The sequence below is a fragment of the Lactuca virosa genome, chromosome 4 (assembly GCF_052849685.1).
Source record: "Lactuca virosa cultivar CGN04683 chromosome 4, Lactuca_virosa_CGN04683_v6, whole genome shotgun sequence".
NCBI classification, from domain to species: domain Eukaryota; kingdom Viridiplantae; phylum Streptophyta; class Magnoliopsida; order Asterales; family Asteraceae; genus Lactuca; species Lactuca virosa.
Window position 1 is genome coordinate 360742419 of NC_136429.1, and position 72089 is coordinate 360814507.

The 72089-nt window shown below is 38.9% G+C and overlaps 1 protein-coding gene across 1 annotated transcript; it reads left to right on the top strand.

Moving 5' to 3' along the window:
- The first annotated feature begins 23036 nt into the window (after positions 1-23036).
- On the top strand, positions 23037-28632 carry BGAL16 (beta-galactosidase 16). The gene is made up of 18 exons (XM_079045747.1): positions 23037-23252; positions 23786-23881; positions 23975-24087; positions 24168-24234; positions 24479-24571; positions 24663-24806; positions 25308-25402; positions 25478-25586; positions 25702-25905; positions 26044-26208; positions 26526-26707; positions 26797-26888; positions 26984-27093; positions 27281-27373; positions 27475-27576; positions 27711-27856; positions 27954-28287; positions 28406-28632. Exons 1-18 carry the CDS (start codon positions 23085-23087, stop codon positions 28514-28516), a joined length of 2424 nt encoding a protein of 807 aa, XP_078901873.1. The 5' UTR covers positions 23037-23084; the 3' UTR covers positions 28517-28632.
- The last annotated feature ends 43457 nt before the right edge of the window (positions 28633-72089 follow it).

A 72089-nucleotide genomic window follows, 5' to 3' on the forward strand; every position in this document is an offset into this window, starting at 1 on the left:
GCTGTCAGTCTGTCAGTCGAGTTTACGGTCATCGAGTTGTACTTGACGTTTTCAGTTATTGAACGTGTATAAGCTTGATTATTATTCTTCTTCTACTCATTTCTTATTGTTTGATTGATCACTGGTTAAGATCCTTGTATTGAGGACCTTACAGGTGTACATGTTTCTGTGAGTGTTGATCCATCATCTCAAGGTATTCCTATTACCTTTGTTTCTGAACCAATAACAAGTACTTTTGTTTCATTTTCACCTTTCATTCAACACATTTCTACTGCCACTACTTCGCCTACATTCGATCATGTTTTACAACAACCCTTTACTACTCTTTTCCCATCACAATCCACCGATCCACCAAAACCAACTTCCGATGATGAAACAGATGGAGGAGGTTTCGGAGAAACATTTGAAGATCTTCATTTTGATTCGGAAGAAGAGGATATACCAGATCACATGTTGATGTCTGGTAAGCAGTTAAAAATTTTGAACAGGAAGCTTAACTCTATTCTTCAATCCCAAGCGGATTCTAGTGCTAAGAATTCGGTTTCGGGAATAGAGGTTGATGTAATGATGAAGGCAATGGAGCTTCGACTGCAAAAGCAATTGGATGTTATGGATAAAAATAACGAATTACGGGTCAAAGCTCAAACTGATTTGTTTCATTATGCACTCAAAGATCTTCGTTTGACAACAAAAGAACGACATGTTCTTTTTGTTAAAGATGTCAAGACAGTACGTGAAGATGTCAATAGAAAGCTTGAGGAGTTGAAGGTTGAAGTTTCCAAAGAACTGAGTGAGCTAAATTCCAATTGTTCGACAATCAAGTCGAATGTTGATACCATAGCGGCTGCAGTTCGCACGGTTGTTGAATGGTATCAAGCATTAACTCCAAAGTTTGCAACAAAGGATACATCAGATGCTCAGCTATTCGAAAAGATGGGTGTTTTGCTTGGTGAATTGAAAGAATTAGTATCGAAGCCAGTTCCTACTTTGTTTTTAACTTTGAGTTTTTAACTCAGGATTTGCATTCTTTGGATCAAGCCATTCAGAAGGCGGTTGCTCCTATTTCGATGTTTGCAAACATGTTACCCACTGGTGCCCCACCTGTTGTCACATGGGTGCAAGGGGGAGAAAAGAAGAATCAAGAAGGCAAATCTTCGAAAACAACAAAAGGGGTTGATAAGACGAAGAAGACTGAAAAGATTGTTACCACTGGAGAAGTAACGAAAGTTGTATCGACTCAAGTTCTGATTCCTATAGTTTCAAAGGTGATTACAACTGAAGCTATCAAGACAACAACAAGACCCATTCTGAAGGGAATTATTATTGGTTCTTCTACTGAAGGAGGAAGTTCAAGCTCAGCTAAACCAAAACCTTCTAAAGATGATGATAAAGGGAAGGGGATTTTGATTGAAAAGTCGAAGGAAGAGAGGAAGGCTGAAATAGAGGCTGAAATGGAAAAACAAAGACAAATTCAAAGCATTATGAGGCTTCGTGAGAGTGATCCACCTGGTATGGATAAGGGAGATCCAAAGAAGTTGCATAGCTACGAAAATATTGAAGCCAGAGTGTCATACAATCAGATGTATGCATTTGAGAAGAAACCATGAAGGAGTTATTCTATCGAAAATTCGGATATGAATCAACTCGACTTTCCTGTTAATGAAATGATGTTCATTAATGCTCGGTATAAGGTGATAGAGAGGTTCAAGAACGAAGATGATTTTCTTCATATGAAACTTAGGTTTCATGCTGTTGTGGGAAAGGATCAAGAAGAAGTGTGGTCACTCATCAAGATCAAAAAGGTGTTGAGTATCACAAGAGATGTAATGTTTGAGAACATGATACAGAATTTTCGTTATCATGTTGTTAGAGCAAACAATGTTGCATGTTATTTTTCGATAGCGGATTTTCCTCTCATGAACTTGAATGATCTGATTCAAGTTGCATTAATTTTGAAAGACATGGAGGCTTCGCAACTTCAAGGAACTGACAAGGAAATTTTGAGACTAGGTCTTGGTCATATCAAAATTTTCATAGACAATTATTATGATTATCTAGCCTTGACTGATGTCGAATTGTCAACGGCTCTTGGGAAGGAAGTTAAAGTTGCTATGGAATTATCGAAGACTCAAGCAGAACTGAAGAAATATGCAGATGGGGAGATTTGCTTAAAACCTTTTGGGATGGTCTTTGCTGGAAAAGACAAGAATGGCAAAGCTAAGAGGTTTTTGTTCCAGACTGCTGAGATAGAAAGATATACCACTTCGCAATATACGAACTTTATTGTTCGTATGAATAATTGCAAGAAGAATAATGATGGAGACAAGGTGGAGTTAAGGAAGATAATTACATGGTACTCGGAGATACGAAGGATGATGCATTTTGCGACACAGGTTCTCACGAATTGAGAAGTTCGACATGATTACAAAGAGGGAGATTGTAGAGTCGAATTATATTGTAATATGTCGAAGTCTGTTTCATTGTCTGTTGCGTATGTTTCCTTATGTATTTGCTAAGGCATTTGTTTTAACGAAGCTTTGAAGCATAGCCTTAGTATTTTTTGTACTTTCAGTCTCCTATAAATAGGAGCTAAACATAGAGTAGATGATAGAGTTTTTCCCAGTTAGTCTATCATTTCTTGTACTTGTGTTCATACGGATGTAATATGAGCTAAAACCCAGAACTTATTTACTTCTCGTGTTCATCTTTACTTTGTTTTACTCTGATTTGATTCTCATACTCGATTAAACACTTCTACAGAAATGTCTATAAATTTTCCTCCCTTGATCCAATTCCTTAAGGTATAGCTTTTCAACCAACACAAAAAGCCTTTATTGATAAGTGTGCAGAAAAAGAAAACCATGAGGCCTCATACCGAAAAGGAATGGTGCGTATGAACTGTGATCATCAATTTTCGGAAACTTAAATTTTTTGTTGATTTGTTACTGATACTAACGTTAATGTTAATAATGTTAATGTTAATTGTAGTCTGAGTACTTCTATAGTGGTAATTTCGAAGTTGGAGTTAAGTTGTAAAGTGTTACTGGAACAAAAGATCATTGGGAAGCAACTTATGTTCTTGGGATGATTTATATCTCCAAAGGACATCCAACATGCAAAGAAGGTCTTGTACATACTAAATACATGTTTTGTTCATATAAATATTCCTTTTTTACAATATAATCTATAATACAAGTAGTATAAGATTTGAATAGGGTGATGACTAGAATTGAATATGAGTTGAATGGAGTATGAGTATGACAATGGAGTATAAAAAAGGAGTTTGAATGATTAGGACATGAATAATAAATGGGTTGTAAGTGTTGTTGTATAAAATTTTCGATGCATATTTGGACCTTAAAAACGTCTCTTAAAGTGGAACAAAGAACACTTGAATCAAAAGACAAGAAAAAGTAACGAAAAATGATAGATTTGAAGTCCAAACTAGACCTATAGTTTGAATCTTCGGTGAAAACAAAATAATACCTATTGGTTTGAGTTCAAGATCAAAATCAGGAGGCGCAACCCAACCAAGACTAGATTTGAATCATATGCAAGAATTCGATAAGATGAACACAAGTTCAAATGTTTATAAGCTTCAATATCGGATGCTTACAAATGATTACCAACTGGCTTTATATAGCCTTACAATTTATGGATAAAAGAAATGAATAGACACCTAATTAACCATGCCAAATAATGACTTTATTAAAACATTAAAGATTTATTAAAAGAAATTCGTTTCCAGCAGCTCTTGAAACATCCGAGGCGACTTTTCAGCTTCCAAGGACTTACAGTTCTGAGGTGAATCTTAGTCTTCTGAGGCCGTCGCATTCGCATCCTAACTCCCTGGTTTGGAAGTCGCTTTCACATCCTCTTTGCATCCAAGCTTTCTCTTTCACATGCAATCATACCCTTTGCATCCAAACTTCCGTTCACACTCAATCCCCTGTTCGCATCCAGGTTCTTGTTTACAATGATCCACAAATGAATGCGAACAACTTCACAACAAAACACCTCCAATGAATGCAACCATGTGCGATCGATCGCATCCAGTCACAATGGATCGCAACCATCAGTCAAATGTTATTTGAAACCATCAATAGTCCAATTAAATTTACATTCAGTAGACAAAATTGGATCACCTTCCATACACAAACCAATCCCGATGTAACCTTCACATCCACCTTCCAAATTCGCATCAATCCCTCCTCCTTTGGAAGGAATTGTACTCAATTTAGGAAGGACTTTATACTCTTCTAGAAAATCGATCTTAAAAATGAATTCAGTTCGAATTAACTTCACGATCCAATCTTTATGTGAAGTGTTGATCAACCCCCTTAAAAAAACTCAAACATCTTAATCCTCGCTTTCCTCCATAAAGTATTCCCAAATGTAAGGTCACGATTTGAAAGATTTGTCTTTGGAACTCCATGCCATTGCATCACCACTTCCAAAATCTTAGTAATAATTAAGCGATTTGCCATTCCTCCCCCTGGAAGTTTCGTATCACTATCTCTCCCATTGGTTGCTTGGGCACATAGAGATGATTGTCCTTGAACATAGAGATGATTGTCATCACGAACCTGTTCAAAAATAATTTTAACACTTGTGAAAAGTGCAAGTTATGAACATAATGAGCATCTTCATGAGATCTAGTGTTGTACAAAAGAATCATGCTACAATCAATGTTCTTGAACTTGAAAAAAGAAAAGAATTTTAATGTATGAATAGTAACCACATGTTTTCCATTCACTCCAAGCAACTTCATATTTAACCAATCGCAACGATAATGAATTCCTTGCAATCACAATGATGCAACTGTACCAATAACATCAACACAACTAATATGATCACAATGATGCTACCGATCGCAATGATTCCACCGTTCGCAATATGTCTCCTTCTCTGATCGCAGCGATGTGACGTTTTTCTACACTAAGTTTCTCTTCCACAAACACTTCTTCTTCTTCAAACGACTCAAAGAACTTCCTGATCGTGCCTTCCACTTATGAATCAAAAACCACTTTCTTACACTACCATTAGGACCATGAAAAACAACCTTGCAATAATTTAAAGGATTAATAGTAGGCATTCGAAAGAATGGATCACAGGTTGTATTTGCAAATTGATGATCAACACGTCCCGTCATCAAAGCTTCCCAAGCACACCAAAAGAATATAAGTCCGAAAATAATGAACTCCTTCACACTTGAATACTTGGGACTTGGAACAACATAAGGACTAAAACATTCGCAATCAACATCCATCTTCAAAGATTCACCAACTGACTTCTGCAACTCCTTGGCCTCCTTTGGATCACAATGACATGCAACCTTATTAGATAGAATTGCACCTTAGCACTCCATGGGCAAATTTGCCTTTGGGTCTTCTTCTCATACCATCTGTCCTACTTTCTTATCCTTCTGACCTACAACCAGATCCATAGATTCTTCAACCTTTTCTTCAACATCCCTTTCACTTGTCAACAAAGTCAAACTCAACTTCTGGACATGTTCATCATTTTTTGGCTTCACGGATGTAAACGACATAGGCTCTTGGTATTCCTTTTTCTTTTTAACAAAAATCACCTCCTTTTCCATAATTTCGTATGTATCAACAAAATTGATTTCTTCCTCATCCTTCATGTCGTATGTAGGATCAGAATCTTCAACACATGTTTCTTTAATTTCATTTTCAACCACGAAATTAATTTCTTCCATGACTTCTTCTTTCCCATCGACATCAGAAACATCAACAACAACATATGTTGGCACCTTATCTTCTTCTTCTATTTCGGTTGTGGAGATGAAGATGTTCTCATCTACTTAGTCATCTTTACAAACCTTCTTACTCATAGCAGATTCTTCTCACACAGCATATCCAATCACAACAGAAGATTCTTTAATCATAATGGGCTCTCCTAACGATTCATCAAAATCGTCACGTTCAATTTTCTTTGCCAAGATTAATAAAATTTACGATAATTAGTGATTCGATGATGTGCAGGAACATACCTTCTTCTGAGCTCGTCTTTTAGAAATTCCCATAATGATATTTTCTTATTTCCTTCACGAGCTCTCTTTCTTATTAAGTCTTGGAACCATATTGAAGCTACTCCCTTCAAATTTAGGATCGCATACTTGCAGTTCATCTCATCATCCAATCATTTGAATTCAAAAATTCTTTCGATCTTCTCTTCTCAATCCAAATATTCTTCTGGGCTAAATCCACCAACGAACTTAGGCAAGCCATTCACATTAACGCCTCCAACCTTCTTTGGTTGTTGTCGCCTTCCCTCTTCTTGCATACCACACCAGACTTCACGTAAGACATTCAGAAAAGCTGAATCTTTAAAATCCATGGCCTCTGATGCGATTTCTGATGGGTTTTTGAGCATTCTAACACTCCTATGGTGTACATGCAACCCTAGAAACCTTGGATCTATGTTTGACTAAGATACATGCAAATAATTATTTTTCCAAGGTTCTTATCCTAACTAGCATGGCATGAGGTACTTGAATCAAATAAAACTAGTAGAATTACTTACCTTGTAGTAGTAGTTGATTGCTTGGAGTTTGAGAGCCTAGCACCAATAATGTGGATGCCTCAAATGGAAGTCACAAATCACCACAAACTTGGAAACTTGAGAGAATAGTCACAAACTTCTTGAAATCGGATCTGTTGGGTTCTCATCCGATTATCTAACTACTAAAACTAATATCATCCTTCAGCCTATGCTCCGAGCATGCTGGAGATGCTTAGCCCGAGTCAGTCCCTTCGTGAGGGGATCTGCTGGGTTCTCATCCGATGATACCCTCTTTTCCACGAGGATTCCTTCTTCTATTCGATGTCTAATGAAGTGATATTTTTTGTCAATGTGTCTGGATCTCCCATGATCTCTTGGTTCCTTGGCTAAGGCAACCGTACTATTGCTGTCACAGAAAATCTCCATTGGCTCCTTTATAGCTGGTACAACTCCAAGGTCTCCGATGAAGTTCTTTAGCCATATAGCCTCCTTTGCTGCCTCGCTTGCTGCTATATACTCTGATTCACAAGTGGAATCAGCCACTATCTCCTGCTTGGAATTTTTCCAAGTAATTGCCCCTCCGTTTAGAGTAAAGACCCAGCCCGACTGAGAGCGGAAATTATCCCTGTCAGTCTGAAAGCTAGCATCACTGTACCCTACAACTCTCAAGTCCTCACTGCCACCGAGGGTAATGACCCAGTCCTTAGTCCTCCGTAGGTACTTGAGGATATTCTTTACCGCAGTTCGGTGTGCCTTGCCAGGGTTCCCCTGATACCTGCTAACCATGCTCAAAGCAAAGGCTACATCAGGTCGAGTACACGTCATAGCATACATGATCGATCCTACAGCTGAAGCATAAGGTATTCGACTCATTTCTGCTATCTCAACCTCAGTACTAGGGCTTTGTGTCTTATCAATCTGGCGTTACTCTGGATGGGTAACTCTCCTTTCTTGGAGTTATGCATGTTAAACCTTTTCAACACTTTGTCCACATAGGTGCTTTGACTAAGTCCAATTAGTCTTTTACTCCTGTTTCTCAAAATCCTTATCCCTAGGATATAGGCAGCTTCTCCAAGGTCCTTCATAGCGAAACACTTCCCAAGCCAGGACTTTACTTCCTGCAGGGTTGGGATGTCATTTTCTATGAGTAGTATGTCATCCACATACAGTACCAAAAAGCTGACTATACTCCCACTAGCCTTGATATAGACACAAGATTCATCTTCACTCCTTGAAAAGCCAAATTCTTTGACTTTCTCATCAAAGCAAAGATTCCATCTGCGAGGTGCCTGTTTTAATCTATAAATGGATTTCTGGAGCTTACACACTCTACTGGGGTACTCTGTACTGACAAAACCCTTTGGCTGAACCATGTAAATGCAGCAATGGCTAACAGAACCCTAATAGACTTAATCTTGGCCACTGGTGAAAATGTCTCATCATAATCAACTCCCGGAGTTTGAGAATAACCCTTTGCAACCAGTCGTGCCTTATAAGTGTGTACATTACCATCCATGTCGGTCTTCTTCTTGAAGATCCATTTGCACCCAACTATCTTACGATCAGGTACATTGTCAACCAAGTTCCAAACTTGATTGTCATACATGGACTGTATCTCGCTATCCATAGCCTCTTTCCATTTAGCAGCCTCAGGGCCTGCCATGGCTTCCGTGTAGCTGTTAGGCTCATCCATATTTACCAGTGTGTTATCACTGATAAGTGTCTCACCTTCTGCAGTAATATGAAAACCATAATAATGCTCAGGTGCATTCCTAACTCTGGTGGAACGCCTCAGAGGTATAGATTCTTCAGTCGGCTCAACAGGAGTTTCCTCCTCAGGTTGAGGGCTAGGGTTTGAGGTTCCTTCACCACTTGACTCTTGAATTTCCTCAAGGTCAATTTGCCTCCCACTGTCTCCTTGGCTCATGAATTCTCTCTCTCGAAAGAATCCTCTTCTTGCTACAAAGACCACATTATCACTGGGTCTGTAGAAGATGTAACCAAATGATTTCTGTGGGTAGCTGATGAAAATACACCTTTCGCTTCGGGGTTCGAGCTTATCGTGAGTCTCGCGTCTCACGAAAGCCTCGCAACCCCAAATCTTGATGTGGTCTAGATTGGGAACTTTTCCATTCCACACCTCGTGAGGTGTTTTGGCAACCTTCTTTGTAGGGACTAGATTAAGGATATGGGCGGCAGTCTCTAAGGCATACCCCCAAAATGAGATTGGTAGCGAAGCTCGACTCATCATGGAACGAACCATGTCCAACAAGGTCCTATTGCGCCTCTCAGCTACACCATTCAACTGTGGTGTCCTAGGAGGTTTCAATTGTGAGACAATCCTACATTCCTTAAGATAGTCAAGGAACTCAGTACTAAGATACTCACCACCACAATCGGATCGAAGCATCTTAATGTTCCTGCCCAACTGATTCTCCACTTCTTGCTTAAACTCTTTGAATTTCTCAAAGGTTTCTGACTTATGCTTGATTAGGTAGACATATCCATATCTACTAAAATCATCAGTAAAAGTCACATAGAACCGATTAGCATCTCTTGTGGCGGTTCTGAAGGGTCCACACACATCCGTGTGTATGAGGTTCAACAAACCTTCACCCCTAGCACAAGTGCCAGTAAAAAGTGACTTTGTCATTTTACCAAGCAAACAAGATTCACAACTATCATCTGACTTTAGGTCAAATGACTCCAAGACTCCATCCTTTTGGAGTTGGCCTATGCGTTTCTTGCTTACATGTCCAAGACGACAATGCCATAAGGATGCTTTATCTAAGCTAGTGGAAGAGTTAATACACAATACATTATTTCCTAGATTATCTACAACAGATACAGTTTCATACACGCCATCACAAGGTAATGCTTTAAAATAAAGAACATTATTAAAGAAAGCATCAATACTACCATTATTATTATCAAAATAAAAGGTAAAACCTTGTTTATACAATGCATGAAAGGAAATAACATTTCTTACCATTTCTGGCGAATAATAACATTTATTCAAATCTAATGTAAACCCACTATTTAGCACTAAGGAAAAAACTCCTATCTTGGTGACAGGTGAAGCTTTCCTGTTTCCCATGATCAAGTTTATCTTTCCCTGCTCCACATTCTCACTTCTTTTTAGTCCCTGCAAATCACAACATATGTGAATACCACAACCTATATCAAGGACCCAAGACTTAGAATGAGGTGATTTATTAGACAATATAGTGTATATACCTGCATGGTTGGGTTTTACTTTCCTATCCTTCAAATCTTGCTGGCACTTTGGGCAGTTTCGCTTCCAGTGCGACTTTTCATGGCAATAGAAGCATTCAGCCTCATTAGGGTTAGCAGAAGAAGTGACAAAACCTTTCTTGGTTTTGCTTGAAGAGGAGCCTTCAAGGGTCTTACCCTTGGTACCCTTAGAAGGGTTCTTTCTCTTCTTCCCTTTGCCATGCCCGATTGCCAAGACATTGGCCGCAGTTGGAGTAGGAGTAGGAGTAGTAACAACCGACTTACCCTTTAGACCACTTTCGGTGGTCTTCAAGAGTCCTTGAAGTTTGCTGAGGGTGACTTCTTCCTTGTTCATGTGATATGTCATGCGGAATTGATCATAACACGATGGCAAGGAGTGCAAAATGATGTCTATTGCTAACTCCTCAGGGAAGTTCACATTCAGCTTCAGTAAACGGTCCACATACCTTTGCGTTTTCTGCATGTGGCCCGTGATGGGTTCACCATCCTTCATTCGGGTTGTTATCATGGAGGAGATTATTTCATATCGCTCTTGACGAGCTCTTTGATGGTAGCGGTCCATCAAGTCCTGGTGCATCTCAAAAGGATAATAGTCCTCATAGGACTTTTGGAGCTCGGCTGTCATGGTGTCCATCATGATGCATGCCATTTTTGTAGCATCTCTTTCATGTACCTCATATTCAGCAAGCTCTTCAGGAGTAGCAGTTGGCTCAGGTACCTTCAACTCCTTGTCGAGAACATATTCTTTGTTCTCATACCGAGTGACCATCCTGATGTTTCTGATCCAATCTGTAAAGTTGGACCCATCAAAGATGACTCTCCCACAAAGATTCATGGGAGAGAAGGAGCTAGTAGGGTTTGAGCCAGAAGCATTGTTATTGGAAGACATCTGAAAAGAAGAGGGAATAAATTATATTAGATATAGAGATAGTCCTTAACAAAACACCCAAATGTAATATTAAGGCTAGGACCCAACACAATATTTTATAACTTAGAAGAGGGATGCCGTAATCTAAGCTATAAGATATTTGAAGGTAGGTGAATGACGATTCACCAATTTCCACCATGAAAAACGAAATATTTAATTAGGTTTTAATTGGTTTAGAAACTCCTAGATTCTTTGAGATTCATTGAACTTTCTTCAATGGCATGTTTCAATCTCGAGTGTGCCCTTCAAGTTTTGTGACTGGGATGCCGAGGATCACAAAACAAGGTGTGAAGTAACCATGCAAATTACTTGGTACCCTTAATGTATTACCCCTGAATCGATGTGCCGGTTAACCACACACGCTCCATCGATACTACGATAAACATTAAGTCACCCTTTACCTACCTTGTTAAGTTCAAGTTAGTGTGCCGGTTAACCACACACGCTCCACTAACGACTTAAACAAAGTGTAAAGTGTAATTTCATGGATTAGCACCTTATTCACATTTTCCTAAAATAACTAAGATTGGGAATTCAATAAAGTTTAGTTACTTTAGTATTATCATTATACTTTTAATGAGAATTTATAAGTCCTTGTCCTACCCGTTCGGCTAACGACCCTCCACCGATCAAGGAAGCGGTGGGTGAGAGTGGACACCCATTAAGTTGCCATTTTATAGGCAAAAACCTTATACCCCCCTTATAGACCGGCTTCGTGAATGAGGCGTACTAGCGGTAAGACGACTTGATCTTATACATATATAAATATTATTAAACTTATAATATTATAAAGTATAAGGGTTGAATTTTAACTTTTAAAATTCTAGGGGTTGGAACTAAAGTTTTTAATATGACTTTACATGTTCCAAAACTTGAGGGCAAGTTTTGTAAACTTTCAAGACTTTTCATTTCTCATAACTTATGAGTTAATGGTTATTAAAAATGAAGACTCTTCATTTTTTGTAACCTATGTGTTCTTTTAATGGTTATTTATAAATGTGACTTTTGGTTATCCATAACTTAAGAACTAGTTATGGACTCCATTAAAACACATAAAGATCAAGAATTAATCTAATCAATTATTAGCACATAATTTCTATGATCTTCTAAACTCATATGTTTATGAATGTTCATATCAAAAATTTCAAGAATCGTAAGTACATATACAAAACTTGAAATTTTGATACGAGCTTTTGAACAAAACTTCAATTTTCAAGTTTTTTTTTTTTTGCATCAAGTATCAAATAAACAAACCTGGCTCTGATACCACTGATGGGTTTTTGAGCATTCTAACACTCCTATGGTGTACATGCAACCCTAGAAACCTTGGATCTATGTTTGACTAAGATACATGCAAATAATTATTTTTCCAAGGTTCTTATCCTAACTAGCATGGCATGGGGTACTTGAATCAAATAAAACTAGTAGAATTACTTACCTTGTAGTAGTAGTTGATTGCTTGGAGTTTGAGAGCCTAGCACCAATAATGTGGATGCCTCACATGGAAATCACAAATCACCACAAACTTGGAAACTTGAGAGAATAGTCACAAACTTCTTGAAATCGGCCCTCTTAGTTTACACACATCAACTAGTGCAATTTCAAGAACCAAAGCCTCATTTATATAGTGTGGTGGATTAGGGTTACATCCATGTAAACCCTAATACCCATGTCTTTTCATTTCCATGAGATCCATGGGTTAAAGCTCCATGGAGTATCCATGGACTTTCCATGCAAGCCTAGCCCATTCCAAATAAGCATTAGCCCACACTATATAAATACAAGAGCCCATATTTAATTAGTCATACTTTTGATCTCTAAATTAATTCTAAATTAATTATAGATCAATACTAATTAAATAATATGATTTTATATTAATATATTAGGACTTATAATATATTAATAAATCATAACTTATACTATTCTCAAACGACTATCCATAAATTGTTCGGGTGAAGTGCAACCCAAATGGACCATGCCCGGTCGGGTCAAGTACATACCAAATATAGTTATGGACTTAGACACTATATCCAACAATTTCAACCTTCAACAATAACAATAAAAAAAACTTTTAGAATCACAACAGCAACATAAAATCGAAACTCCACCAAAACAATAGATTTTGACAACGAATGAACTTCAACAAACTCAGCAGGATTTTTGGCTCTAAGAAAACTCAATTTTTTTCTCTTTATTTCTAAATAGCAACAACAATTGGAACCAACGATACCCGACAAGAACTTGGGGCTCTGATACCACAACTGATGTGTATTTGGACCTCAAAGACAACTCTCGCAGCGGAACAAAGAACACTTGAATCAAAAGACAACAAAAACTAACAAAAAAGGATAGATTTGAAGTCCAAACTAGACCTATAGTTTGAATCTTCAGTGGAAACAAACCAAGAACTATTGGTTTGAGTTCGAGATCAAAATCAGGAGGTGTCTCCCAGCCAAGACCAAATTTGAATCGTACGCAACAATTCGATAAGATGAACACAAGTTCAATTTTTTATAAACTTCAAAATCGGATGCTTACAAATGATTATCAAATGGATTTATATAGCCTTACAATTAGCGAATAATAGAAATAAATAGACACCTAATTAACCATGCCAATTAATGGCTTTACTAAAACATTAAAGATTTTTTTAAAGAAATCTGTTTCCAACAACTCTTGAACCTTCCGAGGTGTCTTTTCAGCTTCCGAGGACTAATAGTTCCGAGGCGACTCTTAGTCTTCCGAGGCTTTGCATTCACATCCTAACTCCCCGGTCTGGAAGTCACTTTCGCATCCACTTCGCATCCAAGCTTCCTCTTTGACATCCAATCATACCCTTCGCATCCAAGCTTCCGCTCGAACTCAATCCCTCGTTCGCATCCATGCTCTCTTTCACAATGATCGACAAATGAATACGAACAACTTCGAAACAAAACACCTCGAATAAATGCAACAGGTGCGATCGATCGCATCCAGTCACAATGGATCGCAACCATCAGTCAAACATTGTTCGCAACCATCAATGGTCAAAACACATGCACATTCTGTAGACAAAACTGGATCACCTTCCATATACGGACCGATCCCGATGTGACCTTCACATCCACCTTCCAAATCCGCATCATTTTTTATCGATGATGTGGCAATCCATTTATCTCGATATTGTAGATGCCCTTAGACATATAACCCTCATCACAAGAAAAAATATTTATGGATATTTAATATGTTTTCTTAGTTTCTATAAGGTCTTCATTAGGTAACACACTTTAATTTAGTTTACTATGCGTATTTAAACTTTACTTTTGAGCTATTTGTTGTTATATATATATATATATATATATATATATATATATATATATATATATATATATATATATATATATATATGTTGTGGTGGATATTTAATATATTGGACTAAAATTGTTATTTATTTCTCATGTGTAATTTGATGTTTAGACGTGCTGGGTAATTTTTTTGATGAGTTAACGGTATATGATCATGATTTTGTTGATTGTTCAATATAAGTTAGGGAATTCTTGCAAAATATATTTGTTCGACATAAACCGTCAGAAGATCAAGTCATGACCTTAAAATGTGAATACCATAGCATCGCAAAGGTCACTGATGAATTTGCTAAGGATGACCTGTATTGAAGTTTTGTCCTATTTTTAAGTGGTATCAGGAGTGCATTGATTATTGTAAATTGTAAAACATCTTCATGAGGTAGGTACATAACAAGTTATGGTAACTGTAAATGTAAATACAATACTTTTTTTTGTTTTTTGTTTATTTGAATGTAAATAGCTAGTAATGTGTAAATTAAAATATATCGATGTAGTAAAAATGCATGTGTTTTAATTTTTCGATGTTGTTTATATACTTATTTAACATTAAACAAATCATAAGTTAAAGGTGATCATTTAAAACAACCATTGGAAAATGAATTCTCAAAATGGTAATGGTTAATTTTTTATTTGAATTCATGCTAGGGTGTTTGGTATTTCATTTAAAAACACCTTATTGACTTATGGATCTTAGAAAAGTCAATAAGTCAAAAAAACTTGTTTGTCAATATGAAAAAGACTTTTAAAATAAGATTTATTTAACCCTTCAAAAATGAGATTTCAATAAGTTAATTAGGATTTCTAACTTTTTAAAACTCCTTATAACTTTTTGGGTTGTAAAAGAGAAATACCCCTTAAAACATGTATAAAGGTAGGACAAACACTTTATCAAAAACAATTTATTAACTTATTGGACTTGGATAGTTTGAATCGGTTTACTGGACTTGGATAGTTGGATTTCACTTAGCCCATTAAGATACATATCAAATAAAAAACCGGTTATAATATATGACATTTGGCCACCATTTTTGGCCGTTGCATGACTTGTCATGAGTTTTTTTCATGTTAGAAACTTCAATATAAGATTTAATCACTTAAAATGAAACTTCAACACCATATGTCTCACTTTATAACCGATACAAGGTAAAGGCACATATAAAATAACAAAACCCCTTAGTAAAGAGGACATTTGCCCACCTTTTTAGGCCATCACACAAATTGTCACTTTTTCTATGTAGAACCGACATGAATGTGTGAAATATGATGTGTAATGGTGAATCATTTTCAGTAAACTGTCATGGAAATAATCATGTGAATTAGTTTATGACATTTATTGATGAAAAATATGAAAACCGAGAAGACTCAGTTTTCAAAAATCGACGCCATAGCGCAGTTTTGTACTAGTGTACGAAGAACTTGGTCCAAAATGATGTTCAGGAATGAGAAGCCAGAATGATAACTGATTTTTTTTATGCCTGGCATTGTTTAATAACCCTTATTAGTCCAAAGACGAGTTTACATGGATGTTGTTAAAAAAAGAGGGATTTACGGGCGAAGAAGTTTTAGTCCATTTACATGAGCTTTCAAAAATGCACCCAATAAAGGTAAAAGCGATTAAAATTTTGTTAAAATTGTTGGTTTTATGGTAATGTGTATTAAAATGTTGTTGAAATTTTGTTTTTACAGATAACAAACTAGGATGTTAATTTAAAATTTAAAAAATAATAATAATAAATCAGCAAAGACACCTATAAAATTAAGAAAGTAATCAGGAAGGTTGTTAAAGCTTAAATTGAAAGCAGGTAGAACTCCGAAAGATGGGACCGGAGCGAGTTCAGACAAACCTATTATTATAGACTTGTTCTAATGTCATTATATTTTTTATGGTTATGTTTCAGGAAGTTAGTTTTATTGTTGGATACGTTTATCCAAGTTGTTTTTAATGTGTATGTTAATATATTAAAAAAAATTTAGTCTCCACCATCCAGTGACTCGATCAATGAGGATGAGTTGCCAATAGAATATGATATACTACGTCTTGAAGAAGAGCAATGATGTCTTGTTGATACGACTACATTTGAGTTCATTCGTGATTATCAATGTGCAGAACAATGATCGGTGATACAGGAAATCCAATTACTGCCTTCTGCGGCCAAGGAGCAGAGAAAACTAGCATTGTATAATATGAAAATGCGCCACTTTACGATGACTAAAGATATACAATAGTTTGTAAACATAATGGACCTGATCGAAGAAGCATTTAGGACAACTCCAACAACAGAAGATCGGGTCCAATTGAGAGATAATCAGTTCAACCTAATTGAAACCTACATGGAATTGTTTGAAAAATCATATAGACACTGTTTGTTTACACCGGATGCAAGTTCCCGGTTATCCTGGAAATGTAATATAAAAATTTAATATTGTAGTGACTTTTGAAACTTAAATATGTAAACGAAACGGTAGGGTTATCTAAAATGATTTTTTTTCATTAACATTAGTACAAAGATTGTTACTAATTCTAATACATACTTATATTGGTTTCCACAAATTAGGAAATTATAAGGGATACATATTTTGTTCATGGTCAATAAAATCTCCTCTAATTCTAGCACCATCTGTTAGACGGTCCCGTTATGAACGAAGCTTATCAATCTTTGCATTTGCATGTTGAGTCCACTTCTTAGCTCCTTTGACCTTTTTTCATAGCTTCAACATCCCAATTTTATTTTTTGTTTACTTTTTCCGCTAAATCATCTACATATTGATTTAGTGTTCAACTTGTTTCAGAATCCCTTTTTTTTTTTGCTTGTTCAGTAGCCTTCATATCTTGGGAAATGTCATCAGGCATCATATCCGATAGTGGGAAATTTGGGCCTTCCAGAAACTAGTTAATATCTGAACAAACATAGCAATCTTCTTCTTCACAATGTCAAACACCAAACTCAGATGAACTTATTCTCAGCTTATTTCTATGCTTACGATGCATGGTAGGTACATATTAGTAGCCCAAAATGGCATGTATGGAATAAGTGTCCGAAATGCGATGTCCAGAATCTGTGTCTTCGGAATATATGTCCGGAATATGCATCCGTGATTCATATTCATCAGGATTCTATGACAAATATGATTGATTTGACTATACATGACTAATTGACATGACTTCCAGAATGTCAGTTCGAAATGTCAGTCCGGTATGGAATTCAGAAATCCGACATTAACCACTATAAATAAGAGACTGAAATTGTAGAACCTTTAGAACTCCAGAATTGTAGAAGTTTTAGAACTCCAAAATGACAGTAAATCAACCCCAGTCGTGGACTATACAGGAAGAGATTACGCTCGTTCAGTCTTAGGTAATAATTGGGGATAATATGGTTTTCCTCATGCTGCCACATCTAATGTATGGATTGCGAGGGACACACTTGAAAAATTGCTTCACTTTGAGTTAGATGATCCACAATATCAAACTAAAGAAAAAGTGAAGGCTAAGTTTGTATACATACGGTCAAAGGTGAAGAATTCTATCAAAATTTATCACAAGGTCGACAACGAATTAATTTGAAGATGAACAAGTAATTTTGCAGCGGATAAGGGTGGAATACACACAAAAGAATAATGGAGTTGATTTTCCATACAAAATTGTTTGAGATATTTTAAAAGATGTCCCGTATTATTAAATTATGTATTTTTTATGCTTAATAAGGTCATGGTAGTTGTAAATTATGTTTTTTCTATCTTTGTAACGTCTAACAAATATTAGGGCAATAATAATATATTTCATTAATCACTCCAAAAATTAATTATAAACATAATTAGTTGCATATTAAAGGAGAAATTCAATGTCCGGAATGAGGGTCTGAAATAGTACGTTCGAAATGTGGCTCCGAAATGCATGTCTAGAATATGTGTCTGTGACACATAGTGTAGGCTATGAATACAGGGTCAAAGCCTATGAGACCATAATGCCCTCTAGAAATTCCATTATATAATTGAATTCAAGAGTCCAAACTCGATACCTTGTTAAATTTACTACTCAAAATTCATTTCTCATAAACCAAACAAATGGCATACTGCAATAATAGCGATCAAGGTATTATAAGGACATCAAGGACTAGGAATAACCCTGGATGACTATTTTACGCTTGTTCTAAAGAGGTATAAGAGTTATCATTTCATTATTTTTACTTTGAATTAATATTAATTTACAATATACGTCATGTGTTTAATATTAAATTTTTAGGGACCACGGGTTGGGTTTATATATTGGGTTGATGAAGCAAAAGACAATAATTCGTTGATAATTTGTAACTTAGTTCGATCGAAGAAGAAACTTGAAACCAAAAATTTGTGCTTGAAGATAGCGTTAATTTGTAGTTGGATTTTCTTTTTTGGTATTGTTGTGTACAAGTTGTAGGCTTTATGTTCATCAACTAAGTTTATGTAACAATTATTACATAATCTATGTAATATGTAATGTTTGCTTGTTTTTTGGAATATCATTCTAGATTCACATAATTAATTGCAATTACATAGGCAATAAAACAACCATTAAAGGGTCTGATATTCCCATTCAGATAGAGGGGTACAGGGTGCACAGTGTTTTATCAGGTAGGTAGTCCGAAACACATCAGTCCGGTAATATATCCGAACCAGATCGAATAATTCATGGATGTTCGAATGACATGATGCCACAATAGCATGACCGCACGCTATAAGACTGCGTCATTTCCCACATGAACATGTATGACGGTTTAGATCTACAAAACAAGTTTTTTTATTTTAAATCAAAAACTCGATAAATATCGGATGGGAACATAGATGGGATCTTTGGCTGGATCTTTGTTGCTTGCTACCAAACATACTTTTGCATCCTTTTATGAAGCACCATTTCTGCATATGGGGTGAGTACGCTAGTCAACCTCCCGGAATATTAAATATGATCAAATAAGCTTCTTCTACATATAAAAAATGAGGAGAATTAATTTAATATTGTATCAAGTATTTTATCCGTCATTAAATTGTGTTCAACAAAAGTCCGATTAATGTAGTCATGAATTTCCTCGTTAAATGTTATTATCGGTACATTGTGTTGATTAACGGATAACACCAAAAAAATTAGGGAACATCAATGTTGACTACATTATAACGGATGTTAGGGAAATAGGTTCTTGCCCATTTTGCATGATCGATGTTGGCAAGCACTTTACGAGCATCATGAGTTAGCCGATGCGAGTTTTGTTCAAAATTAGACACAATATATGACTTAGATGTCATCTAGAACAAAGGTTCCAATGTTCTAAGAGACACGCCTCTTGTGCGCATATACATGAACGCATTTTTAGAAGTACACAGACGATAAGATTCAGGGAATACATGATCTATGCAAGAACTAACGACATTGTCCATATTGGTTATGAACTATGCAGCCAATCACAACGTTATAGCGATTAGCGGAGGTAAAGAATCGAGATTTCAAAATAGCGGTGACGCTATAAATCCCATTTTTTGGGTTATTTTACATAAAAAAACTGTTTTTTTTTTGTGCCATTCCCTTGAATAAAATTGTTTTTTCTTAGCCAAAATCAATGATTTTATGACATTCCATTGAATAAAATTGTGATTCAGTGACTGTGATTACTTCTATTGAAACCATGTATGTGTTGTCTTGCTAATTGTGTTGAATACTTGAAGTACCATATGATCAACTGTCAAATTGCTTAATCAATTTATTTGCTAACTATGATTATGTTGAGGTATGATAAAATTCTAAGTATTTCTTATGTTTTATTGTTGATTGTGTTAAAGTATGATTAACTGTGACATTGGTAAACTGCATGTGAAGTATGATTAGCTAATTGTGATATGTGAAGTATGATTTACTGATTAACTAATTAGCCAGAGTGGGTTGAACTTTGAAGTATGATTAACTAATTAATACTCTAATATATATAATTTTCACATAATATAGAAAAAGGCTATACCACTGCTATACCACCACAAGAATCGCGATTTCAAATAGCGGCCAATGACCGTTATTATATTTTTGACCGCGACTCCATAGGTTATGAACGATACTTCCCTACCCTGTCCGAGAGATTCCTTTAACCTCATAAGCAACCAGGTACAACAGTAGAGAATATTTTCCACATCCAGAGCAAATACGATAAGGAGGGTCTGGTTGTTCTCATCCACAGCCACTGCTATATAAATTGTGTTTATGTAGTCCCCCTTACACGAACACTACATATGAAGATGACAGGCAGCAAGCATCATATAAATGCATGGAGATGTATTTCTTTGGAACACAAAACAATTAGTTTAGATATAGAAACATTATCAATTTTAAAGAAACAATAGAAAAGTTTAAAGAAATATACCACACATTCAATAGCCACAAAACAAGTTTAGAAACGATCCATCACATTAGTTTTGATATGAGTTGGTTCGCCCAAGGTTGTGTAGGTAAACAGGCATGTTGTTAAAGCTTTTTTCGTGTTCATTCTCTCATAAACTCATCTTCAGGCAGTTATAAGAGATAATTACGAATTATTAGAGGTAAGGGTCTAAGAATATGCATAAACACACACACACACACACACACATATATATATATATATATATATATATATATATATATATATATATATATATATATATATATATATATATATATATATATATATATATATGAGACGAAATTTGAGTTTCTAATTCGAAATAACGGTTCAGAATACCTGTCCGGAACTTGACTTCGTATTGTTATTTCACAGCAGGAGACTAACAATTGTACATAGATTCCTGTTTCGGACTACCGTAGTCCGGAATAACAGTCTCGAATGTATGAAGATTCTTGTTTCAGACCAGAGCTCCGGAATGAGTACACATACTCTGGAATTCTCTATTCTGGAGAAAATTGTCAAGCAGGGCTTTTGGAATGAATTACCATACTCCGGAGAAAATGGTCATATTATTTATATATATATATATATATATATATATATATATATATATATATATATATATATATATATATATATATATATATATATATATATAATGTGGTTATTATTATAAAATACTCATTTATAAGATTAAATTACTAAATTTCTCTCTGATAAATACATTAATAAATACATTGAATAAGCAATCCAAAACATTGGAGTACAATACGACTCACTGGACAAAAAAATTCATTTGAACATGTAAAACAATATATTTTTTTATTAAGTAATAAACACTTAGATAGTTTTTAGTGAGATCTAAATTCACCACCTTGAACTATTATTTTAATTTTTTTTATAAAAGGGTGCATATTTTTTAATCTAGTTATAAATTACATCGTTGTCCTAGAAGAATTTAAATATCATTAAATACCTGAACGAACAAAAGGAAAATGGTCTTTATCGTTATTATATATATATATATATATATATATATATATATATATATATATATATATATATAAAATAAAAATTAGGCCCTAAGAAAAATTTAGTCGTATGTAGCTGCTTATTTTGCCCTTCCTTCAACGACCCCCATGCCAAAGACGTATAATGGTTCTAAAATGTAATTTCCTCAAAAACCTTTTTATTGCACATTATTAATTGGCTCATCATTACCTTGCATAAATTTGTCGCTGAAAAAAAAAAACACAAATCGCAACAAGGTATTATATGTTTTAAATTTTGATGATGCTGTAATCAAAATTGAAAGCTTTTGGATTATTTCAATTCTGATTTCGTATAACCTAAATATAAGGACACATTACATATTTCGAAAAATGATACTATCATGATCCTCAAATTATCCAAATTTATTGTTATTCCAAATCCTTAATTGTAACAAAATCCATGCACTTCAACACCTGATAGATAATCTTGGGCTGTCAAACAAACATTACATCAACACCTAATAGATAATCTTGGGCTGTAAAACAAACATTTTTCCAATTATGAAAAATACTAACATTTTTAGCATGACTTAAATTCATAACCTATTAACTGAAAGCATTTAAATGTATATGACAACATTACTTAAAGCCTTCAATTTATACCCAAACATGAAACTAATACTTACTTTAGTAAAGATTACTTTCTTTTGAATTCCGACATATATGAACCAAAAGATCATACACATCACGTGTTGGTATTGTTCTTGGCCTCTCGTGACCCTGCATCCCATTGGTAACAAAATTCCATCTCTCTTAATTTTTAATTTACCTATTTATTTAATAAAATTTTACAAGATATTAATAAAAAGATTGACACCCTTATCAAAGGATGGTCATTTTTTGTGTTTCTTTTGGTTTGTATTTTTATGTGTTTCAAACAGTAAAAATACGAGAATATATAAAATGAAGTCTTATTAGTTTTCAAACTCGGATGAACCATTGAACCTTAATATCATTTAATTTTTGTTTTATCGATATCATCGTTTCCCTTTCTTATGTAATAAAAACCAATAAACGTGGATATATTATGTTGGCATATATATATATATATATATATATATATATATATATATATATATATATATATATATATATATATATATATATATATATATATATATATATATATATATTCTTTTAATATGTTATAATTTGGGAACACAAAGATTGTTTTACAATACAAAAGAAACCACATTAAAAAAAGTCCATTAAACAAAACGAGATCATCTTATAATACGAATACAACTACTTATTTTTATTTAAAATAATATATGTGTAAAAAATATTGGTCACACTTAAACAATGGTCAAGACCCACCAACCTATAAAAACCATGTTTGCCGTGCAATGCAACAATTTTGTTGTTTACTACTTTATCTGCTTAAACAACTCCGCCGTCTCTTTCTATCTCACAACTGGAATGTACGTAACGTCGGACAAGAATACTCAAACAAGTTTCTCACCAATAAATATATATGTATATATATGTAAAGTTGAACAAGAATGCTTTAACAATTTATTTCCCTTTGTTACTCAGTTTTAGAGAGAGAGAGAGAGAGAGGGAGAGAGAGGAAGAGATGGTGTGGTTTGGGTGTTGGATTGCACTACTAGTGGTGGTTGGTGGTGGCACCACGGTGGTGGTGGGTGGAGCAAACGTGAGTTATGATGGAAGATCACTTATTATTGATGGGAAGCGTACGATTTTGTTCTCGGGTTCAATTCATTATGCAAGAAGCACCCCTGATGTACGTATACATTCTCTTTCTCTTTCTATGAGAATATTAAACCAACAAAAAGTTTTTAAAGTTTTATATGGATATAAAAAAATAAAATTCACACTGCCTACCTGCCCTCCACGTTTCATTAGTTTTTATCAATGTTCCTTTTTTTTTTTTTTTGTATTTTTTAACTTTCAAGAAACATGGTTTATTATGCACGAAGCACCCTGAATATTAAACCTGAAAAAAAAAGTTTAAAAGTTTTAGATATAAAAAAAATGTTCACACTGGCCCACCCTGCCCTCCACAGTTTCAATAGTCTTTATCAATATGTTTTTTTTAAACGTTTCAAGAAACAAAGGTTTTGTTTTTATGTTTTAAACATCAAAGAAACTTTGGTTAATGTTATTTTCGTCTTTTCTGGTCATTTGATATAAATGACACCGAAGATTTTGAAGGCTGACTTTTTTATAATTAAATGATGCATATGGAATTATTACAGATTCTAAAAAATATAGATATAGATATGATGATTTAATTACAAGTCAAATGATTTGCAGATGTGGCCATCTTTAATAGCTAAAGCCAAGCAAGGTGGTCTTGACGCCATTCAGACATATGTGTTTTGGAACCTCCATGAGCCACAACCTGGCCAGGTGTCTCTTTAAACTCGAACCCACATTCCTACTTCTTTATGTATATATATGTGCATTACTTATATGTATATCTTTCTATTAAATTGTATGCAGTATGATTTTAGTGGAAGAAATGACGTAATAAGTTTCATTAAGCAAGTCCAACAACAAGGTCTGTATGTAAGCCTACGAATTGGACCCTTCATTGAGGCCGAATGGACTTATGGGTATGCGTAAATATTACATGTCTTTAACCATTCAGCTAGCTGGATTTTGAAACTAACTTTTTTATGCGTATTTCTTTCAGAGGTTTGCCATTTTGGTTGCATGATGTTCCTGGGATTGTCTTCAGAACCAACAACGAACCTTTCAAGGTAACCACAGTTTTGACCATAAAAGTCAAACTAACTATTTGATTTTGAAGTTCCAAATTGATGTGGGCATTGATTGTGTCGCTTGTACAATATTGTTTTGAAACAATGGAGCTGCTAACATTTGACTTTTTATGAAAAATATTGACATGGGATCTTCATTTTATAGCATATGAGTTGTTTTTTGAACATGCAAAAGTCAAAACATTGACATTAATTAATTAATATTGTTTTGCATTTATGGCAGCTTTACATGCAAAACTTCACAACCAAAATAGTCAACATGATGAAGGAAGAAAACCTGTTTGCTTCACAAGGAGGCCCAATTATTCTATCACAGGTTTTCAATCTTTTTTTATTACTATGAGAAATTGACATTTTTTACAAAGCATTGTTGAAGTATTATTAACAAAAACTCTTATGTATGACAGATAGAGAATGAGTACCAAAATGTTGAAGGATCATTTCATGATGATGGACGACAGTATGTCAACTGGACTGCAACAATGGCGGTGGGTCAAAACACTAATGAACCATGGATGATGTGCAAACAAGATGATGCCCCTGATCCTGTGGTTCGTGCTCTACTTCTAATTGTTAAATACAATAAATAGCAATGTACTTTCTTTGATTTTTTTATTTTTTATTTTTAAAAATGGCTTAACTCTCTCTCTCTCTCTCCCCCCCCCCCCCCCCCCCCCTAAATCTACATATTTTTTTTCTCAAATGAGACTTCAACCTTCAAATGAGAGGCACCAATCCAACAACAATTCTACTTTCAATTATTTATTACTTTGAAAAATTACTCAGATTATAACTATCTCCTCCAAATACGAAACAAGTTTCACTACAATAATAAGACACGTTGAACGAAAGATGCTATATATAATTGATGATTTTCAAAGTACAATCCATTAATAAGAAAAAAGCTAATGTGTAATGCTTTAACATAAAGAAATGGAAGTGGATGCTATGATGCAGTACATTGCTATTTTATGTATTTATATCCCGGGTTCTGATTCACCAATCCATTAGCTACACATTGACTTTTGTGGTCAAACATGTAACTCATGTAGATCAACACGTGCAACGGGATGAGATGTGAGGAAACATGGAAAGGGCCAAACTCTCCAAATAAGCCTTCACTATGGACTGAGAATTGGACTTCATTGTAAGCACTTATTTCCCTATAACTACTTCTAAAATTTAACTTGGTCTTTACTAACTAACTTTTTGGTTATTGAAGTTTACAAGGATTTGGAGATGATGCATACCTGAGATCAGCTGAAGATCTTGCCTTTCATACGACACTGTTCATAATAAAGATGAATGGAACCTTTGTCAATTATTATATGGTAACATACCACCATTATAAACTTGTAAATATAGATACATCATAGTGTACGTAGCTTGTGAAATACACAAGTAAACATGCATGAACTTATGCTTTTCTTTGTAATGATCACACAGTACCATGGAGGAACGAACTTTGGACACACTTCTGCAGCATTTATCATTACTGGTTATTATGATCAAGCTCCGCTTGATGAATATGGCATTATCAGACAACCAAAATTCGGCCACCTTAAAGAAATGCATGCAGCATTGAAGCAATCTTTGCAACCATTACTCTATGGAGATTTAGCTATTGAACATTTGGGTGAAAAACAAGATGTAAGAATGCGTTTTGTTTACATAATCTGGATATATTAAATGTTTTTTTTCTCTCTTTGACAATTGTATTGTCTTTAACAATACAGTTACCCTTAGAATCTTTATTTAACAAGTCAAAATCTTGAAATGAATGTACAGGCGTATGTCTACACCAGAAGTTCAGGTGAATGCGCTGCATTTCTTCTTAATAACAACAGCAGAGAAAGTGTCAATGTTGTATTTCGTAATATGCACTACACTTTGCCACCAACTTCGATTAGCATCTTACCTGATTGCAGAACTGTAGTCTTCAATACTGCCATGGTATGTTTCTGGAATTTGAAGAAGCTCTTTTTGCCAATCATGATACACATAGGCCGTGTTTCTGTTTTTTTTTTTTTCCTATTAAATTGATGTATGAATAAACGATGTCTTTTAGAAAATGATGGTATACATAATGAAATGATAAATGAAAGAAATTTTGTCTAAGTCTTGGACTGAATGCGGGTGACTCTTTTTCTAACTTTCTCTATTAAGTAGTTATTTCTGTATTATTATATATATCACCTGATTAAGTATCATGCTGTTAAGTCCATTCAGGAAGAAAAAAAAAGCAACTTACTAACTTTCAACTGCTACAGGTAAACACACAAGTTAGTACACGAGCAATGCAGCCAATCATACGCTTCACTTCGGCTGAACAATGGGAAGAATTCACTGAAGTTATCCCTGAATTTGACCAGACCTCATTGAGGTTTAATGGACTGATGGAACAAATGAATACTACAAAAGACTCATCAGATTATCTTTGGTACACGTTAAGGTAAAAGTTCAATGTATAATATTCATTGCCGTTTAATTAACCATGGTAAACAGTAAACCAACTGAAATTCAATCTTTCTGAGCATACAGAGTGGAGAATAACTTCTCTGAAGATCAACCTATGCTTAGAGTAAATTCTAATGGACATGTTTTACATGCATATGTTAATGGAGATCTTGTTGGTATGGCTTTGTGTTTATATGGTTCTTAACTTGAAATGATGTCTTATCTTGTGATCAAATGTACTGAAAGATGAGGTATGTCTTTCAATTTGAAGGTGCTGGACATGGAACCCGTAAATTTACAAACTTCACATTGGAAAACACTGTTTCTTTCTCAAACGGATCCAACAATGTTTCCCTCCTGAGTGTAATGGTTGGATTACCGGTATGTTATATATATATATATATATATATATATATATATATATATATATATATATATATATATATATATATATATATATATATATATATGATGCACTCTCACTGTCAAATTTTACTACTACAAATCTCAATTACCATTCAGAAAAGAAAATGCATTACTGATTCTTTCAATCCAATGAGTTGTGAAGGATTCTGGAGCATTTATGGAGCGTAGACGTGCAGGGTTACAAGAAGTGATGATTCAAGATCAAAACGTCTCAAGCTCCTTGTGGGGATATCAAGTGAGCCATAGAATCAAACAATCTTAATTTTTGATACTGAATTGTGTATTTGCAATGATTGTTGTGTATATCTCTAAATGAGGTTTCATTTATTGACAAAGGTTGGATTGCTTGGGGAGAAGCTCTCAGTTTACACAGAGGTAGGCTCGAGTCATGTATCATGGAGCGAGTATTCATCTCCTGGTACTCTAACATGGTATAAGGTGAGCCTTTGAGTTCTTTCTTTCTCACCACTTACTCATACATTAATGGGGTTACCCTTTTTCCTATTTCCCTCAAATTAAACATCTTTTTACCTCTTCTTTTATTAATTATGTTTTTGTTTTGTACTTCACAGACAATATTTGACTCGCCTAGGGGTAACGAGTCGATTGCACTAAACCTGGGTTCAATGGGGAAAGGTGAAGTTTGGATCAATGGCCAAAGTATTGGAAGATATTGGGTCTCGTTTAAGACCCCTACCGGCTCTCCTTCGCAGACATGGTTCGAAACCCACATTGATCAGTCACTGTTTGTTTGATTATATATATTTTTTATAGCTAGCAATTGTGATTTGTGACCTTGGGCTTATGTTTGATAGGTACAATGTACCCAGATCTTTCCTTCAACCAACAGGAAACCTACTGGTTTTGTTCGAGGAAGAATATGGAAACCCGCTAAACATTTCATTAGATACTGTTTCGATTAACAAAGTTTGTGGGCATGTATCAGATGCACATCCTCCTAGGATAAATCCATGGGGAGCACATCGTCGCTATCCATGGAGGCCAAGGCCAAGAGTTCATATATGGTGTCCGCATAATCGAATTATCTCCAGGATCATATTTGCAAGTCATGGTAATCCTTCTGGTGACTGCGAGAGGTACTCCATTGGGAAATGTCATTCGCCTACTTCTCGACGTGTCGTTGAAAAGGTGAGATTTTCGAATATTAAATGCATTGAAGCTTACTAATTTGTAAAACTACAATTTTGCAACCAGACATATAGCCAATTTGACTTGCATCTATATTGCCATTTTTCTCTTATTTCAGGCTTGCTTAGGGAAAAGGCAATGTTCCATTTCTCATACGGTAGAAACTTTTGGAGGAGACCCATGTCCAGGCACGCCTAAGACGCTTTTGGTGGATGCACGATGTGAATAAGAACACATAGTTTACAATTCGATTCTTTAATTTGCGCATAGAAGAAGTCATAAAAGATGTTAGTGAGATGATAATTTGTTATTAGAATTCAATATGAATGCAAGTGAAGCATATATACAAGCAAGTTATATGAAAAAGTTATAGCTAATTCTATAATTTTCCAAAGAATACAAAGTATAGTTAAAATCGTATTTTCGACTATAATAATCAGCAGTCCCAAGCTTAATTGTGAAATAAAAAGTCGGTTGGTAAGAACATTTACAATATGAGCCATGGTATAACGAACAATCAAGTGCATATCAATATGTATAAGATATGTCCTTTGATAGACCACACTTTTAGCTGTCGGATAAGTGGCACCAAAATTATGATAAAATCAAGTGAGAACACTAATTAATGGTACATGTAACTCTCAAAGTAGACACATAAGATAAGCCATATGCCAATGAAGTTCTGCTCATAAGTCATACTCTTTTTTTTTTTACATACTTAGTTAATTTCATGGAACATAAAAATCACAACAATAATTGGCAATCAATTTCATTATAAGATAAGTGTAGCAGCAGCTTTTTATAAACGTTACAATTCTTAAATGTAATTTTGTAGCAACAGCTTTTTATAAACGTTACAATTCTTAAATGTAATTTTACCATCATGGAGAAGATTTATCTACAAGATAATCATGCAAAAAAGACATCGAGCCTTTAAATGTAGCACCCTCGCCAAAACCTACATGTATATAATATAATTGATACGATTAAGGAAGGCAATTCTCCAACTTCTAATTTTCGGCCCAACTACAAGTGGTTACGATCGGTTGCGAACGGATACGAACGATCGCAATCTGTCGAAAGGCATTTCTTCAGCGAAAACTATGAGTCAGGAGGTGATAAGTTGCGACCGGTTGTTGGTGGTTGTGAACGAGTGTGATTGGGTGCGAACGCTCGCAAGGCGTTGCATTCACAATTGGACTGTTGCGAATGATGGATCGCATTTTGGACTAGTTCGTTGTGAATGTGATTCAAGGCGAGGCATTGTGACTAGTTCCGAAACGCTGCTTGATACTTATTGTTGGTTCCGACGGACTACTCGGTCCCAATGGGACATTTGGATGTGATGGATAACTTGGTTGTGACTTGCTTTGCGATACATTACTACTTTACACGTGGAGTTGCAATGGAAGCCTCAGAAGTTGAAGAGTTGTCTCAAAAGTTCCAACCTCAGAGGTTTTGTAAGGTCCTGAAAACGGATCTTACCAGTGATCAAACAGTCAAACAATCAAAGAGAACAAGAATTGGAGTAGAAGTAGAATAGAAACAAGCTTGCACACGCTTTATAACTGAAAAACGTCGGGTACAACTTGTTTACAGCGACTGTGAACTCTCTAGCATCAACAACTGATAATGACATACACAACCTCTATTTATAGAAGACCTGGGCCGGAAACAGGGTTTACGGCCGTAAAGGGGTTTACGGCCGTAAACACACTACAAAGCCGTAAACACCAAAATAACCTACTATTACATCATAAAGACTCAAAAGAACTATTACAATTGAAAGCCTAGACCAAACCACTAACTGGACCCTTCAATCTCCCCCTTGGTTTGGTGCTAGCTTGGACTCAATCTTAGTCAACCACCATCACGTCTGACTTCCCCATTGCCCCGTTCCACATCCTCTTGTTAATGATATCGGCAACCATAGACGTATATTCTTTAGCAGCTGGCTCAAAAATATCTTCTGCAACCTTGATCTGATGAAGGTTCAGTTGATGAATATCCCATTTCCCAAACTGAAGCAAATCTCTTTTGTCATATAAACGAATGCATCAATTTTCAAGCTTTATGACAGCAGAGGCTGTAGATTCATCAAACACCCAGTAAAGCATGGACTTTAAAGATCCATCTGGATGATTCTGAGGTACAGGAATCTGTTTTACTTGTTTGGTAGCTGGCCACATCACAGATCGAACAGGACGATTGGTTTGGGGATCAAGTACACTTGGGTATAGTTTAATGATCGACTCTGCAGTCTTCATTGAAGGAAAACCCTTTGCCACTTGATCTTCCAAAAAATGCTTGAATTGTGCTGCCTTGGGATCATTTGAAGGATTTGCAAAAGGAGCTTTTGATAGTTCTGTAAGATCAACCCTGGTCCAGGAATGGAAATCATGAGAATCTTTATAAAGTTTTGTGTTGCCACTTTTCCGTCTCACGATCCACATATTTAAAGTGTCGTGAAAACCCCATGAAACGATCCCTGACCTATCACCATATACATCTCTAAAGCGTTTCTCTCCAATATCTGTAACAGTGATGTTAGGTTGATCCCCAGGAGTATTTTGATCCGAGCTCCTTTTAAACAGAAATTGACCTTTCTCAGCAGCTTTGGCCAATTTGGCACGTTTTAGAGCCACCACATTTGGAGCTTGAGCTGGTTCCTTATCAAATCGATCCACAACTCGAGGAGTTTGAGCAGATGATGGAACAACGGGGACATCTTGATTAGGGATATAAATTCTAGGCTCATCGACGGACGACTTGAACTTATCTCCAAGTTCTTCTTCCAACTTCTTCTTCAAGTCGTAGTAACTTGCAGTGAGAAGACCGAAATGAGTCTGAAGATCAGTAATTTGCTTTGTCTTCAACACCTTGTCTTCTTCAAGATCAGCAACTTGAATCTTGAGCTTGGAGTTTTCAGTTAAAAGATCAGCCACCTGAATGTCAAGCTCAATATTCTTCTGATTAAGCACATTTATTTCCGATTGAAGACCAAGAAGTGTGGGATTATCTCCTCCTGAGTGACCTTCTCCAATAGAAATTCCCTTGGCTCGGGAGGAAGGCATTGAGTTTTGTTCTTGAGCCAAATGCATGGCAAGCCTCTCAGAGGCAACGTCATGATCAGGCCTGGGAGGAAAGAATCCAGCGGGAGTTGAAGAATCACCAGCTTCATAGGTGGTTCTAGGTCCTTCATTGATAGGTCCTGATGAAACAATAGGAGTAGTGGTTGATGGTTGTGTTGGGAGGCCTTGAAGTATATCAGAAACAAGAATTCCCTGTCTGGGATCACGTCTTCTTCTTTTTAGAAGAGGTTGAGAGGTCTGGGTTGTTGTATGATCACTCTGAAGTGGTTCTGTGGTAGGAGAAACAATATCAATGGGAGGAATCCCTGACACTGTCTCCATAGGAGTTGCTGTGTCAACCACTTGTTTGTTGGTAGGAGGCGTTGATTCGAGAACATCTTTCGTTTCCCGTATCTCCGTTGCTGGATGAGCAACATCATGGATATTGTCAAAAAATATGTCGAGGTTCTCATTGGACAAAAGATTTTCATTGCTTCCAAAATTCAAGTAAATATCATCCTTGTCATAGCCAGTAAGATCGAGATCCTCGAATGAATCATGAGCATCTTCAGTGTTTGCAGATGCAGTTTCCTTAGTTCCTTTACTGTAGTCACTTTGAACAGGCACTGATGTCAGATCATGTTCCTCAGCCACAGATGCATTAGGAACAGTTGTATCTTCCAAACTTCACAAGCGGATACTTTCCTTGGAATACAACCTTTCCCTTGCGATTCTGCTTGATTAGCCCAACAGTATGTGGACCTAGAGACTTCATGTCTAAGGTGTCTCCCTCCTTGACCATCTCGGGGAATTGTATGTCAATGAACATTTGGATGAATCTAGGATACATTAAGAAAGTATCCCAGGATATTGCGTTGATATTCACCACGAATTCGTCTAAGATAAACTTTGAGAAATTGAAGTCTATCCCTGCAGCAAGTGAAGTAATGGCTCCCATATTCCTCAGTGAGATCTCGTCAGCACCAGACTGTAACATCCCAATTTCCAAGCCCAAAAAAAAAAAATTAAATTAAGTAACTCTCAACATAGTTTACCAAAAAATTTCCCATGCCATATCAATTGCAACAAAACTATAACAATGTGTCTGAAAATCATAATGTCAAAGTAAAATCAATCAGAGTACAATCCCAGAAAACTCCATGCGGAAATCATGTGTGTGTGTGTGATGCGCTGCTATACTGCCGGCTCCTTCCCCTTAGACGAAGAGGTACCTGAAACCAAAACTAAAACTGTAAGCACAAAGCTTAGTGAGTTCCCCCATCATACCACATACCATACAGACATATCGCATTCATACTGTCGGGCAATTCTGGGGTGCCCGACCTACCCAGTACGGCCATTCTGGGGTGCCGACCTACCCGAGTCAAGCCATTCTGGGGTGCTGACCTACCCATGTCAAGCCATTCTGGGGTGCTGACCTACTGTAACATCCCAATTTCCAAGCCATTTTTTTTTAAATTAAGCAACTCTCAACATAGTTTACCAAAACATTTCCCATGCCATATCAATTGTAAACAAAACTATAACAATGTGTCTGAAAATCATAATGTCAAAGTAAAATCAATCAGAGTACAATCCCAGAAAACTCCATGCGGAAATCATGTGTATGTGTGATGCGCTGCTACACTGTCGGCTCCTTCCCCTTAGACGAAGAGGTACCTGAAACCAAAATAAAATTATAAGCACAAAGCTTAGTGAGTTTGCCCCATCATACCACATACCATACAGACATATCGCATTCATACTGCCGGGCAATTCTGGGGTGCCCGACCTACCCAGTACGGCCATTCTGGGGCGCCGACCTACCCGTGTCAAGCCATTCTGGGGTGCTGACTTACCCATGTCAAGCCATTCTGGGGTGCTGCCTACCCTTCGGTCCTATCAACCGAACCTCGGGGACTATTCCACCCCCTACTACTACTATCACATATATCATAACGTAAACATACTGTCACACGTTTCTGGGGTGTCCGACCTACCCTTCGGTCCTAACCACCGAACTTGGGGACTATTCCCTCCCTACTACCACTATCACATATAACATATCATGTCAGCAAATAATCATATCATCACATACTGTCGGACGTATCTGGGGTGTCTGACCTACCCTCCGGTCCTAACAACCGGACTCTACTACTATCACATATACATATCATGCTGGCATATAACATATCAGGTAGTAGAAAACCTAGATGAATATCACAAAGACAATCATCCAACATACAACTCCTACTGGTGGGCCGGCATTGTGGTCATAGACCTACCGCTATTGGAAGGTAACTCACCTCGAACGAGTAGCTGCTGATAATCTGTGCGGGAAATCCCTGTCTGCTGCTGCTCCGGAAATCCTCCGGCTATAATCCCCACAAAACACTTAATCAGAGTCTGATATCTATTCTTAGGGTAAAATGACCATTCTACCCCTGACCAAGTCCAAGTCAAAGTCAAAGTCAACTTCCAGTTGACCCGACTCGCCGAGTTGGGCCGCCAACTCGTCAAGTCCCTATCTCTTCAACGATCCTCATCCACGACTCTACTTGTTGAGTTGGGCCGCCAACTCGTCGAGTCCCTATCTCTTCAACTGTCCCCATCCACGACTCTACTCGTCGAGTTTAGCAACGACTCGACGAGTTCTCCTTCCAACACAACCCCGGATGAACCTTCATCCGACTCGCCGAGTTGTATGCACAACTCGCCGAGTCCATCTTCATCCTATGAACACGTCTTGTCCTCAACTCGCCGAGTTGTATGAACAACTCATCGAGTTCATCTTCAAGAGTTGGGAGATTTCCTTGGACTCGCCGAGTCTGCTCGTGCACTCGTCGAGTCCTATGAACTCCAGGACTATGGCTTATCCCAATACGTTTGGGTCACTCTCCTGGACCCTCTATAACCTTTCTTTCACTCAACTGGGTCTCTTGGACCATAACAAAAAAAGGGAAGTCAAGCCTCGGACTCGCCGAGTCCCAAGAACGACTCGTCGAGTCGATGCAGTCCAAGTCTTATTTCTTCGATTTCTGGAGTGCAACTCTTGTCCAAATTATAGATCTAGGTCCCTAAACTCAATCTAGCACGTAAAGTTACAAACTTTACGTACATGCACGGGACTTTGAGCCTAAAATGCCCAAAAAGAAGCTCTTAAGATGCATGGGACCTTCCATGGGTGCAAAAGCAACCCCTAACTGCCTTGTGACCCTTCCATGGACCTAGATCTGAAGCCTCAACCCCCAACCATACTTGCAATCATGGTTGGCTACCAAGAATGGCTTATAAAAGCCCTAAATCTCCCCAAAAAGGGATCTAACGATTAAGCAAGCAAGGTACAGACTTTATACCTTTCAAACACTGCAAATGATGCACCAAACTCGAATCCTTCAGTCTCCTCTTGGTCCTTCTATGCTCTTCCTTCTTCCTTGTGATCAAAACCCACCAAAATCACTCAAAAGCCTTAGATCTTGCACCAAAACACTTAGGGTTTGCTATGGAGGGTTTCTGGGAGCATAAAGGGGAGATGGAGGCTGTATAAGGTTGTTTAAATAGGGTGCAAAACCTCAGATTAGGGTTTTGTCCAGTCAGAGCCTACTCGTCGAGTCCAGGACCCGACTCGACGAGTCCCCTACTTAAATCCCGTGTCTCATCCCGCTTCTACTCGGCGAGTTGGGCCTTCAACTCGCCGAGTCCCATGCCAAAAATGCAAAATTACTTAAATAAAATACATATCAGGAACCGGGTGCTACACCTACCCTTCGGTCCTATCAACCGAACCTCGGGGACTATTCCAACCCCTACTGCTACTATCACATATATCATAACGTAAACATACTGTCAGACGTTTCTGGGGTGTCCGACCTACCCTTCGGTCCTAACAACCGAACTTGGGGACTATTCCCTCCATACTACCACTATCACATATAACATATCATGTCATCATATAATCATATCATCACATACTGTCAGACATATCTGGGGTGTCTGACCTACCCTTCGGTCCTAACAACCGAACTCTACTACTATCACATATAACATATCATGCTAGCATATAACATATCAGGTAGTAGCAAACCTGCATGATATCATGAAGACAATCATCCAACATACAACTCCTACTGGTGGGCCGGTATTGTGGCCGTAGACCCACCGCTACTGGAAGGTAACTCACCTCGAACGAGTAGCTGCTGATAATCTGTGCGGGAAATCCCTGTCTGCTGCTGCTCCGGAAATCCTCCGGCTATAATCCCCACAAAACACTTAATCAGAGTCTGATATCTATTCATATGGTAAAATGACCATTCTACCCCTGTCCAAGTCCAAGTCAAAGTCAAAGTCAACTTCCAGTTGACCCGACTCGCCGAGTTGGGCCGCCAACTCGTCGAGTCCCTATCTTTTCAACCGTCCTCATTCACGACTCTACTCGTCGAGTTGGGCCACCAACTCGTCGAGTCCCTATCTCTTCAACTGTCCTCATCCACGACTCTACTCGTCGAGTTTAGCAACGACTCGACGAGTTCACCTTCTAACACAACCCCGGATGAACCATCATCCGACTCGCCGAGTTGTATGAACAACTCGTCGAGTCCATCTTCATCCTATTAACACGTCATGTCCTCGACTCGCCGAGATGTATGAACAACTCGTCGAGTTTATCTTCAAGAGTTGGGAGATTGCCTTGGACTCGCCGAGTCGACTCATGCACTCGCCGAGTCCTATGAACTCCAGGACTATGGCTTATCCCGATACGTTTGGGTCACTCTCCTGGACCCTCTAAAACCTTTCTTTCACTCAACTGGGTATCTTGGACCATAACAGAAAAAGGGAAGTCAAGCCTCGGACTCGCCGAGTCCCAAGAACGACTCGCCGAGTCGATACAGTCCCAAGTCTATTCCTTCGATTTCTGGTGTACAACTCTTGTCCAAATGATAGATCTAGGTCCCTAAACTCGATCTAGCACGTAAAGTTACAAACTTTACGTGCATGCATGGGACTTTGAGCCAAAAAGGCTCCAAAAGAGGCTCTTAAGTTGCATGGGGGCTTCCATGGGTGCAAAAGCAGCCCTTTTCTGCCTTGTAACTCTTCCATGGGCCTAGATTCGAAGCCTCAACCCCCAACCATGCTTGCAATCATGGTTGGTTACCAAGAATGGCTTATAAAAGCCCTAAATCTCCCCAAAAAGGGATCTAACGAATAAGCAAGCAAGGTACAGACTTTATACCTTTCAAACACTGCAAATGATGCACCAAACTCGAATCCTTCAGTCTCCTCTTGATCCTTCTATGCTCTTCCTTCTTCCTTGTGGTCAAAACCCACCAAAATCACTCAAAGGCCTTAGATCTTGCACCAAAACACTTAGGGTTTGCTATGGAGGGTTTCTGGGAGCATAAAGGGGCGATGGAGGCTGTATAAGGTTGTTTAAATAGGGTGCAAACCCTCAGATTAGAGTTTTGTCCAGTCAGAGCCTACTCGTCGAGTTCAGGACCCGACTCGACGAGTCCCCTACTTAAATCTCGCGTCTCATCCCGCTTCTGCTCGGCGAGTTGGGCATTCAACTCGCCGAGTCCCAGGCCAAAAAATGCAAAATTACTTAAATAAAATACATACCAGGAACCGGGTGCTACAAATCTCCCCCACTTATTTCAGACATCGTCCTCGAAGTCTGCTGCTCGATCCTGGAACAGCTCTGGGTAATGCTCCATCATCTCATCCACCGGTTCCCAAGCCCATTCCGAGCCCTTCCGGTGCTGCCATTGCACCTTTACCAGCTCGACCCTCTTGTTCCTCAGATCCTTCGACTTCCGGTCGAGAATCGCTACAGGTCGCTCAATGTAATTCAGGCTGTCATCGACCTGAATGTCCTCTAATGGTACCACTGCCGAATCGTCCGCCAAACATTTCCGTAACTGGGAGACGTGAAAAGTGCTATGAATATGACTGAGTTCGGCTGGCAGATCCAACCTATATGCCACCTTGCCCACCCGGGCTATAACCCTGAAGGATCCAATATACCTGGGACCCAACTTGCCCCGCTTCCTGAATCGAATGACGCCCTTCCATGGCGACACCTTCAGGAGAACCATATCCCCGACCTGAAACTCCAGGTCCGATCGGCGCTTGTCGGCATAAGTTTTCTGCCGACTCTGAGCAATCTGAAGTCTGCTCCGAACCTTGTGAATCCTCTCTGTCGTCTTGAGCACCACTTCGATGCTCCCCATGACCCTCTGGCCAACCTCACCCCAACATATCGGGGTCCTGCACTTCCTCCCGTATAACATCTCGAAGGGAGGACGGTCAATACTCGCATGATAGCTATTATTATATGAGAACTCCGCCAACGGAAGGTAGGTATCCCAGCTACCTCCGAAGTCTAAAACACATGCCCGCAGCATATCCTCTAGCTTCTGGATGGTCCGCTCGCTCTGACCATCCGTCTGCGGGTGAAAGGCGGTGCTAAAATGCAGACGAGTACCCAGCTCGTCATGAAACTTCTTCCAAAACCTGGAAGTGAACCGCACATCCCTGTCGGAAATCATTGAAACTGGCACTCCGTGCCGAGCTACCACCTCTCGGATATAAATGTCGGCCAACTTCTCGGCCAAGATGCTCTCCTGGATCGGTATGAAATGGGCACTCTTGGTCAATCGATCCACGATTACCCAAATCGAATCCACTCCCCGTGCAGTCTTGGGAAGCTTGGTGATGAAATTCATAGTAATATCTTCCCATTTCCACAAGGGAATATCTAACGGTTGCATCTTGCCGTGTGGCCTCTGGTGCTCGGCCTTGACCTTCCTGCAGGTCAAGCACCGCTCCACATACCATGCTACCTCTGGTGCTCGGCCTTCACGTCGGATCCCTTGGGTTTCTTGCCCGAAACCCCTGTAACCTGCTCAGACTCAGCTTTCCTCTTCCTCACATGCTCCAAATCGAGCTCCCTCTCCCGTGCCCAGGCAATCATGGACTCCAGGGTCGGGCAGGCAGAGTAGCTGACATGCTCCCGAATATCAGCCCTCAACAACATATCATGGTAGCGGGTCTTCCGCATCTCCTCATCCCCCGCATACTGGGGTACCAACAATGCTCTCTCCCGGAACTTGGCGGTGATCTCCGCCACAGTCTCCGTAGTCTGCCTCATATCCAAAAACTCTCTGGCCAGCTGCTGAAGCTCTACAGCCGGCGCAAACTCAGCTCTGAATCTGGTCACGAAATCTGACCACGTCATAGCCTCGACGGCTGGGGCTCCCAATGAGTCACCAATCGACTCCCACCAGTCTCTAGCTCTATCCCTCAAACATCCCACAGCAAAGCGGACCTTCGACCCTTCTAGGCAGAAGCTCGTCAACTGTGCAGACTCAATGTCTGCGATCCATCTCCTGGCAGCGATGGGGTCTTTCACCCCGTGATAATCCGGCGCACCACTCCCACGGAAGTCCTTAAAGGACAGTGTGCGCGTACTCGTCTGGCTAGACGCCATATCACTCCTGAATGCCCGGAGGCGATCCTCCATCAGCTCAACAATCCCCTCCTTGATCGACCCGAAAATGACCGGGGTCGACTCAAGAATGCCTCTCGTGATCTCAGACGCGATGAACTCGCACAGCCCGTCATCAACCTGCTCGGATCCTGCACCCGAGCCTGATCCTGATCCTGATCCGGAACCTCCTGCTCCATGTCGCGTGGTCACCATACTGAAAAATACACGCATAAATGTCAGGATCACACATACTCTCGAGAAGTCTAACACACTCTCCAAGTTTCCCGGTTCTGTCTCAACCTTCCTTGATTCGAGTACGGATCCTCTGCTTCCAGTAGTACGGGCCCATACTACCTTTCACATCTATCCGTACTTTCCTCAAGGACTGTCTCGACTTCACCAGGTCCCTTAACCAATATCTCTTTCCAACTAGTCTCATCCCAGGCTTTCGTAGGGCACTCTCCGACCTACTCTCCGCCATCAGCTGCACTAGGAGTCCCTACTTCCCTTCCGTAACTGGCTTGCGAGTACTGTTACATATCCGCTCACTAGTTATCTAAAGTTAGCCAGGACCCCTTAACCACAAAGCAAGCAGCATTCATGCATCGAGTGACCGCATCAGGCATAACCTAATCAGGCTATCCTATTGCTGACTAAACAGTCCTAGCATACAGCTCGTATAACAGGCATATAAGGAATCCTTCCTAGATGCTTGGCCCTACTCTAGCATGCAGTTCTCAGAATCATATACATCAGGCATACAAGGCATCCTCCTAGATCCTTAGCCCTAATCTAGCATGCAGTACTCAGAATCATATATCATATAACTTATTATAACAAGTATGGGTATCTTGGGGAAAACTTACTTGAGCTCGACTGGTCGCACGCATCACACACCTTGTTCTTTCTCAAAACCCTTTGACTCAGATTTTAGAAAACCATTTTCTTTGTAAAATGTTTTAAATCCCTCGGTTTGAGTCCAGACACTCCCGAGGGTGTGTCCGAATCCCTCAAACCAGGGCTCTGATACCAACTTGTAACATGGTTGGTTACCAAGATCCGAAGCTTCAACCCCCAACCATGCTTGCAATCATGGTTGGTTACCAAGAATGGCTTATAAAAGCCCTAAATCTCCCCAAAAAGGGATCTAACGAATAAGCAAGCAAGGTACAGACTTTATACCTTTCAAACACTGCAAATGATGCACCAAACTCGAATCCTTCAGTCTCCTCTTGATCCTTCTATGCTCTTCCTTCTTCCTTGTGGTCAAAACCCACCAAAATCACTCAAAAGTCTCAGATCTTGCACCAAAACACTTAGGGTTTGCTATGGAGGGTTTCTGGGAGCATAAAGGGGAGATGGAGGCTGTATAAGGTTGTTTAAATAGGGTGCAAACCCTCAGATTAGGGTTTTGTCCAGTCAGAGCCTACTCGTCGAGTCCAGGACCCGACTCGACGAGTCCCCTACTTAAATCCCGCGTCTCATCCCGCTTCTACTGGCGAGTTGGGCCTTCAACTCGCCGAGTCCCAGGCCAAAAAATGCAAAATTACTTAAATAAAATACATACCAGGAACCGGGTGCTACACAGACCTTCTGCCAGAAATGCAGCTCACAAAGACATGAGCCAAAAATCTCCAGTACGGTGGCAGAAGCTTCTTCACGGTAGGAGGAAAGATGCCTTCATAACCCATCCTTTTAAGAATCTTTTGGACGTCTTCGATCCCAATCTCAGTAGGAAAACCAGGTTGATCGTCAATTAGCAAAGCTTCTCTGATGAATTGTTCAGTTATCTCAATCTTGCATGCCTTCACGACTACTTCAACAGTAACTGCTCCATCATTATCCCTTTTTATCTTGGCAGTCTTCCAGAATTCCATGATGATGTTCTGATAAACGACAGAATTCACCGTGATAGCAGAAGCCAAACAGCATTCCCTCAGCCTGTGGATCATCGACTTGAAATCTCCATGTGCAACAGGAGGATCCGCCAGTACGATAGCCAAATTGTGCATGTCAGCGAATTTCAAGTTTTCCATTTGATCTACGCTAAAACTGGGCACGTAAGAAAACAAAGATATTTGAACAATTAAGATTTAAGTTTATCTTATTTAATCAATTTAATTTTGGCCCCAAAAATAATTTTGACCAAATGGAGTTCATGGTCAAACTAGGCTTTACGGTCGTAAACCCATGGCCGTAAGCTCATGGTCGGAAACGGATTTTACGGTCGTAAACCCATGGCCGTAAGCTCATGGTCGGAAACGGAGTTTACGGTCGTAAACTCCTTGGCCGTAAGCTCTGGCCGTAAACGCCGAAAATGGTTTTTTCTTCGATTGAAGCCTCAAAATCCGTCGATTTGATGAAATAAACACATATTCACAGTCGGTTTTCACATACCTTTGAGATTCACCGAACAATTTCACAAAAACGAGGAAAAAAATTTTGAGATGAGAGAGAGAGGGAGAGAGAGTTTACGGCCGGAAATTGAAAAATGAGGAGTGGAACTTGATTTTGGCTGTAAACCCTCGTTATATACCTTGTTCGATTTTAGCAGTTATCCACACAGTGTAAGGCACAGTCCGAATCCCAAAAATATTCAAAAATAAAACATTTTGAGAATTAAAAATTAAAATTAAAATTAACATAAACAAAAAATAAAATAATTTCTAAAATTTAAAATTTAAAATTTTGACAATTATAAAAAATTAAAAATAAAAAATAAAAATAAAAATAAAAATTAAAAGAATACTAGATTTATCTCAACAATCACTGAATATAATTTTGTGACACTGGGATCAAAGTTATTAGACAGCCTTAATCCACTTGTCGGTACCTCTACCTTCATGTCTATGTCTGGTCGATCGCCGGTATTGTGATTCACTTAAACACGAAAAATTTGTGACAAATTTGGACAGGCTAAGAAAGACAAGACATTTAGCTCCTATATTCTTAGATAAATTTCCTAGGGACCATTTAGCTGACGACGACCAGGGATATTGTTGTCCACCTAAATTGAGAAGCGAGATCTACAGACAATCTGTAAGTGTTCAATTTTAATTGTACTAGAACATGTTTCCCGCTTCCTGATATGCTCTAGTAATCAAGGACTTCCAGAATACTCCTTACATCGGGTGAGCAGACAATTATTAAGAGAGAAGATAGATTTAGAATGCATATGCTATACACCCAGGTCGGATCTCTTCCAATCACACAGGGGGTGAAACATATGACTAACTGAAGTTTTAGAGGGATTGAGAAGAAGAATGATGCATATACTGTGTACCAGGTCGGATTGAAATCACGCAAAGGAGACAGTATATGGCTAACAGATAGAAAGAATTGCATAGATAGAAGATGCAGAGAGATAGAGTTGCATATGTTACAGTCCAGGTCGGATCTCTCGATCACGCAGAGGAAGCAACATATGACTAACAGACAGAAAGAAAGAAATTAATCTTCTACAGACCTAATTTATCGGAATTCCCCAGTCACCCCATCAATACCGGAATTAAGGACAGAATCCGCACATGGAGGAAAAGTTAATCCACAGTTCTAGATACGAGTTCTTTTAATGTGACCAGTAGATTCCCATATATATCTTCCTGCTCAACCTATCCGAGCGTCGTATTGTCAGGCTAAACGGATTTAACTAGGTAAGATTTGTCAAGTTTTTGAATTCGTTAAGTTCAACTCTGCCTAGTCAAGTCCATTTAGAATCTTTCGTGCCTACCAGCGCATCGAATCACAGAGCGTAGACGATTTAGTTTTGGTACGTTACGCAGATTCAGATTGCATGTTATCACTTGATAATATCACTTCCCGTCACATCACCTACAAGCAAAACTATTAGCAACATATTTTTGATTTTCTGATTTTTTAATGTTTTTGGATTTTTCATATTTTCTGAAAAAAATAAAACAGAAACAAAAATATTTTTGGATGTTTTATTTTCTTGAACAAAAAATAAAACAGAATATAACACTATTTTTTTTTTGAAATTTTCAATTTTTGTTTGGTTTTTTTTGTTTATTTCTCCCCCTAAATTTGTGCATGGGTGAGAATGAAATCACTAGAATGCGCAAATTTAAACTAACCTAACCTAAAACAAAAAAAATTAATCCTCAAAACGAATCATTTTCAAAAATCCCACAAGCACATCGAATCGAGCTTTGTTAAAAGGCTTGGTGAACAGATTCGCCACATTATTAGCAGAGGGAACCTGTTCCAGCCGGATGAGCGAACGCTCATAACAGTCTCTGATAAAATGAATTTTGATATCAATGTGCTTGGTTTTGGAATGTTGGACAGGATTTTTAGTAATTTGAATCGCAGCCTCATTATCACAATAGATTGGGGTTTCTAGATAATTCAAACCGTAATCCAACAGCTGATGTTGGATCCAGATAACTTGAGAGCAACAAGCAGATGCAGCAACGTATTCCGCTTCTGCTGTTGAGGTTGAGACGGTATGTTGTTTCTTGCACTGCCATGACACCAGCCTGTCTCCAAGGAATTGACACCCTCTTGATGTAGATTTCCTGTCAAGCTCACAGCCTCCATAATTACTGTCAGCAAAAGCATATAAATCAAATTTGGAATTTTTCGGATACCAAAGACCCAATTTTGGGCTGCCTTTGATATACCGAAAAATTCTTTTGACAACAATAAGATGTGAAAGTTTAGGATTAGCCTGATAACGTGCGCATTGACAAACTGCAAACATGATGTCTGGACGGCTTGCAGTAAGATACATCAACGATCCGATCATCGATCTGTAGTGTGTCTGATCTACGGATTCGCCATCAGTATCTGGATTCAGCAGGGGTCTTTCAGCCATCGGCGTCGATGCAGGTTTTGCGTCTTGAAACCCGAACTTCTCAAGAATATCCTCCACATACTTAGCTTGATGGAGCAGGATTTCGGTTGAATTTTGTTTGACCTGAAGCCCCAGAAACATGGTCATTTCCCCTAACGAACTCATGTCAAACCTCTTTTTCATCACGCCTTCAAACTCTTTGCATAGCTGTGGACTGGTAGACCCGAAGATAATGTCGTCAACGTAGATCTGGACTAGAATCTGATCATTACCAACATGCTTGATGAATAAAGTTTGATCGATAGTGCTACGAGAGTATCCATGATCGAGCAAGTGCTTTGTGAGAGTCGCATACCACGCTCGAGGAGCTTGATGTAACCCATACAACGCCTTGTCCAACTTGTAGACATGATTAGGAAACTTCGAGTTAACGAACCCAGGGGGCTGATCAACGTAGATTTATTCCTTCACCTTGCCATACAAGAAGGCTGTCTTGACATCTATTTGGTAAACCGTGAAGTTCATGTTGGAAGCATATGCAAGGAAGATATGAATAGCCTCCAAGCGAGCCACTGGAGCATAAACCTCAGTGTAATCAAGACCCTCGACTTGACGAAACCCGCGAACCACCAATCTTGCTTTATTGCGCACTATAACGCCAGAATCATCCTGCTTGTTTCGATAGACCCAGCGTGTGTGAAGAGACTTTTTGCCCTTTGGTAACTCAACCAATTTCCAAACCCCGAGCTTTTCAAATTGATTTAGCTCTTCATGCATAGCATCTACCCAGCTGGGCTCATTCAAAGCCATTTCAACATTCTTGGGCTCTATTTGAGAGATAAAGCAAGAATAGAGACATGTATAGACATCTCCACTCTGACTTCCGGTTCTAACTCCATCACCCAACTGACCAATGATGTTTTCGATCGGATGATCGCGTTGAATTCTTGAAGGTATCTCCTGGCTGATATCATTGAGTGAGACGGGAAGAGTGTGAATGTTGAAACCTCCATCATTTGCTGATTGTTCCACATTAGATGAATCTGCTACAAACTCATTAGCAATTTCTTCAGGAAAGATTAGTTCCATAAAAGTTGGAGTGACAGCGGAAGCATCTTTAGACATGAACATTCTTTCAACAGGGGTAAGAGGTGTAGCATCAGCATTTGGAGTATCATTTTGAACTGGAGACTCTGGACTACCAAGTGGAACAGATGACTCCCCCTCAGGTGGTGAAGAGGATACCGTTGGAGCTCTGTAAACAACTTCTTCGTCTTCGTCTTCAGAAACAATCTTCGAACCAGAGGAAGACCCAGATGAACCATCTGAAGACACATTAATGGACTTGAAGAGCGATGTGTAATCAAATAACCAATCAGGGCCCACTCGAGCATTCGTCTCATTCTCCTCCAACCAACGCACGTCGAAGGATTCTACAATCTGCTTCGTCTTCTTATTGTAAACCCTATACGCGGTGCGTGCAGCATATCCTACGAAATAACAATCATCGGCTTTGGCATTGAACTTCGGGTTGGACTCCAGGTGAAGAAGGGTGCAAGGGCAGCCAAATACACGGAAATGACTGACGGAAGGCTTATGACCATATAGAATCTCGTACGGTGTCTTCATCTGAGCTTTGTTGATTAAAACACGATTCTGAACGTAGCAAGCAGTGTTAATCGCCTCAGCCCAAAAGAAAACAGGTAACTTGGAGTCACACAGCATCGTCCTTGCAGCGTCTTTTAATGTTCTATTTCTCCTCTCAGCAACACCATTTTGTTGAGGCGTGTGAGCAGAGCTGTATTGACGTACAATTCCCTTTTCTGCGCAAAAGTGATCAAGAACTGCATTCTTGAATTCCGTTCCATTATCAATACGAAGCGCCTTCACCCGGTTGTTGGTTTGGTTCTCAATCATCACGATGAACTTCTTTATCAGATCAGCAACCCCAGCTTTGTTGGATAAAAAGAAGACCCACATAAAACGAGAGAAATCATCAATCACAACCAGACAGTACGAACTTATGTTGATGCTTAGGACGTTGACCAGACCAAATAAGTCCATATGCAATAACTAGAGCACCTGACTGATTGAGTTAACTTGTTTTGGCAGGTGTAGTTTTCTATGATGTTTTCCCTGGGCACATGACATACACTTCTCAAACGTTATAAAGTCTCTGACAGGTAAGCCTCGGACCATCTCATTCTTTGCAAGACGATTTAGGTTCTTAGCGTTAGCATGACCGAGTCTTCGGTGTCACAGCATTGCGTTCTGTTCTGAGACCTTCGAAAAGAGGCAAGTGACTTGTTCGGGAATGTTGCTGTTCATATCAATAATATACGCATTTCCATCCCGCTTTGATTCGACAAGAATCCACTCTTCTGGGATGATAATGCCTAGCTTGAGAATCATGCACTCTTTGTCGGTGAAATGTGTAGAATAACCTTTGTCACAAATCTGAGACACACTCAACAAACTGTGTTTTAACTCGGAAGCAAAGTTGACGTTCTCAAAACTCAGCACTCCATTTGTTATGGTTCCTCTCTAAGTGATCTTTCCACCTTCTCCGCCCGCAAAGGAAAAATATCCCCCATTAAAGGATTGAATGTCGCTCAATTGGGAGATGTCTCCTATCATATGCCGGGAGCAGCCGTTGTCGACGTACCAAGGTCTGACGACATTCCTCCGCAACTGTCCCTGCAAAATGAGCGGAATCATTTAGATTTGGGAACCCAGGTCATCACTGTCCTGGGTTGCCTCTTCACTTTCTCTTATTGATCTTTCAAAATCTTCAATTTTGAATCATCATTTCTAATCTTTTCAGAGGATGTTGATGATTGATTGGAAGTTAATTTGGGCATCCAATGATATTTAGGTTTCCTAACAGTTACAGGTGGTTTTGAAATATGTTTCTTATCAGTTTTCATTGAGCATCTGGACGTTCTACCAGAAGTGATTGAAGATCCAGAACTGCTCTTTGACGAAACCGATCTTGGCGGAGCCTTGTTCGGTTTTGGCAAACTATTTGGGACTTTGTTATGAAAAACCCTTTTATTCTTTTGAAAAACCGCCCTTTTCTACTTTGATCATCCTTCCAATCATCATCCCGAGAACGAGTTCTTGAGGACTTTCTAGTTAAAGACCTTCCTCTAGATTCGTTCTCTCCTCTTGGTGACATATAATGCACAAAAATCCTATTTTGACAATTCCTATCTATATGACCACCAATACCACAATTAAAACAAATCTGTTGATTATTATTAAAACTGGTAATGCCTGTCTCAGATTTATTTTCTTTACTAACTCCCTTACTTTTCCCACAAGAACATGTGTAAGAAACAGATTGTGAGATAAGTGAGGGTGCATCAGATGGTGAGACCTGTGGAATTGGTGTGTTTTCATTAGAAGCATCACAAACATCATGATTACCAAATAATTCATCAAACACTTCAAAAAAAATTAATTCAGCAGGAGCAGATGCGGAAGTATCACAAAAAACATTGTCATTTTCAACATCAGAAACAAAAGGTTTTTCATTGGAAACAAAAACATCAGGTTCAGACTCAGTTTTGTTATCAGAAACAGATCCTTCAACTCCGTGCTTTGACTGATCTAAGGATTGATCTTCAGGGGAAGTAAAAAGGTTAGTACTTTCAACATTAATAAATCATCCTGAAACAAAACCAGATGGCTTGCCATACACCATGAGTGGTTCGTTAGCAATCTCCTCTTTAGACAAAGGGTGATACTGATATGTATGATTAAAAGGAGGAGGTACATTATCGTATCCTAAACCCTTTTGCTGGTTTCGTTTGAACTACAGGCAATGGTCAATCATGTTGGCAACTACCTCGCTTGATACATCAAACCTTTTAAAATCAAAATTTGCAGTTTCAAATTGCCCTTTTAATGTATCAAGCTCAGTAATTAACTCAGCATTCTGTCTCTTGATATAATCATAATTTTCACATTTGTTACTATAGTCTTCCTGAAGTCTCCTAAAGTCCTTTATTTTTGTTTCTAACTGGGCCTTTAGGGGTTTTTGTCCTTTTCTAAGTTGATAGCCCTCATATCTAAGATCCTCTACTTCTCTACGTAATGATTCTATTTCGTCATGAAGAATTTTAACATAATCAATACATGCCTGAGAACAAGAAGGTAAACTTACCTCACTTTTCTTGGGCTCGGAAGTAGAAGATACCATCAGTGCAAACTGCAGCTCCATCATCTTTTCTTCAGGATCAGCTGCAACATTCTTCACGGGAGCATCATCATTGATTTGGACTAGGTGAGCATTTTCAGGTCTTGAAATATTCAGAGCCTGAATCTGGTCCTCCCAGTCAAATGACTGAGCAACCATAGCAGTCTCACCATTGACCACAGCACCTCCACGATTGTTTCCCACCGCAACCATCGTCCTGTCATTGTTCAACCTTCGATCCGGTTTCGGACACTCACGAGCAAAATGACCTGGCTCGTAACAGTTGAAACATCGCAGCTTTCCCTTGTTGAACCCTACCTTTTTATCAGCATTCATCCCCCAGTTATTCTTCCCTCTCTTTTTAGCAAACTGCTTCGCCCTGAATATTGCCATAGCAATTTGCCACGTAATATCCATCTCTTCCACATCTTCTGGATGAATCTAATCCAGATCAGCAAATGACAACTGAGGTGGAAGCTCTCTAGCTACAAAAGCATTATAGCAGTTAACAAGTCCTGTGGCGAGAGCAAGATTGTCATCACTTTCCTTTGTGTTTGAGGAAGAGGCTACAACTGGCACATTGGAGGAGGGAACAGCTTGTGGAGTGACAAACGACTGGCTTTGAGAATGAGGCATGGATGACGCAGTAGTAAAGGTTTGAATCTGAGGTTGTTGAACAGCAAATGCTTGACCTGAGGAAGAACTGATTTATGAAAGGGCATTGTTAGAAAAAATTCCAAGATTTGCAGTCGAATACGAGTTCACATGGTTAATCTCTCGTTGTATATTACCAATATCGCAAGCTTTGATGATCGCCATTGTTTCAGCAAGAGTGAGGCGATTCAGATCCTTGGTCTTCTTAATAACAGCTACATTCATGTCCCATGACTTTGGAAGAGCATTCAGTAGCGTTTTATTTATCTCGGACTTGGTCAAGAAGATCCCAGATATGTTCATCTCAGTAGTGAGAGTTGTGAATCGCTGCAGCTGTGCCTCCAGGGTTTCTCCGGGAATGTATTTAAACATGTTGAATTTCTGTCGCAACATATCCTGGCGGCTTTCCTTCATGTCTTCATTTCCTTCATACACCTCAATCAAGGCTTCCCACAAAGCTTTAGCTGAAGTATACTCTCTGAAACCTTGAGCTATATCAGGAGATAAAGCCATGGTCAGAGTGGCCAAAGCCCTTTCCTGTTCTTCAACTTTCTCAAAATCTTCATCTGTATAGTTCTCAACTGCTTTGTCAATCACTTGTCCTGCAACAGTGATGGTAATTCGGACAGGACCCTTGATGATGCTTCTCCAAAGTTTGAAGTCCTTCATTTTCATATACTTCTCAATTCGGTATTTCCATTCAGGAAAACCATCTGCAGACAGCAATCTTGGAATACGTGTGGTTGTGCCCATGACAGTATCCAGTTCATGATGATGTGTTTGACTTTGAGAATCCATTGATTATTAAATTTTAAATCAAAAATTAAAACAAGAAGAATGTCAAAAATGAGTTTCCGGTCAGATAGTTTACGGTTGTAAACTGAGTTTCCGGTCTAGTAGTTTACGGTCAATAAAGATGCACTGATTATGGTCTTTGAAGATGAGTTTATGGTTATTGAAGATGCTCTGTTTACGGTCCACGAACAAAGTTTACGGTCTTTGAAGATTCTTGAGTTTACGGCTGTAAATTGAGTTTACGGCCGTAACCACTTGGCAGTAAACTCCCAGAGATTTACGTAAACACGAATTTTATCATATTCGATCCCTTTTAGCAGCGAAAGTACCAAATCCAATCTCGAACAATGATGAGTATTAGTTTAAACGGTCCGAAAACTCGATTGAATGATGCTTTGACACCGGTTTTGCCCTGATACCAATTGTAAGGTCCTGAAAACGGATCTTACCAGTGATCAAACAGTCAAACAATCAAAGAGAACAAGAATTGGAGTAGAAGTAGAATAGAAACAAGCTTGCACATGCTTTATAACTGAAAAACGTCGGGTACAACTTGTTTACAGCGACCGTGAACTCTCTAGCATCAACAACTGATAATGACCTACACAACCTCTATTTATAGGAGACCTGGGCCGGAAACAGGGTTTACGGCCGTAAAGGGGTTTACGGCCGTAAACACACTACAAAGCCATAAACACCAAAATAACCTACTATTACATCATAAAGACTCAAAAGAACTATTACAATTGAAAGCCTAGACCAAACCACTAACTGGACCCTTCAGGTTTCACGCCTCGGAAGTCTCAAGGCTCCCTTTTCCACTTCCCAAGACGTTATTTTCCAAGACTCTTTTTACCAAGTTTTATTAGTCTTTTTATTAGTATTTAAATAGGCATTTGATTGACATAGTTATTAGGTGTCTTTTGATTTCTTTTACCGTTAAATTGTAAGACTGTATAAAGCCATTGTCAATCATTTTTAAGGAGGTAAATCGATTGAAGTTTATTGAAAATTGAGCTGTTGTTCATTCGAGTTGTTGCATATAATTCAAAATTGGTCTTTATTGGAACGCGTATCCTAATACTGATTTCGAACTCAAACCAATAGGTCTTGGTTTGTTTTCACCGAATTTCAAGCTATAGGTTTAGTTTGATCTTCACACTATCATTTGTTACTTTGTTCTTGTTTTACCTATGCAATAGCCACCTAATCGGTCCCTTTGCATTGGTTTTTATCATTTCTATCTTATTCATTTGTTATTCTATTGCGTATTTGTTAGGGTGCAAAGTTCTCCTTGGATGTGGAGGGTAGGCTTACCCTCTTGTATTGTGTAATCAGTTGTCTTTCCTATAAATAGCAAGTGAGTGACACTCATTTATGTAATGAACTTTGGAGAGATTAGATTAATGAGAGCATTTTTACATTACCCACTTTGTAATACCCACTTGATCTAATGAGAGCTTAAATGGATTATTTACTCCTTGTATTCATGTTTCTTGGATGATTCACTTGATCTTTACTATTCCGCATATGTCATCATAATTAGGATCACTACAATTGGTATCAAAGTGGGTGTTCTTGAAACTCTCAAGAATTGATCTATGATGACTACATGATTTGAGTGAATCTTCATTGTTGTGGGTTCTTCATCTTTGAGAAAGTTTGTGTTCTAGAAATCGAATTTTTCCTTGATTTGATCCATAATTCGATTTTCTCTCTCTAGAATACGTGTTTGTATCACTTTCTCTCTCTAGAAATTTTTCAAGTTCTTGTGATCATGTTTTATTTGGATTATGATTCTTGGATGGTGATGATTGAAGATGTCAAATACAAAGTCAACGAGAAATAGTTTTATGGGTTATTGTTGAAAGGCGGGTTGATTTCATGGGAAACTTTGATTTCTTATGGAGACTTGAAAGAAGATCATGGAAGATTGATATTTCAACCACTTTCGAAGATTAGAAGTTTTCTTGAAATCACCTTCATTATGTTATGGTGTGAAAATCAAAAGGAAGGAAAAGAAAGAGAATTATTCAAGAAGGAATATGTTTCTCTTATTGAAGACCCAAATGATCTTCACGTTCTTAAGTTTGTTGAATTTCAAGAAATGGGAATTCAATGTGATTTTGATGAAGATATGAAAGTTCCTCGTTCAATTGGAGTTCAAACCGATGATTGTTTGAGTTCTTATGATTCGTTTGAAGGAATGGTGCCTTATCGAAAGTCTTCAATCCAAGAAGTTCAAATGTATCAAACTCCAAAAAATTTGATTCAAACTTGCAAAGTTGAAGATGTCAAGAATGAAGTTGTTTTTGAATTCAAAACTTCAAGATTCAAAAAGATGAGGAAGAAAAAGAAGAAAAAATCAAAAGTAAAAACAAATGTGTTCCTTCACAAAAATCTTCAAATGTTGTTGTGAAGCCGAAATCTATGAAACAAATTTGGGTTCCAAAGCAACAATCATCAAATGTTGTAATGAATTTGAATTCAAAACTCAAAAGTGTTGATGATTCTTATGAATATGCTAGATCGTTGAAGAACACGAAGAACGAGTTGTACAACAGGCACTGTGGGTGGTACAATGTGAAAATTGGTGATTTTCTTGTTCCAACAAAAGAACCAAGATCTTCATTGATTGATTCAAGTGTTGAAAACGGAAAAACAATCATCAAGAAGATTTCTCACATTCTCAAATGGATTCCAAAATGTTCTTGATTTTTGATGACCCGATGAAGAACGATCCACGTTTTTTCGAAATTCAATTTTAATTTCGATTCGTGCTTTCCGTTTGTGATTTTTCATCGTCTTGTCTCCTTGTATCAAATTCATTTCAATCCCCATTATTGATCCAAATAATTTTTTTAGTTGATCTAGCCCAAAACCCAAATGTAACATCCCAAAAATACGGTCCAAAAATTTCATTTTAAATCATTAAAAAACCATAGTTATCTGAACATCATATAAAAACCATAAGTCGTGTACCTCAAAATATCATATCATCTATCAAAATATATCAGAGTATAAACATCACAGGCTAAACAAATGGTGTGTGCACTGCAATCATCCTAAGCTCTTCCCCTTGCTACCGGAAGTACCTGAAACCAAAACTGAAAACTGTAAGCACGCAGCTTAGTGAGTCTCCCCAAACTACCACATAACATACACATAACATGCAACTAAGAGATACGGGCCCGCCCACACTCAGCTACTATGAGATACGGGCCCCGCCCACACTCAGCTACTACGAGATACGGGCCCCGCCCACACTCAGCTACTAGGAGATATGGGCCCCGCCCACACTCAGCTAGTCATGAAAATACGTACAGGTATCACACAGACAATAAGTATAACTAAGCATATAAATCTGTACCATATCAGCTATCTATGAGATATGGGCCCCGCCCACACTTAGCTACTAATCATATCACATATACGGGTCGGCCTTGGTGTCGTAGACCCGTTCCTACTGAAGGAAACTCACCTAAATGTCGTGAATAGCTGAAAGTCCCTGCTCCGCAATCGGCTCTACTCACACCCTATATAGAACAAGCTCTTAGATAAAATTCCATACTCAAAACCCCTTCACGGGTCAACCTTGGTCAAAGTCAAATTCAAGGTCAAAGTCAACATCCTGGGTTGACTTAACTCGCCGAGTTGGTCCATCAACTCGTCGATTTCCATGAATCATAAACCCTGAAATCACGATCCAACTCGTCGAGTTCATTCACAACTCGTCGAGTTCCTCCTATCTACAGAATCGGGACTTCTCCAGTCAACTCGTCGAGTCATCCTTGAACTCGTTGAGTTTTGCCTTTAACAGAATAGGGACACTTCGTCCCAACTCGTCGAGTTCCTCTATGGACTCGACGATCTCTTCAGTCTGTTAAGCCATCTTAATAGATTAAGCCCCTAATCTTCAGATCTGAGCTTCATACTTCACCTACACACTAAAAATGTCCTTTTAAGCGTAAAGTTTCCAACTTTACCCGTTAATACCCTTACTTAAAGGATTTAGCTCAAACCCTAATTCTTTAGAACCTATATCTTGGTCCACAAGCCATCAATACTCCAAACTAAGGCATATACACTGAGATCTGGACCCTAAACACTACATGCACACATAAAGCTTCCACCTTTCTCTCCATGCATGGCCTTTTGGAGCTTAAAAGGCCAAAATGACATCCTATAGCTTCCATGGGGCTTCAATGGCCATAAAGTTTGCACCTTTATGCCATGAAAGCCCTCCATGATTCCAGATCTGATGGTATACTCACTTGGGACGTCCATTTCCCACGGATCATGCTTCTTGGACCAAAAACTCAATAAAGTGATAATAAGGAGATCTAAGAAGTTACTAAGCAAGTTTGAGACTTGCTTACCAGAAAATGATGAGAATGAAATGGAGTCTCTGGATCTACTAGCTTCTTCTTGAATCCCCAAGCTTCTACTTCCTTCACAAGCTTCAATACACACAAAACTTCACTCAAAAGTGTCTCACAAGCTCACAAATGCATTAGGGTTTCTGGATCTAGGGTTTGGGACTTAGAGGCTGTAAATGAGGCTGGCAGCAAAACCCTGAAATTAGGGTTTCACTCTGGCAGTCCTACTCGTCGAGTTGAGGCTTCCAAATCGTCGAGTAGACTTCGAAACCTGTGTCCAAATCCATTCCCTACTTGACGAGTTTGGGGCCTCCAACTCGTCGAGTTCCTACATAAAAATGAATAAATTTATAATTTAAATACATACCAGGAACCCGGTGATATAATTCTCCCCCACTTGTCTCAGACTTCGTCTGCGAAGTCTGCTTCCTCGAATAACTCTGGGTAGTGCTCCCTCATCTCTTCCTCTGGCTCCCAAGTCCACTCCGAGCCCTTACGGTGTTGCCACTGCACCTTCACTAGCTGAACAACCTTGTTCCTCAAAGCTTTCGTCTTGCGATCTAGAATCGCCACTGGCCTCTCAATGTAGTTCAGGCTGTCATCCACCTGGATATCCTCTAATGGCACAATCACGGAGTCATCCACTAAGAACTTCCACAGCTGAGAAACATGGAAGTGTTGTGGATCTGGCTGAGCTCTGCTGGAAGGTCCAGTCGATACGCCACCTTGCCCACCCGGGCTATAACCCTGAAAGGGCCGATGTACCTGGGGCCCAGCTTGCCCCGCTTCCTAAACCGGATGACACCTTTCCAAGGTGACACCTTCAGGAGAACCATGTCGCCCACCTAAAACTCCAACTCTAACCGTCGCTTATCGGCATAGCTTTTCTACCAACTCCGAGCAGTCTGAAGCCTGCTCCAGACCTGCTGAATCTTCTCAGTGGTCTTGAGTACTACCTCAGTACTCCCCATGACTCTCTGACCGACCTCGCCCCAACATATTGGGGTCCTACACTTCCTCCCGTAAAGCATCTTGAAGGGAGGTCGATCTATGCTAGCGTGGTAGTTGTTGTTATACGAAAATTCCGCTAACGGAAGATACGTATTCCAACTGCCTCCAAAATCCAATACACACGCACGCAGAATGTCCTTTACAGTCTGAATCGTCCTCTCGCTCTGCCCATCCGTCTTAGGGTGGAAGTGGTACTAAAGTGAAGACGAGTACCCATCTCTTCATGAAACCGCTTCCAGAATCTGGAAGTAAGGCGTACATATCGATCTGACACAACCAAAACTGGCACTCCATGACGTGCCACTACCTCACGTACGTAGATCTTGGCTAACTTCTCAGCCGATATACTCTCCTGGATCGGGATGAAAAGAGAACTCTTGGTCAACCGATCCACGATGACCCATATCGAATCCACTCCACGTGCGGTCCTGGGAAGCTTCGTGATGAAATCCATAGTGATATTTTCCCATTTCCACACAGGAATCTCCAACGGCTGCATCTTGTCGTGAGATCGCTGATGTTCAGCCTTGACTTTCCTGCAAGTCAAGCACCGCTCCACATACCATGCGATGTCCCGCTTCATGTAGGGCCACCAAAAATCAGGGCGAAGATCCCGATACATCTTTGTGTGTCGGGTAGTTCGCCTCATGAGGCTTTAGCTGCCTCGAAGCGTAAGCTATCACATAACCCCGCTACATCAGTACCGCACCCATACTCGTGATCAAAGCGTCACAGTAAACCACGAAATCATTGATGCCCTCCGGCAATGTTAGAATCGGTGCCTCGCATAACCGCTGTCTGAGAGTCTCGAAGGCTGCCTGCTGCTCAGGCCCCCAGCGGAATGTCAACGACTTCTTGGTCAGTCGGGTCAAAGGAACAACAATCTTGGAGAAATCCTAGATGAATCTCTGATAATAACCCGCCAGACCAAGAAAACTCCGAATCTCGGATGGAGACCTCGGAACCTCCCATTGCATCACAGCCTCTATCTTGGCTGGATCGACTAAAATACCCTTCTAGTTGACAATGTGCCCCAGAAATTGCACCTCACGTAACCAGAACTCACACTTGGAGAACTTTGCGAAATGTTTGTCCGTCATCAGTGTCTCCAGCACCTCCCTCAGGTGCTCATCATGCTGCTCCTGAGTCTTGGAATAAACCAAGATATCATCTATGAAGACTATCACAGACCGGTCCAACATCGGTCTGCACACGCGGTTTATGAGATCCATGAACGCGGCAGGAGCATTGGTGAGCCCAAACGGCATCACCACGAACTCATAGTGACCATAGCGAGTCTGAAAGGCTATCTTCGGCACGTCGTTGTCCCTGACTCGCATCTAGTGATAACCTGATCGTAGATCGATCTTGGAGAACCAAGATGCACCATGTAGCTGGTCAAATAGATCATCAATCCTCGGGAGGGGATAACGGTTCTGCACCGTTACCTTATTCAGCTCCTGGTAATCTATGTACATCCGGTGTGACTCGTCCTTCTTCTTCACAAACAAGATCGGGGCTCCCCATGGCGAACTGCTCGGCCTGATAAATCCCTTGTCTAACAGCTCCTGTAGCTGTGTAGACAACTCCTGCATCTCGGGAGGACCCAACCGATACGGTGCCTTGGCTATCGGAGCCGCTCCAGGAACTAGGCCAATCCTGAACTCTACCTGCCTCTCTGGAGGCACCCCAGGAAAATCCTCTGGGAACACGTCTAGGTAATCTCGTATGATCGGTACATCATGCATTGTCGCCTTAGCCTTATCCCGGGTATCCATAACGTAGGCGACATAACCTGCGCAACCCTGCTGAAGGTAGCGCCCAGCCCTACCTGCTGAACACATAGTCAGTCCACACTGCGGCCTCTCGCCCTGAATCACTAACCCTCCCCCACTAGGAGTCCGAACTCTCACTAGTTGCTGCTCGCAGTCGATCACTGCTCCATTTGAACTTAACCAGTCCATACCCACAATAACCTTATTCCCTCGCAGGGGAATAGGAACTAAGTCCACAGAAAATTGCTCATTAAACAACTGCGGTGTACATCCCCGATGAACCCTCGCAACCCAAACAGTCCTACCGTCTGCTATCTCTACATCTAGTGGGCAGTCCAGCTCCTCTGGAGCTCCTACGAACCACTTGCTAAGCGCAAGCGACACAAAAGATCGGGTAGCCCCCGAATTGAACAATACCAGTGAAGATATATCGTTCACTAAGAACGATCCCGTAACGACATCAGGAGCTGCACGTGCCTCCTCTACTATCAACTGGAAGGCTCTGCTCTTCGCCACTGGCGCCTCTGTCCGGCCCTTTTGGCCGTCTGTAATCCTCAACGTAGCAGGAGCAGGTGCCGCCACCTTCCCTGCTGCTGCTAAACTCGGACACTGGGACCTCTTGTGGACCCTCTGATCGCACTGGAATCAAATCAGATCAGATACTGTGGTGGTGTCGGTGGTAGCAGTGCAATCCATGCTGACATGTCCAGTTCGGCCGCACTTCAAGCAGCCCGAACTACCCGCCCTGCACGTGCCCTCGTGCATCCTACCATACTTTCCGCAGCGCCCTCGGCCCTGCTGGCCTTTCCCTCGGGAATCTACCTTGGGCTTTCTACCATAGCCATCCACGCCAGACACGGTCTTTGGCTTCATCTTCCTCTCCATCTCAAAAATCAATCTCTCTCACGAGCCCTCGCTATCATATCCTCCAGCGTCTTGCAGCTGGACCGGCTCACAAAATGTCTGATGTCGCTCCTCAACATCTCATGATATCAGGCCTTCTTCATCTCCTCGTTCATCACGTACTGCGGAATGAGAAGGGTACTCTCCCTAAACATGACGGTGATCTCTGTCACCGTCTCATTTGTCTGCTAGAGATCCTGGAACTCCCTAACAAGCTGTTGCACCTCAATCACAGGTGCAAACTCGGCCCTGAACCTAGCCGAAAAGTCACTCCAAGTCATAGCATCAAGAACTGCATCATCACTGATGGCATATCCGATCTCCTCCCACCAGTCATGTGCTCTATCTTTCAGAAGACAGGAAGCAAGTCGGACCTTGTCCCCCTCGGGACATCTGCTCGTACGGAAGGCGTTGGCGACATTAGCCAACCACCTTCTGCTAGCAATGGGGTCCCGAGCCCCATGGTAGTTTGGAGCTCTGTATGCTCGGAACTCCCTGAAAGTCATCGTGCGCGCCCCCAGCATGTCCGCCATCTCGGTGCGGAATGCACCCAACCTATCATCAAGTATCTCCAATATGCCCTCCTTGACCGTACCGAAGATCATAGGAGTCTGGCCTAAAATATTGCGCGTGACCTCAGACGAGATGAACTCTCTCGTTTGCTCATCAAGCTGTCCGGCCCCAGAGCCCGAGCCTGATCCCTCACCGGCTCACGAATTGCCAACTGGTCTAGTGCGTAACGTCACCATTCTAAAACTACACCATAACAAACATCACAATACTCATCATAACTCGAGGGATCTCACACACTACAAGTTCCCTATATTCATATCGTCCTTTGTTGATTCGAGTACGAATCCTCTGCTTTCAGTAGTACGGGCCCATATTACCTTCCACATTTATCCGTACTTTCCTCAAGAATTGCCTTGACTCCACCAAGTCCCCTCTACTACTACTATTGTTCTCATGCTAATCTCATCCTAGGCTTTCCCTAAGGTAATCACCAACCCACTCTCCGGCATCAGCTGCATAAGAAGTCCTTGCTATCTCCCCCTAACTAGCTCGTGAATACCATTACATATCACCAAGACTAGATAATTCTTCGAATGAGAGGTCCTACCCTACAACGGTTGGACTCAAACAAGAGCTGCGAAATAGAGCTAAACCTAACCTTCTGAAATTATTTAGTCCTCGTAATATGTAACTTAGCATATTTGTTTACTAGTTAGTTAAAGATAACTAGAACTCCTAAAAGCACAAAGCAAGCAGCATTCGAGCATTGAGTAAACATAATCAAGCATATCCTACTCAGGCCATCATATCACTGACTAATCAATACTAGCATGCAGTTCATAAAGCTCATATACATATAACAGGCACATAAGGCATCGTTCCTAGATCCTTAGCCCTAATCTAGCATGTAGTTCTCATAAGCATATCATAACATAAACTTGTATGGGTAATTTGGGAGTACTTACATGAGCTCGGCTGATTGCATGCACCACACCCTTTTCTCTTTTCAAATTTCGTTTCACTTTTCAAAATTCTTTTTATAAAATGATTTTGTTTTGAAAATTTTCATACCAAGTCCTCAGTTTGAGTTGAGACACACCCGAGAGTGTGTCTGAATCCCTCAAATCAAGGCTCTGATACCAACTTGTAACATCCCAAAAATACGGTCCAAAATTTTCATTTTAAATCATTAATAAAACCATAGTTATCCGAACATCATATAAAAACCATAAGTCTGTTGGGTTATGAGCATTCTAACACTCCTAAGTGTACATGCAACCCTAAATACCTTGGATCTATGTTTTCTCTATTATACATACAATTATGAACATCCAAGGTATTATCCTAATCTAGCATACAAAATAATAAATATAACAAGATAGAATACATACCACTTTGATGTAGAATGTCTTCATGAAGCTTGAGTGCCTAGTGCCCCAAGTGTGACACCTCAAATGGTTCACACAACACCAAATACACTTGGAATAACTTGAGAGAAACTTGAACACTCCTTGAAATCGTCTAGCCCTCACACTCACACATTAGTGCACGATTTCTTGAGCCATGGGATTCTTTTATATGGTGGCTATTAGGGTTACACCATGTAACTCATAACTTTACCCATTCCTTATGCTCCATGGATTTTAACCTCCATGGAGTATCCATGGGTCACCCCATGGACTTAGTCCAACATAAGGAATCTTGGATCACAAGCCCACATATATAAGAATGAATGATTTACACAATCAACCCATATATTTAATTAGACTCCTTTTGATCACTTAATTAATTCCAAATTAATTCTTGATCAATACTAATTAAATAACCTTATTAATATATTAGAACTTATAATATATTAACCAACCTTAAGTGTTATTTCTCCCATTATAGTCTATCCAAATGCATGATGCCATGCAATCCAAATGGACCATGCCGGGTCGGGTCAAGTCTTACCAATTATAGTTATGGACTTAGACATATGGACTGAGACATGGATTATCAATCATTCTCTCTGTCCATTTGTTGTTTCCCGATTTCCGATTCATGATGACTGACTGATTGAACAAATCAAATCAGTCCTGGCTTGGCCAAGCACTCACATGTATCATCTTTAAATCATCGAGGGGCCCACAGATATCGCTTTTATCCCGAAGGTAAAAGGAATGGATAAACTTCGACTCATATGGCTTGTTCTACTACTTGTTGAATCATACACAAAGGCACGTTTTATAACATCGAGTTACCAATGCGTTTTCGTGCAATCAATGTATAACCAACTCATAGTAACAACTCATATCTCTAGGTTTGAAGAATATAAGATATTATCGTCTCATGATCACTCGTGATAAAATCCATGAAGTGATTCAAATGAGCGCGGGTTGAATCCAATACTCAGAACTTATGAGCACTCATGAGTGTTGTAGCACCACTTTGTCCACCAACTTGGACCTCTACAAACCAACCCATGACAGTCTTGATTCATATCTACTTCCAACATATGACCGACTGTGGATGGTTTGAATAACTTAATCATTTAGGAAGAGCGACTTAGTTGTTCTGGAAGTCAAAACATGCAAAGTGAAACACAAGAATAAATGAATCAAATATGGTATCAAACCCTATGAATATAAATAAACACTTTTATTTATCACCATACTGATTACTCATTATTCATTGTTTCGGTTTTATCAACTTTATACTTGAATTTAAAACAATAGTTGTCCCATGCTCCAAGCATGTACACTATGTTTTCTAAACACTAGTCATGCCATACACCAAGTATGCGTACTATGTTTGTCTATGATCTTTACTTTGTAAAATAGATCAATTGAACATCACTCCAATGATCCTCTTTTCACAGTCCTAAATCCTTACTGCAAATGCAAGAATTCCAAATTCATGCCATTTACTGAAATCTGTTAGATTCTAAACTTATATGCATTGATCCTCTTAATGATTATGCACAAAGTTAGAAAGACTTGACAACAATCATTATAGAGCATTCCAAAGGAGATCAGCTCCTTGGAAACATCCTTCTTTCATTAAGTTTCCTAATCTTACACAGATTGAATAATTTCTAACTTTGAAACATTTCCATATTCCATTTTGACTATCACTTCTGAACAAGAGTTGCCTCCTTACAGATTATGTCAATATGGTCCTTCCAGAATTAACATTATACTTCCAACTGTCCTTGAGCAACCAATCTTTGGTAAACCTTAGATTGTCCTCGACAATTGCTTAATCATTTTAGTCATATCCAATTCTAGACCTTTTCCCTTCATAATGCCCCAGGCATTTGGAAAATTTTAGAAAGGATGAATATAGCACATGTAATCGATCCTATATCCGAAGCATATGGGACACGATTCATGATGTCTCACATAAAGACTAAACCAGTCTTTTGCTATAATATTTCCATTTCAATTTGCCAAGTTCTCAAAATTCAGATTATGAAAAGGGATGCCGTAATCATAATCAAATTTTAGAACGCAAATAATGGACCCATATATAGAATTTCCTTATGTTGAGCCATTCCAACATGAAATTCATATATATATATCCTTCATTAAATACGATTAAAATCTCAATCTAAGCTTTTTAGAATTGAAATGAAGTATAATTTCCTCTCCCTTAATTATAGCAAAACAACTTTTTCAACCCCTACAACCTCACGAATTGAAACTTTTGTTTTCTATAATTAACATTGCTAACTTGCAACCTTTGTCATAATTATCATGCTCCCACTAACATGATGATTATTAGCATAACACTTATGCTCCCACTAGCTTTGACATGTACTCAGAAATCAGCTGACTTTCTTACGAAAGTTCAGATTTCTGATACTAGATTGTTTTGATAAAACTTTATCGAAATCATACACCTCTCTTAGATAGATCACATGTGTGTCTAAACAATTTTAGAACTATGAAAAGGGATGCCGTAATCATAGTCTCATTTGTTTAGACCTTTGCCACTTCTCACAAGTCCATGTTAGTGTGCCGGTAAACCACACACGCTCCACTAACGACTTTGAGAATGCAAATATCATAATTGCTATCTAGCTAAAATCTACTTAGTGAAAGTGTTTCCTCACCATCATTTTCATGAATCGGAGAGAAACCTTATGACACTTAGATTTAATAGTGTATGTGTTCTTATCCATGTGAATTTGTCAAAACCATAATCACAAGACAAGGTTAGTGACAAATCCAAACTCATATTGATTAAACTTGTGCAATCTTAAATTCTTGCCATTTGGCAGCTCAGGTGCCTGCCATTGCTTCCAAGTAGTTGTGCAACCAATTGAGAACTCTCAGAACTCCTATGCAAAGCCAACTTGAATAGGCACAAAAATTTCAACACGATAGGTTATAAACCTCAAGTCGTGTGCTAGTGAAGGACTTTAGGTTTTATTCTTGATTAAGTCTTGAAACTTTCAAGAGCTTTAAGACTCCCACTGTCCTCTTGACATATAAGACTCCCTTGTCAAATATTCAAGAGATAGTGCAGATTCTTTATCAAGACTAACACTTTACACAATTGGCCTAAGTTGGTCTCTGTTTTATCCAAAACATCACAACTTACCAATTTCAAATGTACAAGAGTAGATAACCTTTTACTCTTACATTTGACTAGTGTTAACAAACCCTCTTTAAGATATGTCACTCAAGTTACAATCTTGGAGTATGACTCTAAGAATTGTTTTGGAACGAAGTATGACTCATCTTCCTGATCTAACCATTTCAACAATTCATGACTCCTCTTCTTAGTCATAAGAATGCACTAAGATGACCTTTAGAGGACTAATTGTGATATTATTTCTAAATCATTAAGATGATCACAAACATGATACTAAAGTACTCTCCCATCTTTTCAGATTTGAGAAACTTTTATCTTTCTGCCATACTTTGATTCTTCTTATTCGTTCTATCTCACATTGAAACTTCTCCAATGCTACAGACTTATACTTAAACTTATAAGTATAATCATATTTACTGAACTTAAGTAAATCATGACGAATAGTCTTCTTGATCTTTTGTGGTGGACTTGACCAGTGCACAAGAATGTGTACTCGATCCCTTAGTCCTCTCCTTATTCACATAAGGAATTAGTCTTAATTTTCCAAGCTGAAAGTTCTCATTCATCATACTATACAACTTGCATGATTCCAAGTTTCGGTCCAATTGAACCTTGGGTGATGAGAATCTTTCCTTATTTTGTAATATTAGACACTACCACAACCGAAAGAATCAAATCCATTTTTCCAATATTGCTATCAATGGAATCTTATAAGCAACAACTTTTCACAAATGCCATTGTAAGGATACTTAAAATAAATAAAATCAAAACTTTTTTCTTTTATTTTAAAACTTTGCGGAAAAACTTATCCTTACAATCCATATGAAAACCTTGTTGTTATCTATTCCTAAGCAATATAAATATCATAACTCTTAAGTAATAGCCCAAAATTCTGATCACCGAACCATGCGATTGAAATCCATCTTCGCGATCAGAATCAGCATGTACTTAATAGAGTTAGACAATGGACTTTACCTGAAGTAGAGCCAAACTTATTGACTTTAACATCCTTAGGTAAATTTGGCAGCTTCGTAACCAATGCCCCTTCCTTTGGCAATAGTTACCTATGGACCCTTGATAATGGGACTATCTCAGACTTCGCCTCTCTCTTTACCATTGGGTCAACCGAGTTGACTATGGCCGATCCCTTTCCATTGGGAAGAGAGAGCTTTACTGTATATCCAATGTCATCATTGTCAATGTCCATAGCGTTTTAGGAAGTTGATCTTAGCAAATAGATAAGATCATTAAGGGTCTTGTCTTAGTATGTTTCATAGGATTCCCAAAAGAACTCACTATGTGACTTAGAAAGTAGTTGAGCCACCAACTTTCTCAAGACTTTGACACCCAACTCTTCCGGCTTGTCAATATGTGACTACATCTCCAAGATATGATCACACCTAGACCTTGCCTTGCCAATAGGGCTTGAGTGACCTTAAACTTTTTAGGAACTTGTGGGTTAGGGAGAATAATTGGAGGAGTTGAAAGAAGTATGATATCCATGGGACATCATCTTCATTTAGGAAAGCTTGTTTCAAGAGATTTGGGAAGATCATAAATGTCTAGACCAGACATCTTTTTGGGAGATATTCAAGATAGTTGATTTAAAGTCCTTAATATGACACCCAATATGAAATATTAAGGCTAGGACCCAACAAACTATTTTATAACTTAGAAGAGGGATGTCGTAATCCAAGCTATAAAATATTTGAAGGTAGGTGAATGACGATTCACCAATTTCCACCATGAAAAACGAAATAATTTATTAGGTTTTAATTGGATTTGAAAGTCCTAGATCTTTGAGATTCATTGAACTGTTCAAAGGCATGTTTCAATCTCGAGTGTGCCCTTCAGGTTTTGTGACTGGGATGCCGAGGATCACAAAACAAGGTGTGAATAACCATGCAAACATACTTGGTACCCTTAATATTTACCCCTTAATCAGTGTGCCGGTTAACCACACACGCTCCACCGATACTATGATAAATATTAAGTTACCCTTTGCCTACCTTGTTAAGTCCAGGTTAGTGTGCCGGTTAACCACACACGCTCCACTAACGACTTAAGCAAAGTGCAAAGTGTAATTTCATGGGTTAGCACCAAATTCACATTTTCCTAAGTAACTAAGATTGGGTATTAATAAGAGTTTAGTTACTTAGTATTTATCATTAATACTTTTAATGAAAGGAGAATTATAGTCTTTGTCCTACCCGTTCGGCTAACGACCCTCCACCAGTCAAGGAAGCGGTGGGTGAGAGTGGACACCCATTAAACTGCCATTTTATAGGCAGTAACCTTATACCCCCCTTATAGACCGGCTTCGTGAATGAGGCCTACTAACGGTAAGACTGACTTTACTCTTATACATATATATAAATATTATTAACTTATAATATTATAAAGTATAAGGGTTGAATTTTAACTTTTAAAATTCTAAGGGCTAACTTGGAATTAAAGTATTCATAAGTGAAAACTTTTCAAATTCCAAAACTTGAGGGCAAGTTTTGAAACTATTCAAAACTAATTAATTCCATAACTAATGAGTTTAAAGTAGTTTTAATTAAAAAAAAAAAAAAAAAAAAGAAACTCTTCAAGTTCCATAACTTGAGGACAAGTTATGGAAGACTTTAAACTAATTAATAAAAAAAAATAACTTTTTTTTTACTGTAACTTATGGAACTAATTAAGGTTACACTTTTTTTTAATTTAATGAAAAGTCTCTTGAACCTCCATAACTTGAGGACAAGTTATGGAGTCATAAAACCATTTAATTAGAACTAGACTCTTCATTTTGTAACCTTTGCCAACTTTTATGAGTTTTATGATTCTTAAATGTGACTTTTCATATAACTTGAGGACAAGTTACAAAAACACACTTTGGAATCAACTCTTAGATTAAAATGGATTGAAAACAACTATTTCACACAACTTTTCTATTAATCTAAGAAGCTCATAAGAACAAGAGAATTCAAATCATCAATCTTCAAGAAATTAGCATGAACATACAAACTAATACAAATCTTGAAATTATGACAATTATCTTACAAATTGGATTAGCATGAACATTACCACATCAAAAACAAGTTTATAAGTCCAAAAACATCTTAGGGTAATGTTCCTAGTCCAATTCCAGCCAAAACAATCGAATATATGCATCCAACTCGATTTTTCAGCTACTTTTGCAAGTATAACAAGAAAACAAGCCTAGGCTCTGATACCACTGTTGGGTTATGAGCATTCTAACACTCCTAAGTGTACATGCAACCCTAAATACCTTGGATCTATGTTTTCTCTATTATACATACAATTATGAACATCCAAGGTATTATCCTAATCTAGCATACAAAATAATAAATATAACAAGATAGAATACATACCTCTTTGATGTAGAATGTCTTCATGAAGCTTGAGTGCCTAGTGCCCCAAGTGTGACACCTCAAATGGTTCACACAACACCAAATACACTTGGAATAACTTGAGAGAAACTTGAACACTCCTTGAAATCGTCTAGCCCTCACACTCACACATTAGTGCACGATTTCTTGAGCCATGAGATTCTTTTATATGGTGGCTATTAGGGTTACACCATGTAACTCATAACTTTACCCATTCCTTATGCTCCATGGATTTTAACCTCCATGGAGTATCCATGGGTCACCCCATGGACTTAGTCCAACATAAGGAATCTTGGATCACAAGCCCACATATATAAGAATGAATGATTTACACAATCAACCCATATATTTAATTAGACTCCTTTTGATCACTTAATTAATTCCAAATTAATTCTTGATCAATACTAATTAAATAACCTTATTAATATATTAGAACTTATAATATATTAACCAACCTTAAGTGTTATTTCTCTCATTATAGTCTATCCAAATGCATGATGCCATGCAACCCAAATGGACCATGTCGGGTCGGGTCAAGTCTTACCAATTATAGTTATGGACTTAGACATTAATCCAACAAAGTCGTGTATCTCAAAATATCATAACATCTATCAAAATATATCAGAGTATAAACATCCCAGGCTAAACAAATGGTGTGTGCACTGCAATCATCCTGAGCTCTTCCCTTGCTACCGGAAGTACCTGAAACCAATACTGAAAACTGTAAGCACGAAGCTTATTGATTCTCCCCAAACTACCATATACCATACACATAACATGCAACTAGGAGATACGGCCCCGCCCACACTCAATGAGATACGGGCCCCGCCTACACTCAGCTACTATGAGATACGGGCCTCGCCCACACTCAGCTACTAGGATATATGGGCCCCGCCCACACTCAGCTACTACGAGATACGGGCGCCGCCCACACTCAGCTACTAGGAGATATGGGCCCCGCCCACACTCAGCTAGTCATGAAAATACGTACAGGTATCACACAGACAATAAGTATAACTAACCATATAAATCTGTACCATATCAGCTATCTATGAGATACGGGCCCCGCCCACACTCAGCAACTAATCATATCACATATACGGGTCGGCCTTGGTTCCGTAGACCCGTTCCTACTAAAGGAAACTCACCTCAATGTCGTGAATAGCTAAAAGTCCCTACTCCACAACTGGCTCAACTCACACCCTATATATAACAACCTCTTAGATAACATTCCATACTCAAAACCCCTTCACGGGTCAACCTTGGTCAAAGTCAAATTCAAGGTCAAATTCAACATCCTGGGTTGACTCAACTCGCCCAGTTGGTCCATCAACTCGTCGATTTCAATGAATCATAAACCCTGAAATTGCGATCTAACTCGTCGAGTTCATTCACAACTCGTCGAGTTCCTCCTATCTACAGAATCGGGACTTCTCCAGTCAACTCGTCGAGTCATCCTTGAACTCGTCGAGTTTTGCCTTTAACATAATCGGGACACTTCGTCCCAACTCGTCGAGTTCCTCTATGGACTCGACGAGCTCTTCAGTCTGTTAAGCCATCTTAATAGATTAAGCCCCTAATCTTCATATCTGAGCTTCGTACTTCACCTACACACTGAAAATGTCCTTTTAAGGGTAAATTTTCCACCTTTACCCGCTAATACCCTTACTTAAAGGATTTAGCTCAACCCCTAATTCTTTAGAACCTAGATCTTGGTGCACAAGCCATCAATACTCCAAACTAAGGCATATACACTGAGATCTGGACCCTAAACACTACATGCACACATAAAGCTTCCACCTTTCTCTCCATGCATGGCCTTTTGGAGCTTAAAAGGCCAAAATGACATCCTATTGCTTCCATGGGGCTTCAATGGCCATAAAGTTTGCACCTTTATGCCATGAAAGCCCTCCATGATTCCAGATCTGATGGTATACTCACTTGGGACATCCATTTCCCAAGGATCATGTTTCTTGAACCAAAAACTCAATAAAATGATAATAAGGAGATCTAAGAAGTTACTAAGCTAGTTTGAGACTTTCTTACCAGAAAATGATGAGAATGAAATGGAGTCTCTGGATCTACTAGCTTCTTCTTGAATCCCCAAGCTTCTCCTTCCTTCACAAGCTTCAATACACACAAAACTTCACTCAAAAGTGTCTCACAAGCTCACAAATGCATTAGGGTTTCTGGATCTAGGGTTTGGGAGTTGGAGACTGTAAATGAGGCTGGCACGAGGGGATTAAGATGCTTAAATAGGGTTCAAAACCCCGAAATTAGGGTTTCACTGTGGCAGTCCTACTCGTCGAGTTGAGGCTTCCAACTCGTCGAGTAAACTTCGAAACCCGCGCCCAAATCCATTTCCTACTCGATGAGTTTGGTGTCTCCAACCCGTCGAGTTCCTACATAAAAATGAAAAAAAATATAATTTAAATATATACCAGGAACCCGGTGTTACACCAAAAAGAACAAATGATATTGTTCGTCTATGCCCAAACTTGAATCCAATTATATTTTTTGAAACAAAAGAACAAATGATATTGTTCGTCTATTTGTCATTTGATATAATAATCCATTATATCTGTTCTTTTTCGTCATTCATCAATCATCATCTGATTTTCAATTTGCTTCTATGATTGTTCATGAGCCATGCTCGTTCTTGAGTTTTCTCACAACTTTCGTCTTGATGGTGGAAGAGCCAATCTAGCAAAGTCAAAATCGGATTTTCTAATACAATTTAGTGATGACGAAGTTCTAATCTTGAAATCGATGGCGGTTGAATTCGAAATCAGTAAAGTTAATGGATTGGAATAGAATGAGACTGTTGTTGATATTGATTTGGATTTCATAGTCGAATACTTGGAGTCAAAGTCAAAGACAATTGTGAATTGAGTTTGCTTTTGGGTCGAATAAGCATCAATTTGGGAAATTGATTTAAATTTTGAAAACGATTTCGATATGTATACTTGGAATTTGATGTGTATATGTGGAATTCGACGTGTGATTGTTTGGTGGTAAGGATCGATATCAGCAATGAATGACATTTTTGACATGAGAAGGTCGAGGTTGAACAGGTTTCTCTATGCTGAAATTGATTGGCTTGAAAATCGAAACTAACTTAATACTAGGACTGTGATGGAAGGATTTGAGATTAATACTGATAAGGAAGTGTTTAGATCGAGATGAAAAAGACGATCGTCGATTTGGGAAAAGGACTGATTGAAATCACTTGGGTTCGAATCTTGGGGGGTGTTTGGCTTATCTTTTGAGAGGCCAAAGTTCCTTTTAGGAAAAGATAAAAGGTAAAAGATGTTTGGTAAAAACATTTTAAAAACTACTTTTGGATTTTAGATAGAAGGAAAACTGACTTTTTGGAAAAGTCAGGAAAACCTGACTTTTTGTAACTTTTCCAAAAAGGACTTTTGGCCTCTCAAAAGATAAGCCAAACACCCCCTTGGAGTCAAACTTGTGTTCAACTACTGTATTTCTGATTGCATAAGGGTCCATTTGGGAATCAAATGGGAAGATTGTGAATTTGATGGGGTTAATGGTTCGATGTGTTGTTGCTAGATCGAACCAAGAGAAATTGGTAATTCGAAATACTTTTGAGTCGAAAGCGGTACATGGAGTCAAATGCCTTGAAATTGAACATGTACTAATTAAAAATCGACCTAGGGACGAAGATAGATGGAACGTTGGGCTCGTTCTCGATTGTTGTTCACTCATTCGCATCTAAGATGTCAATTGGGTTTGGAGGCTAAATTGGTCATTCGCATCGTGTTGGGGTTAGAAATCGAAGGCTTCACAGTGGTAAATCGGTTGGATGTCAAATGCAATTAGAGATCGAAGGTTCGTGACGGGAAGTTGGTTTGGATGTTGAGTCTGCATCGCATATGAGGTCTTCGCATCGATCATGTTCTAAAATCTGTGATGTTTTGGAGACGTCCGCATCTGGTAACAATTGAAGAAGAAAAAATTGTTTGCTTAGCATCCCTATACTTTCAAATGATATGGCACTTTTAGTCCACTTCTGCAATGGAGTCAAAAAAAATTGTGTTAAATGTAGAATTTTAATGAAGTTTCAAAGAATTGATAGAAATTACCCGGTTTCGACATTGGGGTAATTTTTTGTGACATGGGAGGAATTTCCGTATCAAGTCCCTGCAGTTAATGCGAATTGACACTTTATGCCCAGATTCGCAACTAGGGTAAAGTTTCATATTTGAGGCTGTTTTGGCACAACGGGTCCCTGCAGAATTCTGATATCGATAGTTTTTACCCGGATTTTCAAAATTCTTGCAACTCTCACCCAAAAGTCGAAATTTTTCACAAAACTTGGAAAATTTTCATGACTTTTTCGTGATTGTTTTTCGTGCAAGTTTTTTGCGGTTGCATTTTTGGCACACGTCGAGGGGGAGATTCGTGAAGTTTATTCCTCGAGTGCTTCTCAACCTTTGTGGGTTTTATAATCACTTGTTGATTATAAAAAGGATGAGAATGAAGAAATGGTATTCGAAGCTTCTCGGGTATTCATTGCGGATTTCAAGACCGGTATTACTTCGAGGGGGAGTTGGTCTTGATCACGCAAGCTTGTTTGGAAACTGAATTCGGGACCTCCAATCCTAACTTTGAGGGAGAGAATGTTAGGGTGCACAGTTCACCTTAGATGTAGAGTGTAGGATTACCCGCTTGTATTGTGTAATGAGTTGTCTTTCGTATAAATAGGAAGTGAGTCACACTCATTTATGTAATGAACTTTGGAGATATTAGATTAGTGAGAGCATTTTTACATTACCCACTTTGTAATACTCACTTGATCTAATGAGAGCTTAACTGGATTATTTACTCGTTATGTTCATGTTTCTTGGATGATTCACTTGATCTTTACTATTCCGCACATGTCATCATGATTAGGATCACTACAGTATTCAAATCCATTTAGGTATCATTGTGGTTTCAAGCTCCATCGTCAAATCATTTGTGGTGTCAAGAGTCTGATTCGTGTTAGTGGATTTTTGGAACGGTCCAAACACACATCATAAGTGGTATCAAACCCCAGTTTCGATTGGGTGTTGTTGAGCAATCCGACATTACTGTTTAAAAAAATATACCAAGTCCCAATGAATTAGGATGATCCAAAGTTTCTTCATGTTCTTCGTGAAGCCATGAGGGATGTAGCTGAAGAATCGAGTCGAAGGCAGCTTAGACGTGGGCAGCCCAAGTATATTGAGGAGTTGAAGGTTACTGAATTACCTAAGTTCATAGGAGGAACCGATCCAGAGTGTTATTTGGATTGGGAGAGGAATATGGAAAGAATGTTCGAGTCCAAGTACTTTGATGATGAGAAGATTTGTAGGTATGCGATTGTGAGATTGCATGGTGAAGCGTCAAGTTGGTATGAAGCACTGAAGGAGAGAAATCGTGAAGGGAAGAAGAAAATTTTGTCATGGGAATCTTTAAAACTCAAACTCAGAAGAAGGTATGTTCCAACAACTCACCGAGTCACAACTTATCCTAAGATTGTTGAATCAAGGCAAGGGAAATTGGATGTGACCGAAGACAGTGATGAAACATTGGAAGAAGAAAATAGGCTAGGTGATATTGTTGTGGTTGAAGAAGACGAAGAAGTCAACACTTACACCTATGATTCCAAACTTTGTTGCGAACCCGAGAACGACATTGACATGATGCCATTTCCCAGTTCTAATCTGAACGAGGGACTTATGGAAGAAACTCATTTCATGGTTGGATCTGAGAGGGTTGAAGCAAGTGAGAAGGAAGAAACTGAAGAATACATTATAGAAGAAAAGGTTGAACAAGCCAAAGAGGATAAAGATTCAATTCCCATCTACGACTCCGATGGGGTGGAATAAGTTGTTGAAGAAGTTAAAGAATAGGTGGAGTATATTGATGTGGTTGTGGTTGAGGAGGGGATGAAAGTGGGTGAAGCCTCGCTTGAGGAATGTTCGAAAGAGGTTTTTCCCATGAAATATCAAGAGGTGTTTCCAACTAGTCTACCACCAGAGGAAACGAAGGGATATGTTCATGTGAGTCCTTGTATTGCTGTTTTGTACCCTCCAAAATATGATATGGGGGAAGTTCCAAAAAAAGTAGTGTTCATGGTGGAAGCGATCATCCAAATACCAAGTATAAACATGGGAAGGAATTCGTTATGTTTGGATTTCTATTCTTTTCGCTTGTCTTAAATTGGGAAGCCATTAT

Bases quoted from the DNA above. Each gene is read 5' to 3' on its own strand.
- BGAL16 (XM_079045747.1), top strand. From the start codon at position 23,085: ATGGTGTGGTTTGGGTGTTGGATTGCACTACTAGTGGTGGTTGGTGGT. The intron at 23,882-23,974 runs GTGTCTCTTTAA...AATTGTATGCAG, and splicing joins ATGAGCCACAACCTGGCCAG to TATGATTTTAGTGGAAGAAA. The intron at 27,857-27,953 runs GTTCGAAACCCA...TATGTTTGATAG, and splicing joins GGCTCTCCTTCGCAGACATG to GTACAATGTACCCAGATCTT.